We start from the raw sequence: 72089 nt of genomic DNA, 5'->3' as shown, positions 1-72089 counted from the left end.
ACGTCGTAAAAGAGGCCACGCCTCCTCGCCCCCTAACTCTGTGACGGCAATAGCTCTAAATCCACAGATTCCGTCATCTATAACATCATCCAATCAAACAAGTACGGCGGAAGAATATATGGAATGTAATTTGGCCACGGAAAAAGTGAAAAATCACGAACTACTGAACCATCTGAAAAAATAACAGTATATTAGTATCATTCAATTGATCTAAAACATATATGATTATAGGAAAGGAAATATGTTTTAGATCAATTGAATGATATTAATATACTGTTATTTTTTCAGATGGTTCAGCAGGTCATGATTTTTCACTTTTTCCGTGGCCAAATCACATTTCGTATATTCTTCCGCCGTACCTGTTTGATTGGATTGATGTTATAGGTGACGGAAACTGTGGATTTAGAACTATTACCGTCACAGATTTAGGGGGCGAGGAGGCATGGCCTCTTTTACGATGTGCAATGAGTTTGGAAATGGAAATGCATGGAGATCAATATGCTTGTGTGTATCTATCAGCAGAGTTGGTGGAGAATGCATGGCGTTAATAAACTTATACATATTCTTTGGGTGAACGCGAATCATTATGTTCAGCTTTTAATGAACGATGATTCATCTCCACTGTCGCCAGTCCAACAAAATTGGAGAGCAGCAGCTAACAATTTATGTAGAAATTTAGAGAGACAGTATCGCAACAGGATATCAATTTGGAGTAGACTGTGCGACGTACAACGACCACAACATAATAACACCGCCGAAGATGCAGTTAATTTATATACTCCATAGTACAATGTTGTGTAGCTTGCGCGTTGATTGTATTTATTGTACTGATTGTATTTAGTGTTTTCATTTTTTTAATTGTATTCATTGTAGTAATTGTATATTCGCCAGCCATCGCCATCCGTCTTCTCCACTTCAGTCGAGACTCCAGGTACTCCATTTCTTTGGTTTTCTTTAATTTTTCTTTAATTTGGTAGTGATTTCAATTGATGCCTCAGCCTCAGCCTAATCCAGTAAGGCAGTACAATAACCCTAATTTTTGTGGTTTCATTGATGATTCTCAATGCTTATGCTTGCTCCACAGTAATTGATGATTCGGATGTTGATGAAGAACAACAAATAGATGCAATTCAACTAGTACTCTTTAACTTTAATGGATTTATTTTGATTTACTTTTTCTTTATTGAAAAACTAACTTATAATTGTTTGATATTTCCTTTAGGATCTTGATGAAGTTGAAGAAGATTGATCAAAATTGATTGTAATTTGTAATGTTATGGAATATAAACTATGTTTCTCATTTTGTCTTTTATATTTGATTTTTAATTATGTATTTAGACATGTGTTTTTACGTTTTAGTAATTATTTTGTATTTGAATTTTATGGACTCGAACAACTGTTTGTAATGCAATAATAAGTTGCTTACTAAAATACAAAACAGACTCGCAAAAGGTTCAATTTTGACAAATCAAAGAGGCTTTGTATTAGACCCATTAAGGACCCTAGACCCGTCAGATCCGTAGGGTCTGGGATTGGGACTGAAAAATTTGGACCCTTAGGGTCCGGATCCGGGGCTGGATCCATAAAAAAAAGGGTCCAGGTCCGGGTCTGGCCAGACCCGCCCCATGACCATCCCTACCTTCGCTACATGCCCACCATAGCTGGGTATTAAACTGGTGTCAACAGGGCCCCCGGGCTGGGGTGATGTGATCAACCAGTCTATATTTGCGGACTGTGAGCGCCTCTTCCCCTGTGGAGCCGCATCCTCAACCTGGTTGACTCCTGTGTGATCAGAAGTGACCTCCGTGCCATACCCTCTAATTTTAAATTGACCGACATGCCCTTTGACGAGCGTCCAATCAACAGGATGCCCGACAGACTCATCTTGACCGACAGATTCTTCCCGACTGACAGACTCGTCGTAATCAGTATTATAATATGATAATATATTAAAATAAAATAATTTATTACAATATTTATTAAATAATAATAACTTAAAAAATAAATTAAATAAACAAAAGGAATTTCAAAATTAAAAAAAAAAAAATTACGAGTCGCACAAAAAGTGCGACTCGTAATTTTTTTTTTGTTTTTACATTAAAATAGCATTTACCTCAAGTTTTTGTTAATGACTACTCCTAGGTTCAATCGCACTTTAGCTCCGATTAATTTTATGTGTAGATTTTGTGTTTTTTGAAGTGATAAAAGTGTTATTGAGTGAGTTTAAAGTGTTTTATAGAAATTTTAAAATTTTTAAGTCCAAGGGCATTTTCATCATTTTATTAAATTAATTTAAAATAGGAGTGGCGATAAAATGGAAAGGATGGCGAAAAATAAAAATTGGGTGGAATGAATTCCTTCTCTGTATGAAAAACGCCCATATTTAAATTTGAACTAATTGAAGAAAATAGTTTCTCCATCCCTCTAAGTATAGATTTGTCAGTCATTGTTGGTTGCAAGTCCGGATCAAAGAGAAGGCTAAAAAGATAGATTATTGATAACGAGATCTATAAAATCTAGTCATATCCCATAATAGCGAGGAACACCGAAGATGATCCATAAGGTAATAACGGAAAATGATATATTTTTTGTTTGGATTTTAGCTTTTAGCTTGTTGGTTGATTAAACAGTAAAATAAGTATCTGGTAAATGGCTTTTAAGCCAGCTGATAAAGCTAGGTTTTAAACCAAAATAAAAAAGTTGCTTTACTTAGTTTTTTTGTTCACTTTTGACTTGTTGGCTTACTTTTTCTCTGATAAACAATCAATAAACAATACTTAAATTTACCAAACATCTCTATAAGCACTAGCTTTTTTAAATAGCTTAAAAAACAAACAGAAATAACCAATATTTCCAGCTGATCAAACAAGCTAACTAAAAATACAACTGCCAATTTCCAAACACAATATGAAGTCTAATTTACAAGCTAAGAATTCATGTAAATAAACAATAAAATTGATCTACTAGTTCATGTAGTCATAAGTTTACAAATAGGGAAGGAGTATAAAATTACTACTATCAAGTATCAACTAGTGAAAGATCATTAACTACATGCTGTGTACTAATATCTACAGACAATGCTGCAGCAAACAATAAAATCATAACATTACGTTCTGACACTGAAATTAATAGTCATATTAATAACATAAATTACATTAATAATATGATAATTAAATCCAGAACAGGCTGTATAATTCACTAATTACTCAGAAATTTGGAAGTAATACAAAAGAATTAGTCATCAAAAACAAAGAAGAACAACAGAAGAAGAAATCATAAACCCATAAATGAAGATCAAAAACCCAAAATAAAGAGCCCAATTTCTCTTAAACTTACCAAAATAACTGTCAGGAGGTTCTTGATAATGAATTTCAAAATCATCCCCATTAACAAAACTAGATTCATCCCCATTACCATTATTACTAAATCCTTCTGTTGGATCAATCAAATTGATAGAAATCATCTTAAGTTGTCTAAGTTTTTCGGTTGCAAGACCGAGTGTTAACTTATGACATCTTCTTTGGTACTTGAATCCATTGATGCATCTCAGAGTTTGAGCAACAGAGACATAGAAAATGAGATGAGAGAAAGAAAGGAAAGTGATTGGGATCCAACAATGGCGGCATTGAAGACGATTAGAAAGAGAAAGTGAAGTGAAAATAAGCGAAAGGAAGAGGAAAAAATGTTGAAAAAGCTTCCATAAATACTTTTTTTGAAGGTCTACAGCTCTTTTTTTCTCAAGGGTTTTTTCAAAATGGAGTTGGATAATGGTGTTTAAGGTTTGAATGGCTGTTTCTTTTGTGATTATTGTTGGTTGTGTTTGGGTATTTGAATGGGTTTCATAGTCCGCCATTGATGGATAAAAAGAAGAGCTTTAGAGTGAGATGAAATGAAAGAGATTAGGAGTTGAGAAGTGTGCTCATTTCATCTCTTCCTAGACTGTGAAATCTGAATAGGAGAGACATAGAGATGCTGCTGTCACCTTGTTTTTTTCGAAAGGTGAGTAGATTTATTATTATATCTAACGGTTAGAAAGTTGGAATCACCCCATTTGTGGGCTCACTTAGTCAACTTAAATCACCTGGCTTGGTTTGTAAATGCTTACCTGCTTAGTGTTTAAAACGTAATTTGATTATTGGTACTAATCGATGATAATAAAAATAATTTGTAGAGTAAATTTTATAAAATACTAAGAATGATAATAGATAGTTAGTATTTGGTAGAAATATATCTTGACAAGCTAAATGGTCATGATTATTTCTCCTTTAATAATCTTGGTTTCTTTATGAAATTCATTTCAATTTATTACCACTTGAAAATATAGTATTAGATGGTTATGAAAATTGTGAACATAGTAATTTTTTATGATCAAAGCTTTATGTTAATGGAAATGATATGACATATACATTATGAAAATTTACAGTAAAAATTATTCTCATTACCATCATTTGATACGGATTATCAAAGGGGTCATAACAATGGGTATGGCTATGTATAGAATGTCCAAGGGAGGCCAACAATAATAATGGGCATGTCATGTCATCCTCAAATTTACTAAACAATACAACATCTATTTCTATTTGATGTTTCTATTTTTCATTTTACGTCGTTCAATATTTTGTTATTTTAAAGAATATTTTCATTTATATTACATTTTTTGAACATAATTAGTCGTGAATGTGTGGGCACACATTGATGGATCGAATTAGAAATCAAGAGTTTAGAGACAAACTAGGGGTAGCTCCTATTTTTGAAAAAATGCACGAAAATATATTGAGGTGGTTTGGACTTGTGCAGAGAAAGACTTTCGCCGCCCCTATGAGGAGGGTAAAAAGCATTATAGTAGAGGCTAAGAGGAGTCGAGGAAAACCCAAAAGAACTTGGGATGAGCAAATAAAAGTTGACTTACACGAGTGAAATCTCTCTGAGAGCCTGACAAGGGATAGGGGTAGTTGGAAGTGCCATATCCATGTTTTAGACTACTATTGTCCTCTTAGATTACCTTTTGATGTTCTTGCCATCTTGGTTCTCTCGTTTCTTTATTAGTTTTTTGTTTTCTTTTTTTTGTAGTTGATTCTACTTATTTATTTTATCTATATGCGTTCATTTTATCTTTTCCATGTAGCTGCGTCACCTTGTCCTCTCGAGTCAGAAAACTCTTTTGGCCGCGTTCTCCTTTATGGGTATGAGTTGTCGCCATCCTTCCCTCCCCAGACCCTGTCCATAGTTTTTCTACGAGTGGGATACACTGGGTAGGATGATGATGATGATGATGAATTAGTCGTGAATAATGCTAAAGAAAAATTGTTTCTAAAAACCAACATTTTGGTCAACTGCAAATAAAGGGTCTACGTTTTAGTTATTTAATAAAAATGCAATCTTTTGTTCATTTTTGCAAAAAAAGATATTTCAGGTAATGCCAAGCTACAGTAACCGATTAACCCTAGTAATTAAGGGAAAGAGAAATTAATTTCTTAACCTAATAAACTCTTCACTTTCCCTATAAATCTTCATTCAATCTCTTACTCCACTTTCTCTATCTATATCTTCACTCTTCCTGTTCACTAAAGGCTCAAATAAGTGGTGTGGTTCTTCTTCTCGTGGGCAGTGTGCGAACTTAGGTAATGTTAAATGTAATCACAAATTGGAAGCGAAATTGAAATCAGTTTGTAAGCGAACAAACGCTGGAGAGAAATTCTATGCTTACCTAAATTGGCCAGTAAGACCACTAATTTTCTTCATATTTTAGTTGTTTTTCTTGTATAAAGTGTTAATTTTGTTTTTACTTTGTTATGTAGAATGGTGATCGTTTCAAAACAAAACAATTCAAGACAACCAATACAATAAAGCAAAAGTAGTACAAGTAGTACATTGTAATACAAGTAAGTTATCTCAACATAGCCAGTACATTAGCTAACTGATGCTTGAGTTGGTTGAGTTGATACTCGAGTGATTGAGCTTGTACCTGCAACCTAAACAATTCAATACAATTAAGACATCTTTATATACAAATAAGATGGTACATTATGTAAAATAATACGCTTACTTGGGATGTGGATGTTCTACCACCTCTGCACCCTGCATTTCCGGTTCTTCCCCCTGTGGACCATACGCATCTATGGATTGACCTTCAATTTCTACCTATTATTGTTGGCTAAGCTCATCTTTCTTGTACATGCTCAGAGTTTGTTGTTATAGAGGTTAATGCCTTTCTTGGTCTGCCCCGCTTTCGTGGAGGTTGTGGTGGTTCGTCGTTAACTAGCATCCTACCCTTGTTTGGACATTTTCATTTCTTGTGACCCTTAACCTTGCAAATACCATAAGTCATTTCCATACCGTGCCTACTCAGTCTTCCAACCTTTTTTTGATTTTCTTGAGGATCTTTCCTCCTATTCAAACAAGGTTCACCAAGCCCTATAATAGGTGGAGGTGTATCGAGGCTCTTCCATTGTGGAATAGAATTAGAGTTTGCCCGCATGTAGTTTTCCTTTTTCTATAAAGGATCAATGTAATCATCGAAAGTGTTACAAACTAAAGACATACAAGCAATATCATGTCGACATGAAATCCTTGTCAAATCCCACTTCCGACATGTGTAGGTCTTACTTTCTTAATTGACAGTCATAAAATCCTTATTAACAAGAACACTAAAGGCTTGTTTAATGATAGCCATTATTTCTTTAGCTGGCCAATGTGGTCTGGCCTTGAACACCTCTAAGAATTGATCTGCTATCCATCTAGATTTCATTTGTCTGTTCTTTTTCATGTTTCTTGAACAATTATGCTCACCATCAACTGATTTAACAACATACACAATTCTCCTTGAATCCCATCCACCATACTAATAGAATTTGCATCCTTACACATATTTCACAGTTTCGTTCTGTTTTCTATGATTATTACTAGAGGTTATTGCGAAATTACTTCCCTGTAATATCCTATTCTTTGCCACAACATTCTTAAAGCTTTGCCTAGAGGTGAACCTTTGCCCAAAAACCCATTAAAAGCACTTAAAATATGTATTATCTCCAATTAAAGGCCCTATTTTCCTTAATCTGCTCTCTACACGTAAAAAACTCTTCATCTAAACCTGCAGGTGTCTCAACATCATCTGAATTGTCCCTAGAATCAAACTTTAAAGTTCCTTCCCTAACATCATTTTCCAGATCTGTTTTTTTGTTGAGTTCCATGCATACCCAGAGCAACCTCTCTTTGTAGTCTTTCTAAAGAATTGACAAGTTTAGAAATTGTCCCTTTAAACTTGTGTCTTGCAGCTACAAACTCTTCATCACTAGATCCATCAACATCTTCTAACTCATCTACTAAATCAACATCCTTTAACTCGTCCTCTAATTTAGCATCTTCTAACTCATTTTCTAATTCAATATCCTCACTACTCACACTATCATAAAAGCCTACCTCATGATCCTCATCTTCTAAACTCCTATTATCAGATGCACTCCATTCTATAGATTTATCTACAAAATCTGAATGAATTTCAAGCTCAAGAGGGTGGTGAACAATAGTATTAAGCAATAATGCCCTTTTGGCAGTAGTGAGTGCTGGTAAATTGCTCCTAGGACTTCTCCTCTATGGTATATTACTAATTCTTCTAGGGGATAACATTTTGGGTTGAACGTTTAATTGATTACTGGGCTGGACCTTTATTGAATTATGGCTGACTATTATGTAGGGTTGCATTTTCAAGTGATCCTCTATTAAGATCAGTTACAGGGAGTGGTGGAATTAGATATTTATGAAGCATATATACCTTCACTGCCCTCACATGAATTACTGCATTATGTAACTAAACAACAACATTTTCCCCATCTATCTTCCTTATGCCATCCTTTAAAGCGTAATCCGGAAGCAAGTAAAAATGTCCTTGTATCCCTCTATATCCATTGCATTTATTAGCTAAATTCATCAAGTATCCAAGGACAAATCATTTGGATCTACTTCCATTATCCTACCAAAACCTCCAAACATAACTAATACAACCTTTGCCTTCCTTAAATTTACCCCCATGCCAAATTCAAATAGACACATTTTCGTTTATTGTGTTCACAATTACAATTAAATCCTGATTTCTAATGTGTTGAACCAAATTCCACCATAGAAAATGAAACCTAATTTCTAAGCAAAATTCAAACAATTATCAATAATGAGATATCAACTGCGAAAATTTAGAGTTAAAAACTTACTTTTATTTTGATGTTTTTTGGAAATGAAAGTTGCCTTAAAATTATTCTTGAACCGCCATTTAAGAATGTGGAAAGTTAGAAAATTTTGGGTTACAAAAGGTATTGCAGGTGAGTTTGTTAAAGAATGTAGAAGTAGAAGAAGAAGATGGTAACATTAATTTTTTTTTTTATCTAAAGTAATGACAACTATGACTTGGTTGGTATAGGAAATAAATGCTGATACCAGTTACAAGTAAAATATCTCTTTTTTTTGCAAAAATGAACATAAGGTTGTATTTTATTGATTAATTGAAACGTTGACCCTTTATTTGCAGATGGCCAAAAGTATAGCGTATTAGAATCAAGTTTTCCTAATACCCATGGTCTCCACATATTTTTCAACTCTATTTTAACATTTCTATAATACTAATAGTCGCCACTTGTTTCCTACTAAATTTAATTTAATAGTTTTAAATGTTTGTAATCTACATATTTTCCCACTAACTTTATTATATTTTTTAATGCTTATGGTCTCCACTTTTCCCCATTATATTTATTATTTAATAAAATAATATATGCACTTTCTAAAAGATTTAACTTTTCTTAATTTATATGTACATTAATTGTGAGTTCATCGAGCAGCTTAGATCAAGATCTTTACGGTAAGAGTCATCATCATCATCATCAACCCAATATCCCGTCTGTAAACAGGGTCTTGGTGAGGGATGATGACAGACACTCCATATCCGTCCTCCCTTTTAAAGAGAGGACTAGAGAAATGCAGTCAATTTTACCCCAAAAAGAAAAGGGCCATGCAAAAAGAGGAGTTGGAGTGACATGATTGCTTCAAGAGTAAAGCTACTTGCACAAAACACCATATATAGTAAACCAATTTGGAAACAAAATAATAAATACGATGGGTAAGAAGTCAAAAATGAACAGGTTAGCAGCAACTAGACATTAGGTAAGAAAGATAACTAATGAAACTATTAATCATCAGGAATATGAATCTTGATGGTAAGAGTGTTCATCAAAAATTATATCGTGGTATGATTGACTGTTTAATATATTCTGCTAGTCGTCCAAATATTATGTTTAATGTATGCCTTTGTGCTAGATTTTAAGCTAGCCTTAAAGAATCTCATCTCACAACTGTTAAAAGAATCTTTTGATATTTGCATGAAACCAAAGATTTTGGTTAATGCTATCCTAGTAGTAGTAATTTTGCCTACAAAGGATATTCGAATGCAAATTATGCAGGTTACAAGGTTGATAGAATAACTACTTTTGGATCATATAAAGTGTTGGGATCATCATTAATCTCATGGCATTGCAAGAAGCAAAATTTTGTAGCTCTATTAACTGCAGAGTTAGAAAATACATTGCAACTAGAGCATGTTGTTCTCAAATACTTTGGATTTTACAATAACTTCGTGATCTTGGTATTAATATCAAAGGTATACCATTAAAGTGTAATAATACAAGTATGATATGCATATCTGAAAATCCAATTTAACATTCACGTACAAAACATATTGAAGTAAACCATTATTTTACACATGATCATGTACAAAAAGGTAATGTTTCACTCTCTTTTGTTCATACTGAACATCAACTAGTTGATATATACTCCCTCCATCCCATTGAATTTGCATCGTTTTTCATTTTGCTCTGTGCCACTTAATTTGCATCATTTCTATTTTTGGACAAATGCCCACCACTTTCTTTTAATCTCATCCATACATTTTAACTCTATTTTAATTTCATCCACATAATTCATTATCTCTCTTCATTTATTACCATTTTTTAACTTACCCTTAAACCTAAATTGTTTTGATTTATTCGTATTTCACTTGGTATGTTGAATGATAACGCATGAATTTACGGAAATTTATTATCTTACGTATCTTTTGTTTTCTTATTTAATTTGAGAATAAGAAATTAATGTCAATCTCTTAAATCAATATAATTTTATATATAAAAGATTAAAATATTAATGAAACTTCATATTTGAAGAATACTTAATATTCTCAAAGTAGGAGTCAGTCAACGAATTTTTCTTAAAAATAATATGGAACCTCAAAAATCTTTTAGATACATTCTTAGCACCCTACCAAATTCAATGTACTTTTTATCATCACTATACGTTGCATGAGAAATAATCTAGAAAATAAAAAAAAGAAAAAAATGATAAATTCAATACTGAATTTGGAGGGAAAGGTAAATATATCAATCTCATTGGAACAGCAAGAGTACAAACTACAATGTATATACCCACTAGACTTAGAATGTATGACACTAAACAGAAAGAAAGGGCCTCTTTTTCAGAGTTTTATTGCCTCAAACAAAGACATTACATCGCCTCAAAACTACAACAATACAAAATTTAGTTTCTACACAACACATGACATACTTCTTTTGCTATTTTCTATTAAATATACATAGTCCCCAAATTATGATCACCAACAAATGCTCACTTTTTAGACATCACAGTTTCTTGTACATCTACGAGATCACGAAGCGAATATTTATACATCACCAGATGTTTCACTGGCTTTCTCAAATAATATCAAAGCTTTAATCCCAAAAGATTACGGTGCTCACCTGCTTTTTGAAATTCAAAAATGCAGATGGAGCCTTGCTTGCAACACGCCCTCATTCAGCGGCGTTCATCGGAATAGGATCATGTACAACTTGAAAATCACCTGATGCCTCATCATTTCCAGCTTCTTCGTTTTGATCTCTTTTACCGTTTTGCATGGTCCATTCACCTTCTACTTGCTGCAAAACTACCGATTCCTGACACGGTTGCTTTGAAGGATTATTCATCATGTGAAGCAAAAGCTCTTCTGGTCTGAAGTTACTTCCAGAAGTTTCTGAATTATATTCCGACCTTTGAGTCTTCATGTTGTACATTGTATCAAGGAGGTGGAAGTACGGACATGTTTTTGAGTCAACATGTCTCGGCTTGTTGCTGTCTTTTACTCTCCTGTAGTACTTGTTTATGTTTTCCCATTTCTCCTTGCACCTTTTAGCATTCCGATCATATCCGAAGTTTTTCATTGCCATTGAAATTTCTTCCCACATAGCCCCCTTTGGTCCGAGTTTCTGATACTCCAACTCCATATTAGTTTTAATCTTGATCAAAACTTCAACTTCTTCCTTTGGCCACCGCGAAGAGGAATTTTCACCATTATCTTTCTCTTTCCTACACAAATTGCTAATATCTTGACTCGGGGTTTGTAGCAGTGGCTCAGAGATTTCAGGACACTTCCCCTGCTCGGAAACCTTCTGCAAGAATGCTAGTATGGCTGCGTCCTTAGCTGCTGATATCGACCTTTCTTGCATCAAAAGCTCCTGCTCTCTCTTGATTCTATCCATTTCCAGCCTCTTCCATGCCTCGTCTCTTGCTCGAGAATTAAGCTCATGTTTATCTATTGCTTCCAAGAACTTATTATGCAAAGCTTCTTGTTTTGCAAGCACAGATTTCATCAATACATTAAAGCAATCAACCCATTTTCTTTTTTTCATTCGAGTGCCTTCAGATTCACTTCCTGATGTGGACGCACTGGATGTTGAAACAGTAAAAGAATCCAAGTTTACCGATACAGGCAAGGACGTCTGAGGTATTCTTTGTGGGTGGCTAGAGATGGGAGTAGCAGCATATGGTGTAACATTCAAAGAAGTATTTTCTGGCTCAGATACCGAAGTTTCCAATGAAATCTGATGGTGATCTAGAGCTTCAAGCTGATCAAAAAATCGATACATCTTTTGTTTTGTCCGGGCATAGGAGGAACTTTTCACCCTCCTGTGGTACTTATATATGTTTTCAAATTTCTCTTTACATTTTTTAGCACTTCTGTGATAACCAAGCTCAGCCATTTTCCTGAAGAAAGGCAACAATCAAACTTTTATTTTCTGCAGAAAACTCTAATTTGAACTTTGGAACAACAAACAAAAGACAAAATTAACACCATTATAAGGAGGTCCATATTATATAAGGTAAAACAAACACCTTCATGATAATCAATATTTCAAAATCGAAAATTATATAGAAATAAGACAGATTTATTTTACAAACTAAAAACTAAGTAAAAGTGATTATACACAAAAGTCCTTTCATCCATCATTAATACCCAAATTGATTAAAACTCAAAAAAGCTACAAACTTAGTGTTATACATGGAGCAACAAGCGACAAACCGACTCTAAAATACACCTACAGCAGAAAGGGAAGAAAGGATATGAGTCATCGCAATAAGGTCTAGGTGTTGAATCAGATATCAATGGCAACGGTTATTTTGATAATTGTAAGTAGTTATTTCAATTCTGTTTTGCTAATAGCTATTTTGTAGGGAAGTTGTTAGGCCTTTAGGAGTCTTTAAATAGGGAGTTTGAAGTGGGGGATAGACAACAGATTAAATGTGTAAACAATAGCGAGGTTTCGCAAGGGAGCTGGGAGACTCAAAATTTCTATTTCTGTAATCATTCAACAAGAAATATACTGAGGAAATTCAGACATCGCCTCTCTCACCTTTCTTGATTGTTCTTGCCTTCAAACAGGGGATTGCCTTAACCGGATCAGCCATGTAACACTTAGACTTGGGGAATAATAAGTCAAAATTTTCATGAAATTGTTCCAGACAAAGGAATCAAATAAAACCCTTAAATCAACCATGAATAGAAGCTGTAAACATAATTCCGTCAACAATTAAATTTTAAAAAATAGCATTGAAGGCAAGAACATTACCTTAAGTATGCACTTCTTCGAGTGTAGATTCACAAGTACTCTACAAGATTCTAACAAAAAACCCTTTTTTTGTTAAAAAAGGGGAGTGATGATGAAATGAATTAAAAGAGATTTTTGGATATTCCTTTGAAAAAGAGTGTCTGATTTGGGTCTTTTAGTTCACGACACGGAGTTTAGCTTTCATTCTTCAGTCAATAGCACACATTTTACTATATTAAGGTGAACGGTTAGCATTTCATTTGCAAGCTTTTCCTCTGCAGGGACCTCATATATCAAGCGACACTCGAGTTGGGGGCTCTCTTCGATCGCTTCTTTCTCAGCATGAAGATATTGGTCTGCCTTCTTTCTCACCCTCCTAGACGTTGCCTTGGGCAGGAATCATTGGGATGATGATGATGATGGTGAGTATTGACCAAGTGTCAGGTAGCGTAGGGCTCAATTTTATCAATTGGTATAAGAGCATGCATTTCTTGGTGATTAATTATGGTTTCTTGATTGGTATTGTTCAAAATGACTTTAATGAAGTTGAACATTGAGAAGTTTTACATAATCAAAATTTAAATTTGTGGCAAGTCAAGATAAAGGGTATTCTTGTTCAACATGGTGGGTAAAAGGCTTCTGATGGAGTTGATAAAATACCTAATGAAATGACAATGGCAAAATGAGAGGAAAGCGAGGCAAAGACACTAAGTGCAATTCAATTGTGTCTCACTAATGAAGTGCTAAGGAAGTTCTGAAGAAGAACACAACCAAGGGTATATGGGATAAGCTTGAATCCCTATACATGGCAAAAAGCGTGACTAATAGGTTGCTCTTTAAGAATAGGCTTTATGATCTTCGCTTAGCGGAAGGTAACTCTTTTAAGTCTAATTTGGATGAATTTTGCACTATTGTCATGGATTTGCATAATATTGATGTTGTTGTTGATGAGGATTTAGCTATTTTCTTGTTATGTTATTTACCATCCTCTTATAAAATTTTTGTAAGAAATTGATGTATGGTAGAGAGAATCTTAGTTTTGATGATGTAAAAAATGCTTTGATTCAAAGAGATCTCATAAAAAAACAATTGACTAAAAGGCTTAACCAATCAAATGAAAGTTTGTTTCTAAGAAGAAGAATGAATGATAGATGTTCTTGTATTGGTGCTAAGAATAGGAGTAGGTATAAGTCTAAGACTTCCAACAAGGGTAAAACATGTCATATTGCAAGTTAAAGGGGCACATAAAGAAAGATTGTTGGAAATGGAAGCAAATGCAAAAGGAGAATGGCTCAAAAGATTCTAATCCGGAGATACAAGCTACGTGAATTATAGCGATGATGGGGTGCCTTGGTGGTAACACGTGGGTACAAGGGAGTGGATGAATGAATTCTTGATTCCGGTTGTTCTTTTCACATGACTCTTAATAGAAATTTCTATTCTATCTATGAAAGTGCATGGTGAAAATGTAAACTTGGGTAATAATGATACTTGCAAGGTGGTCGGAATTGGTAATGTTCTTATCAAGATGCATGATGGAACGATTAGGACTTTGTGTGATGAAAGACATGTTTTGAGGTTGAAAAAGAACCTTTTCTCTCTAGTTACATGTCAAGAATTGATAGGAAGGGGTGATATTGGAATTTAGTAATAAATAATATCTTAGTAATTAGTCAGTTGGGGGGAACAAAATGTAGGGATAAGTAGTATAAATAGAGGGGAAGAGGAGGGAATTAGTCATTGATTGGGATAATGGTTTTAAGAGGAGTTTAATACTCTTTAGGAGAAAACAAGCCTCTCGAATGCTTGTATACTATATTTTATAATCGTTTTTAATTACAATCGTTCTTCATTATACAATTACATTTACACACAGTCTTTTACATTTTTTTCATCCAATTTGTTCATTCATACTGTTTTGTTCCTCTACCATTACTAATGTCTTCCTATGGCCGATCTAGTTCATAACAATGGTATTAGAGCCGACTAGGAGGGGTGGCCTACGGAGTGGTGACCTGGGTTAAGCCAGTCGTGACCAACGTAGCCATGACCATTGAGGATCCAATTTGGAGTGATGGCCTGGGTTAAGCTAGCCGTTACCAACGAGGACGTTGGAGCTTACGGAGGTTTGAATGTCATGGAATAGATTTGAGAACGTTATAAGGTTATGGGATTTTGTCCCACATCGATTGTATGGGCAACTAATGTGGGGTGTATAGAGTAATTGGGCTCTTTCACCTACTAGGCTAGTCTTTTGGGTGAACTCTCTTATTTATTTATAACAATGCGGGGTCCCCTGTACACTAGCTGGCTGGAAATGGATAGCACTAAGCCATTAATTAATCATACCCTTTTTTTACTTTTGCACAACTCCCAAATAGTTTAATTCTTCTTATGCTACCAGCCTACCACAGCCTTTAATGGCCCTTACATGTTCACCTTCCACTATGTCTGTCTATTGAACAAAACCAGTAACATGCAGCTAGTCCGGCATAAACACCCACATAGAAGCAGCAGATCCAACCACCTCTCCCAGTCAGTGAAGAAACTTTGTCATGTCTTCCAACAATGGTCTCCCTGCAACCCCACTCGTCGATGTTTCTACTCTTCTTCAGATTTTCTCTCTTCATCTTCTACTTTCGTTCTCCGCCACATTTCAGAACTTTGTTCCTGAACTGAAGCTCCACCTATGTTTCCATGGAACCAAGACTGCATTCCTGGCAGACCAGGGCCACCTCCAGACCCGCAGCTCACTGTACAGTCGACTCCCTCTTTCTAAGCTTCTCTGTAGCCTTTTCGAACATCTCCTTCACGCTTTCTCCAAAGAGCCAATACAATCACCTCCACCATAGAGCGCCTGCGCCACTTGACAACCAGTAGATTTGTTCCTCTTCTTCAAAATTTTCCTTTGTCGCGCTCTTCTTCTCTTCTGTCTTATTTTCATTTTCCAAAACCCTAAGTACTCATCTGCATCTGATTTTCCCATCAAAAACCGACTGAGATTGAACGCCGACTCGCTTTTATCATTGGCAATTATTTCCAGAAAATTTCGTTGGAACTGAGGTTTCTCAACTGAAATTTCTTTTACTCTTTTGAAATTTTTTGTTAATATCCTCAAAAGCTTTTCCGCTTAAATGAGTTCATACTCATCTTCCTTAATCTCATTTGATTTATCAATCTCTGCTATATGGATTTGCTTTGGCCAAGGAAAAGCCAACTCGACTTAAAGGTTCTGGAAAGTTGTTGCTCGCCTTTTTTCTTTGCTCTTGTGTTTTAGGTTATTATGCTTGTAACTAAGGCATATGTATTATAAATAAATAACATAGATTAGACATAATTAGTTTTCATACCCTCATCCTCTCTAGATTAATTAGAGTAATCTCTCTCTCTAAAAACACATTTTTCCCAATTGTGATCATTCCTCCATTGTAGCACCTTCAAGCTCTTTTGGAATTTCTTAATTGATAATAAAGACATCTCGGTTAGCCATGGACGTAGCACAATTAAGGGTGAACCGTTAAATCGTTGTGTGTGCTTTTGATTGATCGTTATTGCTTTGAATTGTTGAAACTTAATCAGCATTTTATCTGTTTTTGGATCACAAGTATTCAAGCCAATCTTGAAGCACTAATGATTGATCCTAGGTAGTGTAGGGCTCAATTTCAACGTGAAGGGAGGGAGGCACTGGGAGAGGAGCAATAGTATTTGAACACTCTCATTTGCATAATTTATAAACATTCATTAATATTCATTACAGAAATAACAGCTAAATTATGAATAAACCATTGACATAAATTCAAGCTTGAAATCATTATTTATCCATAAACACACACCTAGAATATTAAATCAACAAACAACCACACATAAACTTTCTGAAACCTTGTGAACAGTCCAATACCATCCACAAATAAACCAAACAAATTTCACCAATAGATAAACACATGAAAAAGCACCAAATGCATAAACCAAATAATAAAACCATTAAAAATAATCTCATCCATAATTCTAAACATAAAAACGTTATAATCTAAAACCAATCAACAGAACAACTCGAAGAAAAGGGGGACAAGGGGTTTTCAAATGTCATTCAGCTGAAAATCATACCTAGAAACTTCATCCCAAAGATGAGCTTTAGACCCAGAATCTTTAAATGCAGTATCCATTTCTGACCTTATTTCAAGTAAAGAAATGGTTTCATGTTTTGGCCATCTGTTAGCCGGTGAATTTCTTTCAGCAACAGAAACACCATAGTCTTCTTTATTTTCTTCATTTTTTCCCTCTTCAACTGCTTTTTCCAATATTATTGACTTACCCACTTCATTTTCCCGCCTCTGTAATGAAATTTCATGCATTTCTGAATTTTCCAGCATCTGAATTTACAGCCCAGAAAGGTGGAAACCTTTTTTTTATGGTGGGTATTTGTGAAAATGGATAAAAGTTTATTTTTTTGAAGGGTTTTTGGGTAGGTATTACTAGGTATTGATTTTTTTTATTTTTTATTTTTAGTTTTTAATGGCTGAGTTGAATTTTTTTAGAAAAAAAAAATGGAGGTAGATCGTGAATTAGGGTTTTTCAAGTCTAGAAGTCTATAAAAAATGAAAATAGGTGGAGAAAATAAAGGGGATGATTTACCAAACTGTAGTAAGTGAAGGTCTAAGATGGATGTAAAACTTGTGTTAGTACTATGTGAGGCTAATATTGACTTGTAAAAATTTTGGTTTTGTGGGACCAACAAAGGAAAAATACAGGTAAGATTAGTCAAACATGTGGGCTTGAAAATAAAAAATAAAGTAGGATTATTGTGCTGTAATTGAAATGAAATGTGAAAAGATAATTCTCACATAGTGGATGGATAAGCATTTGTAATAAACAAGTTGGGATACAAGTTACAAGTAATACAAATTGCATTCTATTTTCAATACAATCAAACAATATACTCCTTCTATTTGCTTTATACACTTTATCTAATTCACTTATTCAATTTTTAATATTTTTAATTATGCATAATTATAAATTATAGAAAGTTGATATGAATAATCCTTGCATTGAGACGAATCAAACAATATCTCACTTAATTATGTTTTAACTTATAGATTAACCTTAAAATTACAAATTAAGAATAAGAAATGAATAGTACTCAAAAAGTAAATAAGACACTTGTGGTGAACAGAAGGGAGTATATAATTAAATTATTGCAAAATTTCAAATGAACACATTTGAAGAGGCATGTCAATGGAAGACAATCATCAAATGAGAAGTTGTTATATGTCATGTTGATTGATTTTTATTTAGTTGGTGAAAATGATAAATGAGTAAATTGAAACATATAACAATAAATAAATACGAAAATAAGTAAAATATTTTAATTCTATTAACATGAGAAATAAGGTTAAAAGATTATATAAACAATTAAGCCAATATAGAAATTGAGTTTACTAGCACGACTCTTAGCACTAATAATTTGAATTTATTATTTACACGGGTACTCAAATGATAAACTAATTACATGATAATTGATTAATAACCAAGGATTTATATTCATAATTACAAGTATATAGTTTAATTTAATCATTCGTGAGTAATTTTTTTGTTAAGTGAATATTTATCTAAGTGTCATTTGATCATTAAACCATTAGTTGAGATGTAGTAAATTAGTTAGCCTATTAATTGGCTCTAATTTTTTAGATATATAATAAAAAGATTATCAATAGTTTATATTATGTGATTATTTTGAGTTGACCAAAAATATATTAAATACATTAAAAAGGTAATATTGTAATTTTAAAATTACAGATTTTAATTATAATCTATCTATATATACAATATATTTGAATATACTTGTTTATCAAATAATAAATTTTGTAATAAATTGATAGATTATTTTGTATCAGTAAAAAGTAAGAAACGCATAAAATGCTCATTGTTGAAAAAAATAAATAAAAAAATTAAATGTAGAAAAGTATTGAAACTTATGAAGTAAAATTTGTTTGTGTTCATATTATTTATATAAAAGTACAAACGAGAGTGTAGACTTTTGACTACAAATTATGGACGGTGCACGTAAATGGGGAAATTTGACTCAAGTGGAAATGTTGGGTAATATGAAAGTAAATAAAATTGGTATTACATTTAAATTGAATCGAAAAAAATACTTGTATGATTTGATGGTCAAATCTCTAGAAACCAAATTGGAATTGTAGTATATATATTGAACTACAAATATAATTGAAACTTGTTTTAACTTGTTTCATATTAATAATATGATTTTTCACTCGAAATAAAACTATGCTTTATTCACTTTAAATTTTACCTATTACTTCTTCCGTTCTTTTTTATCTTTTACTTTGGGTTTTTCACACGTATTAAGGAAGATAGAATCTTTGGGTTATAATGGGTATTATTTTAATTAAATAGTAGTGTGAAGTAATGATTGTATTGGAAGTATGAAGTTGTAGTGGGTATTATGTTAATTAAATAATAGTGTGAAGTAATGATTGTATTGAAAATATGAGAGAGAAAATAATTATAAATAAAAGAAAAGGGGTACATTAAAAGAAAAGGTGGTTTTAAGGGGTAAAAGTGGGATAAAAACTTTCTAAAAATAAAAAGTATCCTAAAGTGGAAGAACTTTTAAAACTACCCGTTATAGTAATGTGGAAGATCAAAAAAGAACGGAGAGAGTACTATAATACTTAGTAAAATTAAGTACAAACGAATAAAAATAAATTCCATCAAGTAATATAAGTTTAATTCAACACAACAAATCTCAATTTAATAAAATAAATTTAGTTTAACAAAAAAAGAGAGACGAAAGTTAATCAACTTAAAATTTTATATTATCTTAAAATTTATACTAAAATATTAAATCTGAATAACGTTATGATTCTTACAATTTTACTAAAAATTTGAAGCAAATAATATCCAAACCAATGATATATGATTTGTTGTGCGAAAAGCAGAAGTTTGATGATGATCATATATCAATAAAGAGATAAATAATAAAGTTGTAATCAACATTTTAAAGAGTGAAAAACACAAAGATATACACTTCATACATCCATCATGCTCAGAGATTAATTTTTACTATAATATGAAGAACATAATTCAAGAAGAAAGTGAGTATTAAAACTCTAGCTTTCAAAATAATGTATTCTCTCCGGTGTATCAAAAGCCTAGGCTAGACTCTCTTTAAAATAACTAGTTATGGGCCCACGTGGGCTACACACGTGGTCCCTCAAGTTACACTTTTGAATTTGATGATAATAGTTTGCGAGATTCGAGTTCTATGAAAAAATAAATTATAAATTAAACGATTGCAAAAAATAATCTTCAAACGTATTAGTTTAAAATTGCGTGGGCTACACAAAAAACAGCAGTAGATATACAACAGCTGATAACTCCAAACACCCAAACCAGCAGCAACAGATTCCAACTGCACACTACCCAATTTGCTCCATATTTCAGTCAGCACATCTACCCTCCATTAGTAGCAACCACACCCTTAAACACATCAACAAACCAAACCAAAACAACCACCAAAAAGAACCAACAAGCAACACTACCAGCAGACAACCCCCAACAAATGCACGAGGACAGCGACACACAACAACATTAACTCAATATGAGCAAATTAAGTTGTAATTACCAATTTTAAAAAAATTGAGCAAATCAAACAACAAGCAAGTTCTTGGATCCCCCAAGTTATACTATTGCGCTTGACGATAATAGTTTGCGTAAATCGAGATTCATGAAAAAAAACCAAAAAGAATAACAAGCAACACTACCAGCAGACAACCCCAACAGATGCATGAGGACAGCGACACACAACAACATCAACTCAATATGAGGAAATTAATTTGTAATTACTAATTTAAAAGAATTGAGCAAATTAAACAATAAGCAAGTTCTTGGATCCCTCAAGTTACACTATTGAGCTTGATGATAATAGTTTGTGTAAATCGAGTTCCATGAAAAACGCCAAAAAGATTGGATAAGGTTATAATCTAAACAAAAAAACATAAGAGGTCAAAATTCGAACTCTAAATCTCCCGAGTAAAAATTATGAATTAGATTACACTTTTTCCTAGGTAAGGTCATATGTTCGATTCTCATATAGTCCGCCTTTTTCTCTGAATGAACCTTATAATACAATGATAAAACAACGTGTCTTGTTTTTAACTCATAGAGTTTCTAAAACTAAAGATTCAAGGGAGGGAAAGAATTCTTCTGGTCATGCATTATTGCTTCCGCTAATACAAGAGTTCTCCACGTGTTCTTCATATACTATTAAGTTTCAGTGATATTAAGCAAGACAATATACATAATGATGGTATCTGCTCCATCTTTTTACAAGATCAAAATCCAATCTTGACAAGATTAGTAGAGGATATAACCTAATTACCCAGTGCCCTTTCTAGCTTGGAATTGTTACACAATAAACCTTTATTTCCCAAACTAATTGTAATATATAATATGTCCCATAAACTTTTCACCTTCCTATCTAATGAACTTGTCATCCTTATTTCTTAAGCAACATCATCCACTAAATGGCGCAATATATTCTTGTTTTATCCGAAGAATAATCAACCTTACTACTTCTTGAGCAACATCATGAATCAAATAATGCATTTTAATGAGCTCAAATTCATTATATAAATCCTATACACTACATCTTAAAAGAAAAATCTCCGACACAAAATAATTAGAAAAAAAAATATTAACCACATCTTCTATACTTAATCCTCCATTTTGGTACAACATATCCCCGCGATATCAGGAAACATGAGTTAACAAACATAATGATTTTCAATGAATAAAATCGTCAAATTATCCCAAAATTCTTGCCTGATGAAATCTAAAATTTGCAAGGCGGGGCTTAAGTGCAACATATGACATCGGCACTCTGAGCTATCTCCCTCTCTGTTGCTTATTTCAGTGTTTTGTACTTCTACTTACATCAAAAGTGTTTGTGGCTCAATGGATAGAGTATCTGCATGTACTTCTACTGAGCGCAAGTATCAATTGGGGGTTTCTTGACTGCGCGCATATCTCTTTACTCCCTCCTTGGAATCTTTAAGGAAAAATAAAACCCCCACCCGGACCCTGCCTTGTGCGGACATTTTTTTTTTTTGTACTTCTACTCATCACTGCTCAATAATTCACCTAAAAGTCAAAAACAAAAAACATTAATTATACCCACAAATTTCAAAAGTAGAGTAAAAAATCATGAGCAAATACCTCATCGCCAGGAACATTGGCCATATAACCCCAGAACATCACTGATCATGATAGGAATCTAAGGCACCTGACAACCCTTTACCATAGAGGAGGGCGTCATTGGGGTTATTAACACTTGACTCTAGTCAAGTTTGGATGGAGTGTTGGGTGTCGTTTCAGGTCGAGTAATAATTAGTTCCCTCTAACTCTGGATAATTATTGAGTTAGATATATCCTTACAAATGGGATTGAAGTGCAAATTTTAATTCACCGCAAGCGCACGGTGCACGTGTAGCAATACGGGTCAAACTCTGGAAAGCGAGTTAATCGATTCGTTCAGTTTATGATTACAAGATACAAACAAACAATATATCTAGGTTAAAGATTTAATACTATTATGAGCGATAATATAAAATGATGCAACTAAAACTAATAAATAAGGCAAAGACAACAGTTGATATGAAGATAATGATAACAAAACAAATCTTGGTTGTCGGGATTCGCCTAATTCTGACATGAAAATCAATTACTCTCATAGTTGTATGAAATTGAATCTTTGGCATGGCTAAATGTGATATAATTAATCTCCAACTTCCGATCTATTGATCAATATCGGTTTAAGACCTTACTAATATTAATCCTCAAACTTCTATTTATTGGTTAAACTAATAGGAATTTAACTTAAATATACCTCAATCCTAAATTAATCCCAGTCTCAAACTACCGTTTTATTGAAAACGTTAATAAAGATATTTAAACTAAGTTCATTAAGCATAGGTTTAATCATAAACCCAAATTCCACACAATTAATCAAACAAAAATCATTCCATGCTTTAAATCAAGGTTTGCCAAGGAGACTATAACAGAAGAGTTTGTCAATAACATAATTATCAGTAATAAAATCAGTATTAACAAACTCTATAGTACTCTTATGAATTAAAGGTGGTGATGCAACCATAAGAGACTTTTCTTTCTCAGCCAAAAATAATTCCTGACATGAAGAGGTTTCGAGATGAAGAAAGTTAATCACTTTTAATGTTTCTTCATCATAGACTCTGTTACCCTACATTATCTCAAGTGCATTTACTTCACGTTCCCAAATAGACTTGGAATGACACTCCTCATTAACAAAGTTGGTACGGTCAATGGTGGACTCAAGCTCAATGGCTGGTGAATGAATGAAGGGAGATGGGGAGAAACAATCATAGCAAGTAATATCATAAGACTCAATAGCATCAGACACTAAAGACTCTACTTCCTCATCATCAATAAACATGTTAATAATTGCGAGATCTTCACCAAGTGACTCCTCTAACTCCTGATTATCAATATGACTCTTATAAGACGAATTAAGATCTTTATTTCACTGACACATGAATGCATAATTTCGACCTCTTACTCCAAGGGTTTAGCACAAAGACTCAAAAATTCATTTAGAAAGGTTTCAACATAAGAATCAATGGCACAAGTTACATTCGAAGATTCATACACCATTACAGAAGGAATAATAAATAAGCTATCACAAGATAAATCAATGGGCAAGTCAGAGTTATTAAGATTATCACCTTGTTCCATTGGAAAGTGTAACTCACCCACATTTCCCTTTGAAGAAAAAGAATCATCAAGCTCAATTGTTGCACCACTTGTTTTCTCATTGTCCATTACCATCTGATTGATAATTGCTTGATTACGAGCAAGACTAGCTGATTGCTCAACCAAATGTTCATTCATTATTGCTAATAGCTAAGTGTCTGACCGTTGCCCATATAGTTGGCTAGACTCCTACACTCGGAGCTCATCCCCTCTAAAAATCACATGGCTTAGATCCTCATGATAAAAAGTGTAGCCATAAGAGGCCAAGTATTCCACATAATCTTGAAATTTAGAGAAATATGCATGGAATTGCTCACCTTCATGTTGCGGAAAAGAGAATATTGACATGGACAACACATAAGTATCATGTAAATTTATAAATTGTACATTATCGCTTTCCCGACAACGATGCCATAAACTTGATGTGAAAATTTTAATTAACCGCAAGCGCACAGTGTACGTTTAGCAATACAGGTCGAACTCAGGGAAGCGAGTTATTAGAATCGTTCAGTTTATGACTACAAGATACGGACTAACAATATCTTTAAGTTAAAGATCTAATACAATTATGAGCGATAATATAAAATGATGCAACTAAAGCTAATAACTAAGGCAAAGAAAACAGCTGATATGAAGATATTGATAATAAAACAAATATAGGATGTCAGGAATCGCCTAATCCTGACATGGAAGTCAATTACTCTCATAGTTTTATGAAATTGAATCTTTTGCATGATTAAACGTGATCTTATTAATCTCAAGATCGATTCCGCTCTATTGATCAATATCAGTTTAAGACCTTACTAGTATTAATCCTCAAACTTTCATTTTATTGGTTAAACTAATAGGAATTTAACTTAAATATACCTTAATCCTAAATTAATCCTAGTCTCAAACTACCGTTTTATCGAAAAGGTTAATAAAGATATTTAAACTAAGATTCATTAAGCATATGTTTAATCATAAACCCAAATTTCACACAATTAATCAATCAAAAATCATTTCATGCTTTAAATTAGGGTCAATCCCTTAATCCTAGAAGAGAAATCTGCTCGCTAAACATATTCATGAACATGAAATTAACAATGAATGAAAACCTAATTAAGATGCTAAACATGTTAATAATGAGTAATTAAAGACAGAAAGATAAGTACTAAAAGAGTAAATCAAGAATGCTTACTAATGGAAACATGCATAAAGTATAAATTACAATAAAGAAAACATAACAATGGAGTTTTACGTGTAAAGAAACTCTAAACTAAAGGAAGAATTCTGAAATTAAAAGCTAAGAAGAGGATTAGAGGAGAGAAAAAACTAAAAAAGTAACTACCACCCTTTCATACCAAGGGCTAATTTTTGAGTTAAAAACCCTAAAAGTAACTGAAATTTAATAAATTAAATAAAACATTAAAATGATGTGGAAATTGCCCGAGCGAACTTCGAGAGACTCGGCGGCGAGTCGTAGCTTTCAAGCAACGACTCGTCACTTTGCTACTGACTAGCGAACTTTAAACAGCCGCCATTACTTGCTCAGTTGTCGGAATTGGACATATTATATACCCTTTGGAAGCTCTTGAAGTCTACTTTCCAATGACATAGACCTTGCATAAATAAATATTTATATCATAAGGTATGACCAAAAGAGTGAGCATGTATCAAATTTCACCTTAAAACTTTTGCATTTTAAACACTTTTCTACTCTTGCCAATCTTCATTGTAAAACATCATAAGGTATGACCAAAAGAGTGAGCATGTATCAAATTTCACCTTAAAACTTTTGCATTTTAAACACTTTTCTACTCTTGCCAATCTTCATTGTAAAACATCTTCAAACGAGCAAATTCTCCTTTGTAAACTCCGTCATCATTAAAACTATAAGAATTATGCTTAAGACGACCAAAACAACTCAAAATCAATATGAATAACGAAAACGGGTAAAATAACATAAATCTTCAAAATAAGCACGAAATTACTAACAATAACCATCATTAAGGAGTATAAAATGATATAAATAAGTGCAAATAATTGCACTTATTAGTGATCAGTTAAAGCTTCGAAACATGGAGTTAATTATTACACTCCACTTTAGCTCAAGTATTCGTGTCGAACACGTAACATCGGACATGAATGGGATACTTGAACACTTCAATTTGTTTAAAGAAATATTAGGCTTTTATCATTAAGTAGTCACTAAACATGGGTATACAAGTTGGAGTAATCTAGTTATAACATCACATATAAATTTTGAAATGCTAAAAAATATAACCAATAAACTAAATCTATAATCAATGAGTAATTGAGCTTAGAAATCACCTTAAAATGGATGATAGTTATAACAATTTAAATTAATTAAATAGATATCATTCTACAATAATAGGAGCTTGTAAATCCTTCATAGAATTATCAAAACAAGTTTGTTGAATTTACCATTTTCTCCACAAATGAGTAAACGTTAGATTCAATTACCACAATCTAGCATAGAACAAACTCAAACTGTTAATAATTTTAAGCAATTTACAATTGAAGATAACTGAAATTTGTTAAATTCAACTCAAAATCAGATTCTGAAATAACCAAAAACAGCCAGAATTTAGAAATATATTCAAATCTTGAAACATCATTCAATCAAATGGTAATTAGAACAAACCCATTTTAGCAATTTCAATTCTTCTTAATAGTAATTGGTGCAAAAAGAGTTTATTTGTACACAAATATGGAAAGATCCAACAAATCCTAAAATAGAATAGACTTATATAAGAATCAGAATCACAAAAAGTTTGTTGAATATTCACTAAATTTGGACAAAAGGTGAAGAACAACAATATAAAAATACAAACATACACTTAAATAACATTAATCCTATATCACAGACAAAAGAAAAGCAATTTACATGATCACCTTTACTTAGATGAGTGGATCAAAATCCCCAGTAAATATTAACAAATTTGAAAGATTTAAGATCCTGATTTGGGATAATGAATACTGTGTTTGTATTAATTTTCATTATGATTACAGCCCTTACATTTATACAAAAAACTAAGAATTAAATCAGGAAATGCTTTGCTTGGGAAATCAGTAATTACCTAAAATGTTGAACTAAATAAGGTAAAAAGAGATCCTAAGAAATCAATAATATTGGATCCTAATATTACAGTAATATTCTCACAATATTCTCACACTCCCCCTCAAGTTAGGTCATGGGATTCCCAATACCTAACTTGGTTAAAGTGGTTTCAAAAACTTCTGCTGGAACGGCTTTTGTGAGAATATCTGCAAGTTGATCTTCTGATTTCACATGTGGGATATGGATTATTTTTTTCTCCAGTTTCTCCTTTATGAAATGTCTATCGATTTCTACATGTTTCGTTCGATCATGTTGAACTGGATTTTCTGATATGCCAATTGCTGCCTTGTTATCACAAAATAATTTGCATGCTTCTGTAGGAGGAAAATTTAGTTCACATAAGAGTTTCTTGAGCCATAGTATTTCTGTTATTCCTTTGGCGACTCCCCTGAATTCTGCCTCTGCACTTGATAGTGCGACCACTTTCTGTTTTTTGCTTTTCCACGTAACTAAGTTACCTCCTATAAGGGTGAAATATCCTGATGTAGATTTCCTGCTGTCCCGATCTCCTGCTCAGTCAGCATCAGTATATGCAATGAGGTCTAGATGACCATTTTTCTTGTAGAAGACACCTTTGTCACTTGTACCCTTTAAGTATCTCAAGATTCTCATAACTGCTTCCATATGAGATGTCTGGGGTAGGTGCATAAAACGACTCACAACTCCAACTGCATAAGATATGTCGGGCCTGGTGTGAGATAGATAGATAAGCTTTCCTACCAATTTCTGATACTTTTCTTTGTCAGTTGGGTTTTCTCCTGGTGTTGTTTGTAATCTGTGATTTATGACAATAGGTGTTTCAGCTGGTTTGCAGTCTATCATACCTACTTCTGCTAGTAGGTCCAAGATGTATTTTTTCTGATTGATGAATATTCCTTTCCTTGATCGGAAAACTTCTATACCAAGAAAGTATTTCAAATTCCCCAAGTCTTTCATCTCGAATTCTTTAGATAATTTCCTTTTAAGATCCCTAATCTCTTCCTCATTATTCCCTGTTATGATCATATCATCAACGTAAATGATCAAGCAAGTGATACGATCTTCTTCTTTCTTCAAGAATAGGGTGTGGTCAGAATTGCTTTGTTCATATCCAAATCTTCTCATAGCTATGGTAAATCTTCCAAACCAAGCCCTTGGAGATTGTTTCAAACCATACAGAGCTTTCCTCAGGCGACACCCTTCTCCTGGAGCAAATCCTTCTGAAAAACCCGGTGGAGCATGCATGTATACTTCTTCTTCGATCTCACCATGAAGAAATGCATTTTTTACATCAAACTGATATAAGGGCCAATCCTTATTGGCGGCTATGGAAAATAGAACTCTGATGGTGTCTATCTTTGCAACTGGTGAAAAAGTCTCTGAGTAGTCAATCCCATATGTCTGTGTATACCCTTTTGCTACAAGACGAGCTTTGTATCTTTCAATTGTCCCATCAGCATGATATTTTATTGTGAACACCCATTTACAACCAACAGTTTTCTTCCATTTAGGTAATACACACTTGTCCCATGTTCTATTTTTCTTCAAAGCTATGATCTCTTCTTTCATTGCTTCTCGCCACTTAGGATCCTGGAGGGCTTCTTCAGTATTACGAGGAAGGGAACTCGAGTATAGACTGGTTTGGAATGCTACTGCCATTTGTGCTAATTTATCCATACCATGGTTAACTGGATATCGAGATCTTTGTGATTCAAACTCAGGATCATACCGTTTTGGAGGGATGCCTCTTTTGCTTCTTGGAGGTAGTTCATACCTGCATGAGGGATTAATAGTACAGGGTATATCATTCTGAGTGTTATGTTCAGTGATTACCTCTTGAATGTCATGACCTTCACAAACAACCTCTTGTTCACTAGATGCTTCAGACAAGGTAGGGGAGGTGAAGGTTTGAGGAGAAGGAAGAACTATGTTTTCAATGGCAATATCTGCGGGACTATCTACTTGCTCTTTTTGGTTCGGATCATTAGTTACAGACCGTGTAAGCCAGCTTAAGTCATCACATACAATCTCCCCCTGAGGACGTGGCTGGGAGAAAAAAAAGGTGTTCTCAAAAAAATCACAATCCATTGTGGTGTAAAGTTTATTTTGGATAGGATCAAAACAACGATACCCCTTTTTGTGAACACCATAACCCACAAAGATACACTTAGCCCTGGGTTCTAGTTTATTTCTAGCATATTTAGGTAAATGGACATACACCACACACCCAAAGATCCGAGGAGGTAAGGAGTGGAGAGAGGGAGTGATTTTGTGATGATGGAGAATTTCAAGAGGAGTTTGAAATTTCAAGGTTTTTGAAGGTAGTCGATTTGTGAGATATGTGGCAGTGGCTATAGCTTCGGGCCAGTAGTGAGATGGGACATGGGCTTCAAACATGAGGGCTCGGCTTATTTCGAGAAGAGTACGGTTTTTCCTTTCAGCAACCCCGTTTTGTTGTGGTGTGTAGGGACATGAAGTTTGGTGAATAAGTCCATGAGTGGTGAAGAAGTTTTCCATATTTTGATTTATGTACTCTCCCCCATTATCGGATCGAAGAATTTGAGGTGTAGTCTTAAATTGGGTTCTAGTCATATTATAAAATTTAACAAATGCATCAAAAATTTCAGATTTATATTTCAAAAAATACACCCAACACATCCGAGTACAGTCATCAATAAAGGAGACAAAATATGAGTATTTCTGATTGCTAGACTCAGGAGCAGGACCCCAAACATCAGAGTGTATTAAAGCAAAGGGTTCACTACTATGACTATGACTCGGAGGATATGATTGTTTATGACTTTTGGCAAGAACACATGTTTCACAGTCTAAATTGATATTACAATCTCTTAATGATGGAAAAAAACGTTTTAGGTACCCTAATGACGGATGTCCCAGACGTCGATGCCATGTCCATAACTGCTGATCAGAGAACCGGTGAGCAAGCGAAGTATGACCCTTTTGAATCGCCTCATCTACATAGTACAAGCCATCTCGTTCAGTACCATGCCCAATAATCCTCCCGGTCTGAGCATCATGTACAACACAATCAGAAGAGGTCATAAGCACAGTACAATTTAATTCCCGAGTTAATTGACTAATAGAAAGTAATTTATGAGATAATTCAGGAATTAGGAGACAATTATTCAATTTGAGAGTCGAAGAGATAGAAACGGGCCCAGACTGGTCAACATTCACACATTCTCCATTTGCCGTTTGGATATAAGTCCGGGTTTTTGGATGAGTAGATAAGAGATCGTGAGGATCAAATGTCATTGTATCAGTAGCCCCACAATCAAATATCCACTGAGATGAAACCGGTTTACATATAAGACCAACTCTTTTAGGTGTTGTTTTGTGGATTATTGGGTAGTGGGCCACTTGAAGTTTCTGAAAATTGTTTTGGGTCGGTTGGGTTTTGGGCCGTAGGGTTTTATTTAAGGTGGGAGTTAGGGTTTGTGGGGCTAGGGTTGTATAAAAGGTCTTTATTTGGAAATCTTTCATTTGCTCCCTTTCTCCTTCTCTCTCTTCTGGGCCGTTTCCTTCTTCGTCTTTGGTTTGTTCACCTGTATCGCCATTGTTATTCCTTTTCTCCTCCATTATGTGGGTTGGCTCTTCTGTCATACCGGAAATAGGATGAGTACCGGTGACTATGTTGGCCTTGCCACCGGTTCTGTTAATCGGAACCTTGGTGGCGGCTTTCCGTTGCCGGTGCTCCTCCCACCACTCCGGGTAGCCAATAATTTTGAAACATCCTTCCTTGGTGTGTCGACTTCCTCCACAGTGGCTACACTTCAGGTAAGTTTTGTCCTCCATGTCACGCCGGGATGAAGGAGTTGACCGGTGATGTTTAACGGCCAACCCACTTTCGATTTCTGAGGGATTATTTCCCGATGATGAAGCGTGAGTCATTATACCACGCCTTGTAATTTCTCTTCTGATTGTTGCGTATGCCATTTCTACTGTTGGTAATGGTTCTTGATTTAGTAGATCTCTTTTTTCTTTGTCAAAAGTTTCGTTAATTCCGGCCAAGAACTGGAATAATCGTTGCTTTTGAATGTATGTGTTAAAAATTGTGATGTCCTCAGCATGTACCATAGGATTCGGTTGCCTTCGATCAATTTCTTTCCAGATTGTTGTAAGTTTTCCGTAGAAAACTTCCAGAGGATCTTGGTTTTGTTTGATATTATTGGCTTGAGAACTTAGATCAAAAATCTGAAGTTCGTCCCTACCACTGTTCAAAAGGACTTCAATTCCTTTCCATAAGTCTCTTGCAATAGTGTAATCTAAGAATTGGTTTATCAAATCTGTGTCAATATTAGAAATAATCCATGAAAGCACTATTGAGTCTTTTTGCTTCCATGTCTTATAATTTGGATCTGTGATACAAGGTGGATCGTCTATAATGTGGCTAAGACGTCCCCTGCATTCTAGGGCTATTTGCATCATTTTACACCAAGTTGTGTAATTCTGATAATTTAGTTTTTCGGCTAATTTTAAGTCCGGGGAAATGGTTTCAAGATTTGGGTTTGGTTTTTGCATTTGTTGGAACAGTTTGAACATATGTTCCATCTGTTCCATGGTTATAATTTGTTTGGGATCAGTTTCTGCCATTGTTATAGGTAAGGGTTTTGGGTAGATGATGATAACCAATGGTCTTTCCGGTCCCGGAAAACACCTTTGGCTCTGATACCATGAAAGATTTAAGATCCTGATTTGGGATAATGAATACTGTGTTTGTATTAATATTCATTATGATTACAGCCCTTACATTTATACAAAAAACTAAGAATTAAATCAGGAAATGCTTTGCTTGGGAAATCAGTAATTACCTAAAATGTTGAACTAAATAAGGTAAAAAGAGATCCTAAGAAATCAATAATATTGGAACCTAATATTACAGTAATATTCTCACAATATTCTCACAAAATTAAATTAAAGAAAAATTTCTACAATAGGTGAATGAGAAAATACCTAAAAGGGAAAATATGGGATTAATGAATGATTTTTTCTTAATTATTTATATTGAAGATTGAGAAAGAGGAGTGGACTAATGGCATGGGAATTTGATAGAGATTGAAGGTTGAGAAAGAGATGAGAAAAAGGTGAGAGGATTGAAGATTGAGAAAGAGATGTTCAGATTAAAAAAATGAAAATTGCGTGGGAAAGAGGAGGAAAGTGGGAAAAGGCTGAAAAAGTAGGTGAACAGTAAGTGGAACAGTGCATGCATTAAATGAATTGGATTTAGGATCAGATTATGTCTATTGCTTTTGGATGCTTTATTAAATGCTCTTGAATTGTCATGAACACAAGCTATCTAATTGGCACCAATAGCTACATGGAATATGAGTTGGAAAAAAAGGCAGTGATATGGCAACTGACATGATAATATGTTGGCAAAAGCACAATTCACATGAATAATGTCAAAGAAACTTACAATCATCTTTAATTCAAGCACGATACACATTGGTTTCTCTCCTTTTTCTAACCATTCCTACTAGGGTTGTTCGAAAAAACTCGACACGCTTTATTCGACCTTTTCGACCTACTGACCCGCAACATAAATGGCGGGTGAATTTCTAAAAAATATTGTAAACTACGGATCGGGTCATGGACCGAAATTTGATTTAAGCGGGTACCCGGTGACCCGCTTAAAAAGAAATAAATATCTTTTAAGGCTCAGGTTTAGTTTTATTTTCAGGTCCATGTAGCTACTGTTTGCGATTTTGCTATCAAGTATAGTTTTTTTTGGTTAGATTCGATTTTCTGAATACTATTTACCTTCATTCTTTGCCAATTTGCTGGTACACAAATTCTTGTGAGAGAAGGTCTTTTTGAGAGACCATCTTTAATTAGGCCGGTCCATTATATATTTTTTAAAATATCGTAAGTAGACATTAAGAATGATGTAAGTAGACATTTAAGATATTGAAAGTAGACATTAAGGATAATGTAAGCAGGCATTAAGAATACGGTAAGTATGTATTGATCTTAAATGGGTTGAGTTTGAGTATGTCTCTCAATGAGACGGTGTCTCAAGAGACTAGTTGTTGCTGGTAACATTACAATCAAAGAACCTTGTAGTTGAAAGGAATATCAGAATCATCACGGTTAATAGTTTACATTTTTGGTGAGAAAAGGATTGATAAAAGAGATCAAGATCCTTTTTCCGGGGATATCTCATGTTAAATTCCTCATTAATAATTGAATTAGTGACTTGTAATTAAATTCTATGCTTACCCAAATTTTGTAATTAAATTCTAGAAACTTTGTTGATTAAATGTAGCCCAATAAAATCGATGGTGTCCCGACCTGGTTTTCCGGATACTCAAAATCCTGAATACCTGCTAATGAACACCTACTTCCTACATCATTTTCAAATCAACCATAACAACTAAATTATGAATTTTAAATAAACATAAAAATTTAAGTATGAATTTTAAATAAAATAATAAATAAGTCTATTTATAGAAAACAAACAATCGTGGCTTCAAAGAGTCAAGTATAGTCTACAACTATCACTCTATCAGTTTGGGATAAAGTTTGTTTTTCCAAGAAAAATTGTGGGTTAGGCATTTGAAACATGCTTTTTTGGAACATTAATGCGGTCAGAAAATTGGCTTGGCACATTTCTATATATATACAATCCTTGTAGATTAAATGGATTTGTACTCATTATATATAACAAAGTTGGTTATTGGTGGTCTTTCATTAGCAAGCATACAAACAGTTGGGTAATGAAACATTGGTTAAGGTTAGGGATTCCTTAATCTTTTATGGCCTCTATTCTTGGATGATTGGTAAGGATTACAACATTGCTATAGTTTATCATAAACTTTGCCGATTGAGGATTTCCTTCAATGGTGTAAAAGTGTTTAGACTAGATATGCAATTCATAAGCATAAATTGTTTAGCTTGCCTTGATTGGCATTCATACTCGGGACTGATTCGTAAGATTTAAAGTTGATTGTAACACCCCAAGATTTTTATGACCATATTCTTTAATATTTTAATTACTTTTGGGAGATTTTATAATTATATTAAATTGTTTTTAAATTAGTTTTAATAAATTTCTTTCATATACGAATTTAAATGTTAACATATATTTATATTAAAAATATAGTTACGATTTCTAAAATAAAAAGGTTCAAATCAAAATTATTATTTTATTAAAATGCGTGTGCACACGAAGGTGGGTTTCTTAGTTGGGTCTCGCAAGAAGACAAAACTTAGGTAAATAAATAAATAAACAAGTAAATAAATAAAATAAAAAGGATGGGTTCGGGTTTAAGTGGGTACTACTCCTTCCCTCACTCAAAAAAATCACGCCTCCTTCATTCTTCCTCCTTCCCTCTTCTCTCTCTTCTCCCTTTCCCCTAGTGTGCTGCCGGTTGTTGGCCCCAACTAGCCGCCCACGGAGCCCCAAATCGCCACCACCAGCTTCTCCTTCTCCTCCCAGTGACGCCAGCTAACTCCCACCAGCAGCCAGCCACTGTGCTGCTAGTAGGAGCAAGCACAGGTGGCTCTCCCTCCACCATCACACACGTGGACCACCATCTCTTGGTCCATTTCTTAATTTCACCCTTTGTTCCCAGTTCATAAGAGGAAAGTAGAACTTTAATTGGGTGATTTTTGTGATTTTTGGTCGTGTAGTGACGCTTACAGGTACGTACATGCATTAATTAACTATTATATTCATTGTTTCAAAGTATTATCAATATTTCGGGATTTATGCATTTTATTAGAATTATAGAGTGCCAAAAAGTAAACTATGCCATTGAAAAGTTCTGATAGTAGTATAGGCAAGTAGAATGAAAGTATTAGTAGAATATGAAAACAAACTCCCAATAGTAGAGAATGAATTAGGTTTAAGGTGTGGCATTGAAATGTTTCCCCTATTGTTAAGCCTTGATTTTGATTAGACGGCGTGACTCAACTGGATTTATGTCCAGTTGATTTATTAGACCCCTAGTTGAGATACAACAGGAGCACTGTATCGGGGTTATGAGCATACTTTTTTCATTGGGTGCCGGATGGCCGATATCGCCCCTTGACCGAGGTGTTACCATGCGGGCCTTGCAAACCCCAATATAGTGGCCTCTTCACTGGATTGGTACCCCAGTGTGTATAATTTTTCCCGAAGGTAAGACCCGAGAGGCTCAGCTGAAGGTGATATGAGCTCATACTTTGCCATGGGCGCCAGATGACCGATAACGCTCTTGGCCTTGTCACAATGCCATAAATAGAGAAAGGATCCATAACTCTTTAATATTTTTCGAGGGGTTAGAAGTGCTGAAAAAGAAATCATGAGTAAATAGAAGTGTTTAGACAAATGAGTAGAATATTTATTGCTGTTCTATGTCGTCATCTATCCCCTTTGTTCTACGATTCTAATTATTATAAGTTCCTTGTTTACTAACGTGTATGTGTTTGTTCCTTGTTGTTTGTTCATGACTTGCTATGATGTTCCTGCTATGATACATTTGGCTATAGTCATTATGCTGAGCATTAGGAGGATCACAGCTTGACATAACAATGTAGGAGCTTCTTTTGCATTGTGTAGGGGAAAGAGTAGAGTAATGACTGTAACCATCATTAGAAAAGTAGCCTGATGTTTCATAGCTCTTACATGGCTTGTAAAGTTTTTGGGTTGTATAATTCGTTTGTATGGAACCGCGATACTCCTTATAGGGTTCGTAGATCCGCTGCGTAGTTTTTGAATATATGGTTGTAAGAATACTTTTTTTGTAACCGTCAAAATCGATGCGTTAACACTGGAACCACGATCCATGTTGGAGTCGGGGAATTGAGGAACTGACGATGATTCATTCCGTCATGATATATTTTTGAAGGCATTGAGGCCTTAGAGTAGTTAGTTGTGTCACATCCCTAATTTTAGTAGAGAGGCTGCTGATTTTTCTACTCACCTTTTTGAAACCAATCATTAATCTTTATTTATATTTTCTTTTTTTTATTTTTATGTAACATGCGAATTTCTTTTCGTCCTTTACGATTTCGATTTTGTTTAAAGGGTTGGAAATTCAATGATGTTACATTGATATTACAGAGGTTTGTCCCATGGAATCGAAATGCAAAACTCCCCACTAGATTTCGTATCAAAACGCTCATAGTGGAAGCATACGGAAACATAAATCAAACCATTAACGGGACCGTTTCCATTTTTCTACCTTTTGCGCTTTTTTAACCATGCAAATGTTGTAAGTAGAAATGATGAGCATAAAAAGAAAAGGAGAAATTATAAGTGGAAGATAAACCGAGTAATATCCAAAAAGTAATTTATTAGAATTTTAATTCTTTTCTTCTTCATTCTACTTTGCTTCATTTTTTTTTTATTTTTTTAACTTTTATTCGTATTTTATTGTTGTTCCTTATTTGTAGGTGTTTTGTTGGAACATTTAAGGGAGTAAAATAAATTTTAAGTTTTCTAAAAGCATCAATAATGGTAACTTTTTTAGAGGTCATATGACCACATCATGGCAAAAATGATTATAATGGTGACCTAATATTGGATGGGTTGGGAAAAGATTGGACAAATTGGTCAATAGGTGACCCGTTCATGTGAATGGTCACCCCTTTTTTTAAAAAAAAAATGCCACGTGTCGCTGCCTGACACGCTTCCCTTTGCTGACGCCACTTGTCGGCTTTTGATTGGGCAGCGAAAAAATATCCGTTTTTTGCCTTTAACGACTATTTTCGTATTTAAATAATTTTTTCTTTAAAAAAAAAATTATACCAACGGTCATATTTTTTCGAGATCTATAAAATGAGACTCATATTTATATTTTTTGACATAATTTTATTTTTACATATTTTGTTCTTATTTTTCTACTTTTTTGGTTAAAAAAAAAACCAAATTAATCATTTCAATTATAAAATAGTAGATCTATTTTAATCAAATAAAAAATTATATTAACTTTGTACATGAAAATATTATTCTAAAAAAATAAAGATAAATGTTAGATAAATTAAGGGAGAGAAATTATGGTGGGATAGAAAAAAAGTAAGAAAGAGAGGATGATGACCTTTTAAAAAAGGTCATTATTAATAAAATTAAGTTGAAAGATAAATTTTAGGAAAGAAAAAAATTATGAAATTGTAATATGATCTTTTATCTATGTCATGATTAAGAATGCTCTAAAGAAGAGAAAAGTATTGGAGATAGGACTTTGGAGTTTGTCATTTACTTTTTCTGATTATTCTTCCTTACTATTTGATTTTTCTTCTACTGTAAGTATTTTTCTACTACTGGTATACTTTTCTTTCTCGTTTTTATTCTTTAGTCAGTACTGTAGTAAAGCTTAATACCTAGTCTCTCACGAGAAATCACATCTTTGAGAGACGTATCTCAAGTTCAGTCCATTAAAACTAATATCTATTATATATATCTTAAATGTCTACTAACAATCCAAACTAATTAGAAATGATTTCTTAAAGAGATCGGCTCACACAAAAATTCGTAAAAGTTTAATCCCTCTTCTATTTATTTTATGAGGGATTCCATTCTCTTTTTCTTATAAGTAGATTTACAGTCAAGGCCCATTTTTCAAAAATATTTTGACCATGCTTTGTAGTTTTTTTTTTTTTTTTATTTTTATTTTTTATTCAAATCTCAAAATTATCCTTTCTCGTTGTTGTTTCCGTTTTTCTTTCGTGCAACATGGTTTGTCCTTTGTGTGGGCAGTTCATCTTTTCTTTCAACATCATTTTACTAACAAGTTTCTTGAGTTCTCAAGATTGAAAGCTCCTCCTCTTATCCTATCTTTAACTTAGCTTCTTGTCTTAATGCTTTGGTTTACTTAATTTGGATACCGGGCTCAATGTTGTCTACCATGATAGACTTCCACCTCTTGAGTTAGTTCTTGATATTGTTAAAAAAAAATTATCAAGATTGTAATCAAATACATATTAATACTAATCTTAGAATATTAAACTACACTTAGGATTTGAAAATACTTGTATCTTGTTATTCTTAATCATCAAAGTACAATGTGAGCCCTTATATATTATAAAATAACTAAACTAACAACATCTAATATTAAGAATCTAAATAAAGATTATTCAAAAATAATAACAAACTTTCCTAATGTAATTATACTTTCTAACACTCTCCCGAGTGGTGGGATCTTAAACACCCAACTTGCATAGACCTTCTTCCAATGCTTCCGATAAAACAATTTTTGTGAGAATATTATCTATGTGGTGTTTCAATCTCACAAAAGGTAGATTAATAATTTTTCCTTCAAGATTTTCTTTATAAAATGCCATTGTACTTTAACATGCTTTGTATGGTCATGAAGGACTGAATTTTTCTAAATGATGATTGTTGCCTCGTTATCACAGTTAAGTTGATATGTTTCTTTTTAAGGAAACCAATTTCATTCATTCACTTCCTGAGCTATAGAATTTCAGTAACTTCTTTAACAATTCCTCCAAATTCTGCTTCTCCACTGGATAAGGCAACAATCTTTTATTTGTTGCTTTTCCATGTCATTAAATTCCCTTCAACAAAGGTGAAGTATTCTGAAGATGATTTTCTTTCATCTCTATCACTTGCCCAATTGCATCAATATAAGCTAATAAATCTAAATGATTGTTTTTCTTAAATAGAATACCCCTTCCACTAGTTCTTTCAAGCTATCTTATGATTCTCACAACTGCTTCCATATGTTGTATTTATTGAAAATGCATAAATCTACCTATTGCCCGCACATCATGTGCAATATATGGCCTAGTATGAGAAAAATAAATGAGTTATTCAACTATTCTCTAATATTGTCCTTTATTAGCTGGAGTTGCTGCTTCAATAATCTAAACCCCATGATTAGCTACAATTAGAGTTTCAATTGAATTACAATCAATCATACCTATATGAGCTAGAACATCCGGAATCTATTTTCTTTGGTGATTGAATATTCCTTGCATTGATCTTTGCACCTAAAAGTCAAGGAAGTATTTGAGGTTTCCAAGATCTTTTAATTTTAAACTCCTAAATAACTTTCTCTTCAATGCATTTATCGCTTTTGCATCATTTCCTATAACAATACATAGATTATCAAATAAGTGATTTTTTTTTTAATTGGAAAATTATAGAACTTATAAACAGGAAATTCAAACCCGTTGGGCATAAAAATCCCCAAGAGGGAAAAAAGCTATTGGAATGAGGACCCTCGAAAACAGGCCACTCAGAAGGAAACATAGGATTGGGCTATGTAACAAACACCAATTCTTACAAGCTACAAAGAGCCTTAATGCCATGCAAGGCAAACCAACTTCAACAATAAAAAGCAAATGTTACAGCATCAAAAATACCATCAATAAAAAGCCAAGCATCCTCCTAATCTGTATTTTGTTATGAGCACTTGGACATAGGAAATGGAGCATGCTTTTCCAGCTATTGAGAAGCTCAAACTTGAAAAAAAAATGTAAATGGGAAGGAGAATCTGGCAAAATGTGGATGCACCAACTCCTGCTGCATTATTTTGTCTCCAATGAAGGCAGTGTCATGTAAAAGGGGTAGACCTTCAGCAGAAACTCTTCACAAGATTTTTTTTAACGGAATGTTTTTGAATTTAACAAGATTTTTTTTACCAGATGCTCTCCACCACGCTAAAAAGTACAACATTCTGAATCTTCTTGAGCTTATGCTTCTTTATCAACCTAACTCATGATGTGATGATTAAAGTTACTCTGTCTACCCAAATCTCTTCATAGCTGTAGTAAAATTTTCAATCTATGTCCCGGAAGATTATTTTAGACCAGACAAAGCTTTCTTAAGCTTACAACCTTCCCCCCAACACTTCTATGTAAATAAGTTTTATTTCCTTTTATATCTCTTTACTTTCTTAAATCTAGAACAAATCTTTTCAATGCAAAATAGAATTTGAAACATAATTTTTAATAAATTTTTTATTCTTAATTAAAAACTTCATTTTAAGATTTTAATTTTCTTTTCTAGTTTTTAATCATCTCTTACTAAATTCCATGACAAGATTAATAACTTATTTACAAAAGAAAAATGCAACATCAAAATTATTTAAGACTAAAATATATAAGGAAAAATTACCCCAAATAATTTAATCTTTCCTCAATTTTTCTATAATAATACCATGTATTATATCATTTAACTAGTATTGTTGTTGGCAAAATTTTAACCGGTTATTCACTAGTGAAAAAAACTCATTTGCTGCGGTTTTGACCCCAAGCAATAGTGATAGCAGCAAATGGTTTATTTTAAATGTTGCGGTTTAAAACCGCAGCAAAAAAGGGCATTATTTGCTGCGGTCAACCCATAGCCACAGCAAATAGGCAAGAGTATTGCTGCGGTCAAGCTGCAGTTTTCCTGTTGACCGCAGCAAATACTCTTGCCTATTTGCTGCGGTTATGGGTTGACCGCAGCAAATAGTTGGTTTTTTTTTTTCTTTTCTTGTTTAATACTTATAATAATCCAATAATAATATACAATGTAATAACAATGATTAATCCAATGATAATCACAAATAATCACCAATAATCTCTTTGTAATAATAAACTCTCGATCATATATATAATATAATATTATGTACGTACATATATATACAATGATATACATTTTAAAGTCCTAAAAAATCTATACTAATTACAATTTATCAAGGACAAAAATTAGCAAGATACGCGGCAATCTTGTCTTTTAATTAGCGCATCTCTCTGTTTCTCAGAGAGCGCGTTTCCCTCGGAATGTCGTATAAATCCTATAATATAATATAAAATTAAAAGATTAATAAACATTAGATTTTACCAATAATAATAATTAATATAGTAAATATATATATATATATATATATATATATATATATATATATATATATATATATATATATATATATATATATATATATATATATATATATATATATATATATATATATATATATATATATATATATATATATATATATATATATATATATATATATATATATATATATATATATATATATATATATATATATATATAATATAACATAATTTAAGAACGTAACAAATACTTACGGCATCTATATTTTCGACTCCAACCTCCTTCATGGATTTTATAATATCGTCCTTGTATTTCAGCGTGTAGTAGCCGCAATCAACGGAATTAGAAGGTTGTTGAAAGCACTAAGAGAAAATAGATATTAGTGCCAAAAAAGCTTAAAAACGCATAAAATCGCAAATAAATTAACACGTAATTTCTAGCATATGACTATGATTTTCAATTCTAACCACTTCAACACAATAATATATACCAAATAGTGTTGTGTGTGCCATGTTTCGTGCAAAACAAACCAAGGTGGCAAATTATAGATCACTAACAGTACCGGCCAAGTACTATGTTGAGAACTAAGATTACCGAATAGGGTACATTCCATCCGTACACAGTCCAAGCCTTAAATTACGAACCTCATCCTCAAAAGTCTTATGCAACCTATCAATACTCTTCCACTCCGGAAAATCAGATGGATGTGTGAGCAAGTGACCTTTCTTCACCCTATCTGCATGCCACCTCAAATTTAACGCATCTTTCTTTATAGAAAACAAGCGCTTAAATCTAGGTATTATTGGAAGATACCACAATACCTTAGCCGGGGGCCCTTTAGCATCCCGAGCCCCTTTACGCTTGCAGCGCGATAATCCACACCTTGGACACTCTTCTAAGTTCTCGTTTTCATTCCGATACAACACACAATCATTCGGACATGCATGAATCTTCTGGTACTCTAAGCCGAAAGGACACATAAGCTTTTTGGCATAATATGTCGAATTTGGAAGTTCATTTCCCTCAGGAAGCATCTCACCTAACGCTTCTAATAACATTGTGAAACTAGCGTCACTCCAATTGAACTTTGACTTAATGTTAAAAATTGTCAATACTGCTGTTAGTTTGGTGAACTTTGTACATCCAGGGTACAAAGGCTTTTGAGAAGCCTCTGTCAACAAGTCAAAAACACGAGGACGTTTTCCTAACTCATCCTCGACTCCCTCCATCATCTCATCAACACGATCCACATCCTCATCGACATTCTCTTCATCTGTCTCATACCCATCAGCATGATCTACTACATCCTCATTGACATCTGCCACATTATTGACGTCCTCAACAACACTTTTCTCTTTGTAAACTCCCTTCTCACCATGCCAAACCCAAACATGATATTGAGGCCTAAACCCACGTCGAAGTATGTGCTCCCTAAGGATATCAACACTATCTACCTTTGATACATTGCCACAAGTGACACATGGGCAATAAAAACCAACTCTCCTCGTCCTAACTTGATGTTCAACAGCAATACTACAAAATTCTAATACGCCATCAATAAATTTCGACGATTCAATGCTTCCATACATCCAAGAACGATCGTTTGTCATCCTAATTAGTGTGATTAATTAATTCAAAACAAAATTAATACACAACTTTTAACATATATACTTATTAATAATAAATATATTTAACCCTAAAAATATCTACTTATTTATACCAAATCTATTTAACCCTAAATATACATACTTTATATTCTAATTCTATACTTCATACTTCAATATTAAGCACTACATTGTAAATAAAATCATATTCTAATTCTAAGAGTTAAAGACATAACTATAACAACAAACCACATTTTTAACAAATTACACAAATATTTAGCAAACTAATAACATAAACTTGAATAATGTAAAATTCACAAATAAATTGATATATTTGGCACTAAATTACTAAATTACATGTTAAACAATAAAGATATAAACTTGCAAATTAGTAAATTAAATATAATTACCTTGATTTCGTGGGTTATTGTTATCTGCAACGAAAAACAGAGAAACAAAATTAGTATACAAACAATTGCCCTAAATTTCAAGTGTTTTCATGAATATCTTACAAAACTTAAATGATTAACAAATTAAAAAGAGAAAAAATACCTTAATGTCGTGGGTTTTGAAGATGAATAAGACCAAATTTCGTGGGTTTATGAACCAAGAAGATGAAGAACAGGTTTGAAGAAACAATTACGTACAGTGTTTTTCAATGGGTTTATGAATTAGTTTGCGAAGAAAGCAGCAGATGATGAAGAATTTATGGTTTTTAAAAGAAGATGTAGATGCAGAATGAAACGTTGAATGACGAAAATGGTGGGTTTGCTTGAGAGAATACAATAGTAGTAAAGAATATTTGTGAACTGAAAGAGTATATTTGCTGCGAGCATACAATAAAACCGCAACAATTGAGTATTGTGAAATGCGTATTTGCTGCGGGCATATACCTAACCGCAACAATTGAGTATTGTGAAATGAGCTATTTGCTGCGGGCACTAGTATAACCGCAGCAATTGATACTCCAACTGAATATTTGTTGCGGGCTCATGTAAAACCGCAGCAATTAATTAATTTTTTTTTCTAAATTATTTTTGCTATTTAATGTTGCGTCTAAGGAAAACCGCAGCAAATGAGGTTTTTTCCACTAGTGATTGTATGTAGGTCAAAATCCAACCGTTGCATATTAAAATGAAAAGTAACATCGAAAACAACCTCAGAAATTGAAATTTAACATTAACAACATTATTAAATGAAATTTAACAAAACAATTTCAACAAAATTTCCTCAAATATATGAAATACAGGAATTAAAATGAACAATGAAGATTAGAGTGAAGAATTGTAATCTATTCACAAGTCAAATACCACACATTATTAAAAAAAAGCCCTAATATAGCATAATAAAACGAAAAAAAATGAAAATAAAATATATTTATCCACGAAATTGAGTAATACAAACAAAAATGGGGAAAATTAAACTAATAGAGATTAATGGGGAAAGAATATGAGGAGATTAGAGGGAAGTAAAGAGTAAAATTTCGAAAATGAAGGGGGTGGAAATTGAAATGGGGAAATGGGGGAGATGAGGCAAACATATGGAAGAGAAAAATGCTATTCCCTGCAGCATTTTCATTTCAAACAAAAGTTCTGGGCCCATCAGCGTTTTCTTTGAGCCTTAAACCCAGTCTATCAGTCCACATTCAAACAAAAACATTCGTATGAGCGTTTTTCTTTAAACGCTTACTTTTGGAAATAAGTTTATATGGAGCTTGGTTATTGTTTTTTTTTAGAAATTTGCTTATGTATTTGATATTTTCTAATTATGCTAGCCCGTGGGCCTGGCCCTTAAGCCTATCTCGTGCCACGGCTATGGAGTGAATTTTTCCTTTTTAATGGCCCGCCCATAACCCAAATCTTGACCCAGTCTAGAATGTTATCCAACTCATGCTTATGCAGCCCGGGTCTCAACCCAACCCACTTTCATCCCTACAGACTTTTGAAAGAGAAAATAAAATTGGATGAGCAAGTTTTGGAAATCTCCGAAGACAAATAAATAAACAAGAAAAAACACTATTATCAAGGAGAATTGTTAATCAACCAACCAATCAAAAAGCTTAAAAACAACCAATGAAGTCTATTAGTCCAAGTCAACAAACCAATTTTCATCCTGCTTCCTTCACTAGTCTTGCACGTTTACAACTGCAGAAACACAGAAAAACAGAGAAAAAATGAGATCCGAAACAATAACATTAGTGTTAGTAAACTTAGCAGGAATAATGGAAAGAGCAGATGAATCATTATTACCTGGAGTTTATAAAGAAGTTGGAGCTGCTCTTCATACTGACCCAACTGGGTTGGGTTCATTAACCTTATTTAGATCCATTGTTCAATCTTCATGTTACCCACTTGCTGCTTATCTTGCTGTCCGCCATAACCGGGCTCATGTTATTGCTCTTGGAGCTTTTCTTTGGGCTGCTGCTACTTTCCTTGTTGCCTTCTCATCCACCTTTTTTCAGGTCTTCTTCATTTCTCTGCATTTTATGTTTAATTACATTGTTTTTTGTATAAAAAATGATGGATTTTGTTTTTGCTTTATCTGATTTAGTTTGCTTAGATCTAGTTCATGTTGACTTTGTTTTAGTAGCATTCACGTCTTCTAAGAGCTGAAATGCTAAATTCACGGGACGGAGCAAATATTGATAAATATTTGAAGGTGTTTTGCAATTTAAAAAATTTATGATATTTTTCCGACAATTTCGTATCTTTAAATACTTCACATGTATTGCATATACTGCGTAAATTAATATTAAGAACCCAATGTTTTGAGCCCTATACAGTCAAACATGTTGAACATGCTCATAACCTCTCCTGAGAATTCCATAACACATAACAAAGAAAAATGACAACCGAGTAGTTTGCTAATGGAAAAAAAGGATGAAGGTTTGGCAATCCTATAATAGCATCCAAGATTTGCCATTGGCGGAATCAATGACTTTCACATGTCAAGAAACAATCTCGACCAAAAGATTAGATCATGGAAAGAATCTTTTTCTACCATAGTGTTAATTCGATTGGAGGTTTTTTTTGGGATAGGAAGTTGTCCTTTAACTTGAATTAACATAAAGACTTAATTGAATATTATTCATCAATCAACAATATATACCTTCATATATTCTCTTTTTCTGCTCCATCTATTTGATCAGTTTGGATTGATTAATTAAAAGTTTAAGCTCATAGTTGTAACTCAAACAAATATTATTTGATATAAGTGATAAAAATGCTTGGAATGGGAATAGGACAAGAGGAGTACCAGATTGATATTATTTTTCTGATTAGAGGTTATTTGTTGTTCAGTAACAAGACTTAAAATCAATTTGCTAAACGTAATTTCATAAATTGATGCTTATGGGTATAAATTTATTAAATTGCTCGTTTGCTAATCCAGTATCTATGTTGGATGCTTAACTCTGACATATATCATATGACCGGAGCAAAAAATATATATCAAATTTTTTTGGGAAATTTTCATGTTGGTTTTTCCGCCTTTTTTTATCTAGTAGACAAACTTTTTAAAAATTCGTATTGTGACGCTAAACTTTTAACTTTTCCATTTGAAAGGCAAAAAATTACGATTTTTGTTAAATATACTTTATTATTATCCATCATAAAGATTTTTTTCCATAAAAATAAACTATTGCAATAAGCCTTATAGGGCACGCTTTTCTAAAATTTGTTCGAAATAAGTATTTAATATACAGAGAAATTAACCTTTTTTCTACGACATGGAAGAGTAGAAAGTTCAGGGTCACTATGTGAATTAAAAATAAATGTTTGTCTAGCACGTGAAAAAATCGAAAGCTCAGAGTTAGCACGTTGAATTTCCCTAATTTTTTCTTGTAAACTAATACTTTCTACACCATCTGTCCTATAAAGAATTTTCATGCCGCCAAAATCTTCTATTGAAAAGAGGAAGCTAGGATAATCATTGTATTAGATGTAAAAAGAAGCTAATTCATTGAAATTTTGCTATTTATGGACAGCTCCTATAACTCAATTGCTGGATCTTTGTTATGAATCTTCTGATTAATTAGGTAGCAGTTTCAAGAGCATTGAATGGTATCGGACTTGCCATCGTAATACCAGCAGTACAGTCTCTGGTTGCAGACTCCACAGATGACAACAACCGTGGTGCAGCCTTTGGTTGGTTAGCGCTTACAGGAGGGATGGGTTCGGTCATAGGAAACATAAGCTCCGTCTTAATAGCTTCAACATCGTTCATGGGTATTCCTGGTTGGAGGATAGCCTTCCATTTGGTTGGAATAATCAGTGTCATAGTCGGAATTTTAGTCCGTCTATTTGCCCATGATCCTCGCTTTGCAGATGAAATCGAAAAACCAAAAGACGAAAATTCACAAATATCCTTTTGCTTAGAATTTAAGGAAGTGTTACAAGAAGCAAAATCAGTTGTACGAATCCCATCGTTTCAAATACTTGTTGCACAGGGCGTATCAGGTTCGTTTCCATGGTCAGCTTTGTCATTTGTACCGATGTGGTTGGAGCTCAGTGGCTTTTCCCACAAGACAACTGCAACTTTCATGACAATTTTCGCCATTTCTTGCGCTCTGGGAGGTTTATTCGGAGGCAAAATGGGTGACGTTCTTTCAAGGCCTTTGCCTAATTCGGGACGAATCATTCTGTCTCAGATTAGTTCTGGTTCTGCAATTCCTCTAGCTGCTATACTGTTGTTGGGATTACCTGATGATCCTTCAAGCGCCTTTTCGTACGGTTTAGTGTTCTTTATTATGGGCCTCATTATAAGTTGGAACGCACCAGCAACGAACAAGTATGTTCTTAGTCCCAATCTCGTACACTTTTCTTCCTGCTTTCACATTTGTACATACAAAGATATGTCATTATCCCAATATCTGATATTTGTTATGATTTGTCAGCCCGATTTTTGCAGAAATAGTACCTGAAAAACATCGAACAAGTATATACGCGTTGGACAGATCTTTCGAGTCTATACTAGCCTCATTCGCTCCTCCGGTTGTTGGAATCCTAGCTCAGCATGTTTACGGATACAAGCCAGTGACAATAGGATCATCAGACGCTGAATCAATCGAAACAGACAGAGAAAATGCTGCATCACTTGCTAAGGCACTTTACACTGCGATGGGAATCCCATTCACTGTTTGCTGCTTCATCTACTCATTCCTTTACTGCACATACCCGAGAGATAGAGAGCGTGCAAGAATGCACGCACTGATCGAAACAGAAATACAGCTGATGGAAGACGGTGTAATTCCTCCAAGTGCAGAAGAATCAGCACTTCGATTTTCAGATTCGTCTGATATGGGGTTAAAAGATAGAAGTGTTATTAGTATCGAGTATGGGGGTGATCAAGATCTTGAATTTGAAGAAAATGAGCAAAATAATCTCCTATCATCCCAAGTACCTCTGTCGAATTTTAGAACACCAATGTAATTCATTCATATTGAGGTAAGGTTTTTGTTTGGGAAATTTACATACACGAATTGTATATACATGGATTTGAGATTCATGAATGATGAATTGACGATAGTACATTGATAAGCATTATTTTTTGATACATAATAGTAGGGTTTTGCTTTATTTCTCCACGCATGTTATTGAAACGAAATAATCAAGCAAGAATTAGGGTTTTGAATACTGTTTTTGTATTGAATATGATTGAGACCAATGCTGAAATATATACACAGCCATGGATGCTAAGAAAGGTAAGAAGATAATTACATAATAAGAAGATTTCTGAGTATCCTAAAATATGTTAAAGAATATTTTCTAAATCTCCTAAATATGTTAACTAAATCTCCTAAATATGTTAATTTTCCTACACTCCCCCTCAAGTTAGGTCTTCGGGTCACCGATACCTAACTTGCATAGTGTCTGTTCGAACACCTCAGAACTAACAGCCTTTGTAAGGATATCGGCGAGCTGATCCTTTGATCTGACAAACGGAAGGCTGATAATATTATTTTCCAATTTCTCTTTAATAAAATGTCTGTCAATCTCCACATGCTTGGTTCTATCATGCTGAACTGGATTTTCGGAGATGCTAATAGCAGCCTTGTTATCACAAAAAAGTCTGCAAGTTTGTCTTCTTGGAAAGTCTAATTCACTTAGGAGCTTCTTTAACCACATAACCTCAGCTATTCCCTTTGCAATACCCCAGAATTCTGCTTCTGCACTTGAAAGAGCAACTACTTTCTGTTTCTTACTCTTCCATGTAACAAGATTTCCTCCAACCAGAGTGAAGTATCCAGACGTAGACCTCCTATCATCTCTGTCTCCTGCCCAATCAGCATCTGTATAAGCAATAAGATCTAAGTGTCCATTCTTCTTATAAAAAATTCCTCTGCCACTGGTACCTTTAAGATACCTTAGAATCCTCATAACAGCTGCCATATGGTGAGTTTGGGGTAGGTGCATAAATCTACTTACAACACTAACTGCATATGCAATATCTGGTCTTGTGTGAGAAAGATAAATAAGTTTTCCGACCAACCTCTGGTATTGTCCTCTATCTGCAAGTTTCTCCCCTTCAATCATCTGTAACCCGTGATGAGTCACAATAGGAGTTTCTGCTGGTTTACAATCAACCATACCAGTCCCTGTAAGTAAGTCCAAAATATATTTCCGTTGGCTTATAAAGATACCTCCTTTTGACCTCAGAACCTCAATGCCAAGGAAATATTTTAGCTGCCCCAAATCTTTCATTTCGAATTCTCTAAAGAGTTGCTTCTTCAAAGTATCAATCTCCTGTCTGTCATTTCCAGTAATAATCATATCATCTACATAGATGATTAGGCATGTGATCTTTCCTTGTCGACGTTTGAGGAACAGAGTATGATCTGAGTTACTTTGTTTATACCCGAACTTCCTCATTGCTGCTGTGAATCTTCCAAACCATGCCCTAGGAGACTGCTTCAACCCATAGAGAGCCCTTTTTAGTTTACACCCTTCTCCTGGCTTATAATCACCTGAGAACCCTGGAGGAGCTTTCATGTATACTTCTTCCTCTATTTTCCCATGGAGGAATGCATTCTTCACATCGAATTGATGCAAGGGCCAATCTTTATTTGCAGCAACAGAAAAAAGAACACGAATAGTATCAAGTTTTGCAACCGGAGAGAAGGTTTCTGAGTAATCAACCCCATAGGTTTGTGTATACCCCTGAGCTACAAGTCTGGCTTTAAACCTTTCAATCGTACCATCTGCTTGATATTTTATAGTGTACACCCATTTGCAACCTACCGTTCTTTTTCCTTCTGGTAACTTACATTTTTCCCAAGTTTCATTTTTGTTTAGGGCAGCTATTTCTTCTTCCATTGCTTTCTTCCATCTAGGATCCTGTAGGGCTTCTTCAATATTTCTAGGTATGTTGTTGGAGTAAAGAGCAGCATTAAAGGCAACAGCTGAGAGAGAGAGGTTGTCATATCGATCTTTAAGAGGATATTTCGATCTTTGTGCTTCGAACTCTGGATCATATCTCTTAGGAGGTATACCCCTCGTACTCCTAGGTGGCAACTCATACCTGTTTGGCAACTCCATATCTGCAAGATTATCATCAGCAATGTTTTCAACATTTTCAGGATCATTAGAATTTACCTCCTGTAACTCCTCCGGATGCTCAGTGGGTTGGACAGAATCATTCTGAAGATTAGTCTGAAGAGGAGATACTATGTTTTCAGTGACAACATCAGTGGTTTCACCTACTTGTTCTTTTGGTTCCTGATCAAAAGTAACTGGGCATAATAACCAGCTCAAGTCATCACTAGTGTTCTCCCCCTGAGGACGAGGCTGGGTATAATAATAAGAATGTTCAAAGAAATCACAATCCATGGTAATATACATCCGATTATGCACTGGGTCATAACACCTGTATCCCTTCTGATGTATCCCATATCCCACAAATACACACTTAAGAGCTCGGGGTTCAAGTTTGGTTCGGGTGTGTGGAGGTAGATGAACATAAACCACACATCCAAAGACACGAGGTTGAAGAGAAAGGGAGGAAGGTATGGAAACAAAGGAGGCTAGGGTTGCAAGAGGGGTTTTATAATGGAGAGTTTTGGAGGGTAGACGGTTAGTAAGATAGGTGGCAGTGGCAACAGCTTCAGGCCAGAAAGAGGCAGGAGTATTGGACTCAAGGAGTATAGCCCGAGTAATATCGAGAAGAGTACGATTTTTACGCTCGGCCACACCATTTTGTTGAGGAGTATATGGGCAAGAGGTTTGATGTATCAAGCCATGATCAGAAAAAAAGCGTTTCATAGAAGAGTTAACAAATTCTCCTCCATTATCAGTTCGTATAATTTTCGGAGTGGCTTGAAATTGGGTATGAAGCATATTATAAAAGGTAACAAACACAGAAAACACTTCAGATTTGTGTTTAAGAAAATAAACCCAGTACATACGAGTACAATCATCAATAAACAGAATATAATAAGAATAAGTACTAGTAGCAAAATTAGGGGCTGGCCCCCAAACATCTGAATGTATCAAAGAAAAAGGAGTACTGGTACGAGAAACACTTGGTAAGTAAGAATGTCTACGGCTCTTAGCCAAAACACAAGTTTCACAATCAAGAGTCAATATTTTATTCTTAATCGAAGGAAACAAAAAATTCAAGTAAGCTAAGGAAGGATGACCAAGACGTCTATGCCATAACCGGAACAATTGATCAGATGAACCGCGAGCAAGCAAAGCTTGGCCTTTTTGAGTCGTCTCATCAACATAGTATAAACCTCCTCGTTCAGTACCATGTCCAATGACGGTCCCGGTCTGAACATCCTGCACAACACAATCAGTGGAAGTCATAAGAACAGTACAATTGAGTTCACGAGTAAGTTGACTAACAGAAAGTAATTTATGTGATAAACTCGGAACCAATAAACAATTTTTCAAATGCATAGAGGGAGACACATAAACAGAACCAGCACTTTGGACTTGAACATACTCTCCATTAGCAGTTTTAATATGAGATCGATGAATGGGTTTATGATGGGTAAGATCTTGTGGGTCGAAGGTCATGGTGTCGGTGGCTCCACAATCAAAAATCCAAGGTGAATTTTTAATCATGGAGTCACGTGGGTTTTGCACTTGGTTTTGTGGAGTGGGCCGTTTGTTTTTATAAATGGGCTGTGGGTGGGCCGGTTTAGGGTTAGTATTAGGGGAAGTGTTACTATAAAAAGCTTGAGATGGAGAGTGTTTACTCCCTCCCTCATGTACTGCCGTTTTTTTCTTTCTCTCTCTTGTGTCTCTCTCTTCTTCCTCATTTCTGGTTTGTGTTTTTTCATGAGCATCCTCCATTATTTTCGCCTTATACAAACCTTCATGGTTGGGATCTTCCTCGCCGGTGACCTCTGCTGTACTGAGAAGGGCCTTGCCGCCGGTCCGGTGTACCGGTGCCTTGGTGGCGGCCTTTTTCTTTTGTAGATCTTCCCACCAATCTGGATAGCCAACAAGCTTGAAGCAAGTGTCCTTGGTGTGTCTCGAACCACCACAGTGAGTACACTTTAAGTTTGTTCTATCTTCTCGCCGGAATGACGACTTTCCTGACCGGTGATGTGCGATGAGGCCACAACCTATTTCTGAGGGGTTATGCCCCGATGATGATGTGTGGATCATTATTTCACGCCTTGAAATCTCCCTTCGAACCGCCGCATACGCCATGTCTAAGGTTGGAAGAGGCACCTGATTTATCAAATCTCGTCTCTCTTTATCAAGAGATTCATCTAGACCGGCCAAAAATTGATACAATCTCTGAGTTTGAATGAATTTGTTGAAAATGGTAATGTCCTCATCACTTTTCATAGGATTCGGTTGCCTCCGATCTATTTCTTTCCAAATGGTATTTAGTTTACTAAAGTAAACTTCAATGGTATCATTATTTTGTTTTATTGCATTTGCCCTTGTACTGAGATCAAAAATTTGGAGCTCATCTCTCCCACTGCCAAGAAGGGTATCAATACCCTTCCATAAATCCCATGCTGTATTATAATCTAAAAATTGATTCACTAAATCAGAATCAATGTTTGTGATAATCCATGAAAGGACTATTGGATCTCTCTGTCTCCATTGCTTGTAACTTGGATCAGCAGATGTAGGAGGGGCGGCCATAATGTGTTTGAGCCGTCCCCTGCTATCTAAGGCTATGTGCATTAGCTTGCACCATTTTGTATAGTTATGGTGAGTTAATTTTTCGGATATTTTTAGATCTGGGATTGAATGTTCTGGTTCTGGTTCTGGTTCAAGTTTGTTGGTTTTGTTCATCTGTTGAAATAGGCGGAGTACATGTTCCATTTGTGCCATGGTTAGGGTTTGGCTTTCTGAAAAATCAGAATCAGCCATAGGTAAGGTAAGGTTTTAGGATTATCAAAGGTAAATGATGAAGCCAAAGAAAAGGTGTTCGATAGCCCTGGAATCACCTTTCGGCTCTGATACCATGAAACGAAATAAACAAGCAAGAATTAGGGTTTTGAATACTGTTTTTGTATTGAATATGATTGAGACCAATGCTGAAATATATACACAGCCATGGATGCTAAGAAAGGTAAGAAGATAATTACATAATAAGAAGATTTCTGAGTATCCTAAAATATGTTAAAGAATATTTTCTAAATCTCCTAAATATGTTAACTAAATCTCCTAAATATGTTAATTTTCCTACAGTTATTAGATTTTTAGCCCTTTTATTAGATATTTTTTATTATGGAATTTTTTTTGAGTAAATTGTACGCTTATAAGCCAAAGAAAATAAAGAGAATCAAATACGAAAAACATCAAAATCATGTAAAGAAAATATTAAGTCTCACTAAAATAGGCATATTTCTCATATCGTAAGAGCTCTTTCCAAAATTTTAATATATGAATCTTACAATTGAAATGATATATTACACGCCAAACACCAATAACCGAGCAGGGAGATATGATTGTTTGAATTTCACTGAGCGGTCTAGGATAAAAGTCACGCGCAGATGCACCTACTCACTTGTTTGGGTGGGCATCAGCAAGGCCCAAGTTCTCCCATGCCCAACATCAGCATTTGAGAACAACTTTCGTGGCAATGCATGTGCTCACCTTTATTTGTGTTTAGGCGCACAATCAAAGGCACTAAATATGTGGGGGGCACGCACGACTTATTCAACATATCATCAGATATTGGCCATTTCATTGATCTGTGCATCATATGGACTAATCTCATACTTTTCTTAGGCATATGTATCCCAATTAGTTTAGGATAGTTTTTACCATAAATAAGGCCATTGGCCATCAGTAGTTAATTATCCTCGAACATAGTGTACTTTATAATTTTATATCTTGATCTCTTTCTGATTGTGTTCTAAGTTTTCTTTTTCATAGTTAAGAAAATCACTTATTTCATTAAATAAAGGAAAAAATTACTAGTATAATATTTCCTACAATGATTTAATCATAAATATACTAATTTTCAAGGATAACATGTTAAAAATAATTGGTAAATTAGCTAATACACTAAAGTTTGAAAATTCTAGGAAAAAACCCCTAAGTTGGTGTTATTCATGATTAATCAAAAGTTAGTATGGTGTTATTTATGATTAATCAAAAGTTGATGTTATTCATGATTAATCAAAAGTTAGTATTATAGTAAGAAAATTAACCAAATATTATATCATTAGTAATTTTTCATAAATAATATGGTTGGGGAAATTAATACTACGATTCAAGAACTAAAACTAAAACAATAACTAATATGAAGATAATAATGATGCAACAAACTCTAAGGTGTCGGGCATCACCTAGTTCTAACATGGGAGTCGATTAGCATAACTAAATGTGATCTAATTAACCTCAAGCTTCCGCTCTATTGATTAATATCGATTTAAAACCTTACTAGTGTTAATCCTCAAACTTCCGTTTTATTGGCTAAACTAGTAGAAATTTAACTTAAATATATCTCAATTCTAAATTAATCCTAATCTCAAACTTCCGTTAATATAAAGGTTAATGAAGATATTTAAATTGAGATTCATTAAGCATAGATTTTATTATAGACTCAAATTCACACAATCAATCAATAAAATATCATCCCATGCTTCGAATTAGAATTATGCCCTAACCCTAGAGACGAAAATACTCTCTAGACATAATGATGAAGAACATGTAGTAAATGATAAATAAAACCTTAATTGAAACACTAGACATAAACATGATGAATAATTTCAATGCACAAAGATAAATAATAAAGCAAAAAATAAAGAAAACTTACTAACAGGAAGAACGTAAATATAAATTGCAATGAAATCGAAAATGTAACAATGAAGTTCCACCATGGAAGCTCTCAAAAGGGAGAAGTACAATAAAGAAAACTGAAAATTAAACTAAAGAAAACTACTTTAATGATCCTCCCTATAATAATAAGAACTGCCACTATTTATAATGGTCCAAAAATTAACCGTCAGAAGCTTGTCAGTGGCAAAAGCCGACTCGGCGGTCAAGGACCTCAGCAGAAAGCCGAGTCGGCTTTTGATGAAGCAAAACAATGATTTTTCCAGAACCTACCGCCGGGTCGGCGGTCACTTTTCTTCCACAAAAGCCGAATCGGCGTTTTGTGCTGAAAATCGCAGTAAATTCAAACGGTCGTTATTTCTTGCTCAGTTGCGAAATCAGACACATAATATGCCGTTGGAAAGCTTTTCAAGTCTAGTTTCCAATGCCGCAAACCTTGCATTAATGCGATCTTTCTATCAAAAGTTATGACCAAAAGAGTGAGCATGTATCAAATTTCACTTTAAAACTTTTGCATTTTAAACACTTTTCAGCTCTTTTGCCCATCTTCATAGTAAAACATCTTCAAACGAGAAATAATCTCCTTAGTAAACTCCGTCATCACTAAAACTATAAGAATTATGCTTAAAAATGATCTAAACCGCTCAAAATCAACATGAATAACCAAAATGGGTAAAGTAGCATACATCTTCAAAATAAGCACGAAATTACTAATAATAATCATCATTAAGGAGTATAAAATGATATGATTAAGTGCAAATAATTGCATGACTTTTGTTAGTATCATTTAGAATTAATTCAATAATGAGTAAGTTTATTTGATTAAAGATATGTGAACAATTTCTCTGACGGACTTGTGAAGAAGAAAAGCGTAATTTACCACTTGTTAGTAAAAAATCTAGCTGTGATAATACTATTAAATGAGTTAGAAAAGAACAAAACTTGAGTACTACACATGTAATTTGAATTGGATATATAGAATATTACGTAATAAATAAGCTCCAACATGGATAAGAATTATGGAACTAATAAGCACTAAAGATGACAAACCTTAGCCCTTTTGACTATTGAAAGTGTAACTAATACTTAATTTATTTTCCTTGATCCCGTTTAAGAGACGCATTGAGTTGTAAAGCTACGTATTCATAGTCATTAACCCTCTTAAATTGTATACGTTATAATCAGATTTTATACGATTTACTCCTTATTTTAAGTTGATAACTAAAGGCGCTTGTGACTCAATAGATAGAGCATCTGTATGTTGAGTAGAAGGTTCTGGAATTCGACCCTTATGGAGCGCAGGTATCAGTTGGGGGTTTCTTAACTGCGCGCATCCTCTTTACTCCTTCCTTGAGGGGGAATAGGTATGGCTTGTCCGCATCTTTTAGGAAAAAAAATACTCCCACCCGAACTCTACCTTGTGCGGATGTCCTTTATCTTTAAGTTTAACTAACTAATAACAAATTTTAGACTATATAATAATAAAAGTATATGGTTTAATATGAAGAATTGTTTCGTAATCCATAACAGTTAAAAATAGGCTAAAATACTGATTTTTATAGGTTTAAATATTAATTTCATCATGTTAAAATACCACTCTTATAGGTTAAAATACCAACTTTAAACAGGTTAAAATACGAACTTAGGTTAAAAAATTAATTTCATCAAACTATGACACTAACTATAAAATCCCAATTTAAGCATCATATAACACCAATTTCAATATGTTAAGAATCAAATATAAAATTAAATTTATTTAAAACATCAATTTCATGATGACAAAACAACAACTTTATTATTGTAAAATACCAACTAAATAACAATAAATCACCAACTTTAACATGTGTTAAACATCAACTTAAGTATACTAAAAACACCAACTACATTATATTCAATCAACATCTTTATCATATTAGGACACCATCTATATGTAGCTAAAATACTAACTACGATATGTTATAATACCAACTTAAGCATCGTGTAACACCAACTTTAATATGTTAAGATACAAAATATAAGATCCATAGTATTTCATCATAATAAAAGGCCAACTTCAATATTCTAAATTAACAAGTTAAATATATGTTAGAATATCAATATAAACAGGTCAAAACACCAATTTTAACAGGTTAAAATAACAAATATAAATTTTTTTGATCCAACTGATATTCCTTCCTCGGTGTAAATTTTCGACCTCTTAGCCCTTATCTTGGGATGAAGTATCGCATCCTCACATTCCTTCCTCTTCAAAATTTCAGAGGTTGAAGAAACGACTTTCTTATTCTTTTTGTTGATGGATGTTCTCCTCATGCAGGGTGCGCACCCTCACACCTGCTGCTGCTGTATTGCACTCCTAATTATGCTTGTGCCCTTTTTGGTTTCTTGGGCTGTATACACTCATCCTTACTGTCAATGCACTAGCTTGTTATTTTCGTTTTTTCCTATATAAAGGTCATGTGTGATCATTTGGTGGACACAGGATTAAAAGGTTTATGAAATACAAAAGAAACTTTTCCTTTACCTTGAGTCCTCTTCCATTTCTGTCTTTATCTTCATGGTATTAGAGCAGGATATTCTTCTCTGATTTAAGTGCTAACATTCTTCTGTGATCCTGACCTTATACCTACACGTTCTCTGGTTCTGTGCTCCCTTCTTATTTGTATCTCTTCTTCCCATGGAGAAGATGAATCCCCAAAACCCACTATACCTTTATGGTTCTGATGGACCAAATACTATTAGTAGTGTGGACAAACTAACTGAAACACAAAACTACAAGAAGTGGAGGAGGCCGATGGAGATAGCATTGTCATCAAAGAGAAAGCTTGGTTTTGTAAATGGAAATGTGATAAAAGATGAAAATGATAGATTGAAAGCTGACTTTTGGGACACTTGTAATGACACAGTCATTGGTTGGATATTGGGATTTGTCTCAGATTCTATTAGACAAACCATCATGTACACGATGACAGCAAAGGAAATTTTGCTGTATTTGGAGAAAAGATATGTAGTATCAAATAGATCCTTGAAGTATAAGCTAAACAAAGAGGTATATAGCCTGAAACAAGAAGGGAGCAGCATCAATGAATACTATACCACAATGAAAGAAATGTGGGAAGAACTTGATTCTCTTGATCAGCTCCCTACTGTGACCTCTGAAGCAAATGATGTGTTGAAACTCCTTGAAGTGCTTCAAACACAGCAGGAAGAAAGGAGACTATTTCAATTTCTAAATGGACTAAATGAAATTTATGGAGTACAGAGGAGTCACCTACTCATGATCATTCCTTGCCATCTGTAGAGTTTGTTTTGCAACACTTTACAGCAAGAAGAGTACCAAAAGAGCATTCTGGACCATATGAAGAACATCATGGAATCCTTAGCCATATATAGTAGGGGCAGAAGTGATATTCCCACTTGCGGTGCATGTGGAGTAAAAGGTCACTTGAGAGAAAAATGCTGAACATTGGTGGGATACCCAAAGTGGCATCCAAAGTTCAAGAACAACCTCAATGGAAGAGGTTTTGGAGATAATTACAGTGGCCAAAATAGAGGTCAAAGCGGCTACTTTAACAAAATAAAGAGAAGCAATATGGTTGCTAATGCACATGGGAGCAGTCATCAAAGTGCAGCCAATGAATTCACAGTGCAACAACTTGAGCAGCTGCTGAGGAGCTTGCCCAACTCTCGAAGAAAGACCTTCTCCTCTGATGATGAAATGGAGCAAAACTTTGCAGGCTTTGCAGGTATGGGAACCTTATCTAATACTAGTGTTGATGCAAGGTGGATAATAGATTCAGGAGCTAGTGATCATATGACTTGTGATAATAAGTGTGTGGAAAATATTAAAATGGAAAAAGAAGGAATAAAGATAAATCTCCTAAATGGTGAATGCTCAAAAATCACCAAATATAGTACTGTGAGACTTAAAATGGCTTAACTCTTGAGAATGTTCTTGTTGTTCCTTAGTTTAAACACAACCTACTGTCTGTAAACAAATTAATCGATTCTGGAAAATGCAAAATGAATTTCTATGCTGGCTATTGCATGATTGTTGATCATAACACCTCAAAACTGAGAGGAATAGGGGAATGCAGAAACGGGCTATATTATCTGATGAATGATGAAATGAAAACCATTGTTGAAGCTCTCACACACCCTACCTACCATACTGGACTAAATGCTGAACAAACATCTGAAAACATCACTCATGGATGGGTGCACACAAAGAAACAAAGTGATATGATTTTTTGGCATCTCAGATTAGGGCATACACCATTTCCAAAATTGTCCAGTATGGGACTCAACATCAAACCTAACCCAAATCCAACTGTTCAACCAACCTGTGTCTCCTGTCCTATGGCCAACTCACTAAACTCCCTTTTCCTCATAGCCAAACTCACACAACCTATCCTTTTGAGCTCATTCACAAAGACACATGAGGGCCCTATAGAGTCCAAACTAGAGGGAAGCGCAGATTCTTTCTTACTGTGGTGGATGATTACACGAGAACAACCTGGGTGAAATTACTTCAATACAAATCAAAAGCTTTTGCAGCACTCCTTAAATTTGTGAAAACTGCAGCAACTCAGTTTAATCACAAGGTGAAAGTCATCAAATCTGACAATGCCTTGGACTTCAAAGATGAACAATGTAAGAATCTGTATGAGAGCAATGGCATCATTCATCAAACTAGTTGTGTTCATACAGAACAACAAAATAGCAGAGTTGAGAGGAAACATCGAAATATATTGGAGAAGCAAGGTGCTTGAGGTTTCAAGCTGGTTTACCTAAGACATATTGGAGTGATTGTGTTCTTACAGCAGCCTATCTCATCAACAAAATTCCAACCCCTATCCTACAAAATAAAACCCCATATGAAATGTTACACCACAACCCTCCCACATACTCCACCCTCAGAATCTTTGGTTGCTTAGCTCTTGCTCATAACCCTAATTTTCACACAGATAAATTCAATCCCAGGGGCGTTCCATGTGTGTTCATAGGCTACCTAACCACTCAAAAGGGGTACAGGTTACTTAACCTTTTCACTAGTGAAGTTTTTGTGTCTAGAGATATGAAATGGTTTGAACATATACTTTCGTATACTCTTTCCCTTGAGCAGCTGCAACACCTAATCCCTTCCTCTCTTGAGCATCAAATACATGGACCTCCCTCATGGGAAGACTCATCTGATGATGAGCCTGATGAACACACCTCTCCACCTAGCCCTACCATTTCACATTACTCTCGTTCCTCCTCTGATGTAACCACTACTTCATCCAGTTCCTCTGATTCACCTAACACTATACCTACTCCTCAACCACTTAAAAGATCCACAAGAACAACACAACCTCCTCCTTGGCTTAAAGACTATGCCACTTCCATTTCTAACCTCACCCTCACAACTGATAACCCTGAATTTACATGCTTCTTATCCACCTTGACACATAAACCAGAACCAAATTCCTACATGGAAGCCCTACATCACTCTCATTGGATCCAAGCAATGAATGAAGAGCTTCAAGCTTTAGATGAAAACATGACTTGGATGGTCACTGATCTCCCTTCCTACAAAGGACCTATTGGGTGCAAATGGTTATTTAAAACCAAATATCTACCTAATGGTAACATTGAGAGGTACAAGGCTCGTTTGGTGTATTTTGGAAAGAAACAGAAATATGGCATTGACTACTTAGAAACTTTTGCTCCTGTGGCAAAACTCACCACTATCAGGTCCCTACTTGTTGTTGTTGCTTTGCAAGATTGGGAGGTATACTAATTGGATGTAAAAAATGCCTTCTTGCATCGGCATTTGGATGAAACCATTTATATGAAATTTTCACCTGGATACTCTGGTCTTGGCAACCCTATTACCTCTAATTCATCTATTTCTGTGGACTACTACCATAACAACCCACACAAAGCATGTAAGCTTCAAAAAGCACTTTATGGACTCAGACAGGCTCCTAGGCAATGGTTTGCTCGACTGTCATCAGCCCTCCAATCCTTTGGTTTCATACAATCCAAGAGTGACTACTCACTCTTCACCAAGCATCAAAATCAACATCACACTTCTATCCTTGTGTATGTTGATGACCTAATCCTTGTTGGCAATCACTCTCTAACCATTACTCAATCCAAACATTTCCTTGCAACCCAATTCCATATAAAGGACCTTGGAACCCTAAGATACTTTCTAAGAATAGAGGTTGATCGCAGCCTCCAGGGTATATTCCTTTCCCAACAAAAATACACTACTGACCTTCTATATGAATACCATATGCAATCCTGCAAACCCCACCTTTCCATCAATGTCAAACTACACACTACAGCTACTGATCCTCTTCTACATCCTGTCCTATATCAACAACTCATTGGAAAGCTCATATACCTAACTCTTACCAGACCTGACATCACTTTTGTTGTCCACCTCCTGAGTCAATTTATGCACCACCCTTCCACCAATCATATGCAGGGTGTAAAAAGGGTACTCATGTATCTTATGTCCAATCCGTCTCAAGGCATTCTGCTTGCTACCTCTTCCTCTGCTGCTCTCACAGCCTATTCTGAAAGTGATTGGGCTAGTTACCCTTATACCAGACGCTCCACAACTGGCATCTGCATTCTCTTGGGCCAATCTCCCATTTCCTGAAAATCTAAGAAATAGTCTGTAGTGGTTAGAAGCTCTGCTGAAGCTGAATATAGGGCCTTAGCTCTAACTACGTGTGAAGTCCTTTGGCTTACACAGCTTCTCAAGAAGTTAGGTCTCCAACAAATTGGTCCTACTTCATTGCAATGTGACAACAAAGTTGCTCTCTCAATTGCTACTAATCCGGTTCACCATGAATGTACCAAGCACGTTGAAATTGATTGTCATTTCATTCTTGACAAACAAGCTTCAGGTGTTATCAAACCTCAATACATCTCCAACACTAATCAAGTTGCTGACATCTTTACTAAGTTCCTGTCAATATCTCAGCACCAAGATCTGTTGTCCAAGCTCGGAGTTCTCAGTAAGCCTCCACTCCCAGCTTGAGGGGGGGGGTGTTCAAGGATGATGTCCTCATGCAGGGTGTGCACCCTCACACCTGCTGCTGCTGTACTACACTCCTAATTATGCTTGTGTACTTTTTGGTTTCTTGGGCTGTATACACTCATCCTTACTGCTTCACGATATATGCAGGAGAATATTCTCAAGTCCTTTTTGTCCTTATTTCACTGCTGTCAATGCACTAGCTTATTATTTTCGTTTTTGCCTATATAAAGATCATGTGTGATCATTTGGTGGACACAGGATCAAAAGGTTTATGAAATACAAAAGAAACTTTTCCTTCACCTTGAGTCCTCTTCCATTTCTGTCTTTATCTTCACTTTTGTTGAAACACAATTGAGAGAGGTTCATCGTCACTAAATATAGTCAATACTGAAAAATAGTGACACAAATAAACCAAAGAAAACAAAAACAAATAAAAACACTAAATAATCGAAATCAAAGGCATAAAAATATTGATTAAAACCCTTAAAAGAGAAAAATCAAATCACTTAAAACCTACAATGATTTGAAGGAGAATGAAATTCGAAAGATGATTAGAATCGGTAGAATCGGATAATAAGATTGTAAAATCCTATAAATATGTTTTGATGTGCCATATAATAATTAATTTATTAGTCATATTTGTTCATTTTAGTTTATTTAAAGTTCTGAGTTGTAAGTAAAAATTTATTTGACTTTATCTGTTAATTGATTAAAAAGAATATTTTTAATAAATTTTATGAATTGTGAATCAGTAAGTACATGAATTTTTGTAATTGTAATAAGTATATATTTTTAACTATTTTTTATATATAATTAAAAGCTAGAATATAAGAATTTTTTATTGTTGACTGTCCTTAAGGGATCAGATCGTTTTTTATAGGATCATAGAATCGTATTATGATCCAATCGCCCATATTATATTCTTGATCTTAGTAGGATCGTACGATCTTACATGTATCAAGATCCTACTTAAGATCTGTATCACTCGCTTGTTTTTTAATCGTATAGTATAAAAGTAATAGATCGTAAATGAGAATCGAAATTCTAATAACCATGGTCGTGAATTGTGATATTATGAAATGACTTCAATAAAAAAAACACAACTTGAGTACTACACATGTAATTTGGATTGGATATATGGAATATTACATAAAGCTCCTACATGGATAAGAACCATGAAACTAATAAACACAAAAGATCACAAACATTAGCCCTTTTTGACTCTTGAAAGTGTAATTAATACTTAAACTATGTCTCTTAATCACATTTAAGAGAAGCATTGAGTTGTAAAGCTATCTATTCATTGTCATTGTAACTATCTGATCAATTTGTATAGTCATTAATCCTCTTAATTATAAATTATATACGATATATTCTGATTTTATAGGATTTAGTCCCAATGTTTTAAGTTGCACAATCAACCAATAACAAATTTTAGACTATATAATAAAAGTATATGGTTTACTTTGACGAATTGTCACAAGATTGTTGAAGGTGCAGCCGCCCTTAATAGTTTTTAACTATCCACATTGGTCTCCATTATCACTTCATTTTAGTATTGTGATCAATTACACTTAGTATATAGTGGAGTATAATTCTTGATAACATTAATTATATTTTGTGTTTAAGGCCAAAATTGAAGTTCCTATAGCATATTGACACTTCTTATACAAGACATAAAGTGTCATTTTTTTTTATCATATAATTATTGTATGTTTGAGATCTTGCAACTTGTAATGAATCATATTGAATATTTGACTTGCTAGGTTTTAGGGATGAACTTAGTTGATGAGCTCATGGGTTTCTTTTTATAATTTTATTCGGTGTCATTTTTGATATTATATGGGCTCTAGGCAAACTGAAAGAAATAAGCTCTCTCTATAGAGTGTCGAATCTGAACTTAAATCGGTGTTTGAAAAAATAACAAATACGAACCCTATATATTATAATTAGCATTAAAAATGTAGACGTGTCATGTAATTTTTAAATGATAAAAAAAATACTCATAAAGTACAAATTTTTAAGTGTCTATTTCATTAACTAGCATTTTCTAATTTTAGGGCCCTTTGTAACTATGGACCCTAGGTAAATGTCTATCTTGCATATAATTTGCAAGAATGACTTTCATTTTATTATAAGTTAGTTAGTGTTATGAATGGTGGTTCTTCTCAAGATAATAACAAGGATTCTGGAAAGATTGAGGATTATTGATGAAGATATAAAAGAATTGCTTAATAAATAAGTACATGCTGGTATGGAGAACAATTTTATTAAGTAAGAGAATAGTTTCTAACGTTTTTAGAATTTTATTAGATTTTTTAGCTTTCTATAATTTATTGATGTATTTATTTAATTGCCTTAACAATAAATAGCCTATACTTTTAGGAGCCCTTAATAGTCGTGAGGTGCGACCTCACGAGAAGATAATTTGTTTTGGTACAAAATATTAATGGCCGGGTTGCTTAGCATGGACATGTATTTTTAATAATCAAGTTTTTGCATGACTTGTTTGGGTTATAAAAATTATTCATGGTGATATTGAGAAGGGTATCCACGATTTATGGTGGTATCTTTGTCAATCATGGCCCGAGAAGAAAGATACCTTTGTCCTTTGGTGCATGTGGTTTAAGAGAGCATTGCGAGCTAAGGCTACCAAGCTAGTGCTTGAACGAGCATGCATGTCTAAGGATCGAATGACAGATCAGGCGACCAACTTTTAAAAATTTGCGAAGACAACATCTTGAATGAGCACACTTCTGCTTTGGGGAGCCTTCTATCAGCTTGGGCGAGCAAAACGCATTGAAGCAACTTTCTAGATTCTATCAAGCAGCTGCTCGAACGAGCATTAAATAAGTCTTGTATTTGTGTTTGTTATTTCTGCAAATTAAATCTTAATATGTATTGTTATTTGATTCATTGTTAAACACAATTATCACTTTCACATATTGGCTCAAAATCCAAATAGAGTAAAATAAAGTAGACAAAAACAAGAGAATAATATGCTAAAAAAGTCCTAAATATCGACCAGTAACCAAGTAAAATTGATTAACCAGCTTGAATTCTAACATCTCCAACATGTAGTCAAATTCAATAGATCATTATCAAGTCCAATAATTAAAAAATAAAACTATAATTCATTATTTTTAATATTACAGGAACCGGCTCGAATGAATCCCACTTAAAGTCAATTAAAAATGCAATTGTATGGGATACCTATGAACATATATATATATTTTTTAATGTGATTATATTATTAAAAATTGATGGCTGCTCCACCATGCACGAACATTGACTACAAATGGACTCACACCGCCTTGTACACTCAGCAAGTCACTAGTTACTACTTTACTAATGATATTCTACTCCTAAAATTCCAAAAACTTCTCCCCATATGTTCAATCCAAATAAGTAGGGACACTTGAGCCTTGCACATATGATTTGAGTTGTTTAGATGAACCAAAAGTTATATGATCTAAATATGTGATGTTTTAGGTTTTATTAAATCGATATTAATCGAATTGAAGTTGCATCCAAATCGATTGATAATTGAAAGTAGGAAAATCAAACATGAACTCCAACCAATTTTTATAACCGATAAAATATCATTGACCAAGATCAACAAACCTAGTAGTGACTAAACCGTGTCATAGTTGACCCGAATTATGCACAAAACTTTTTTATCAAATTATTTAATTTTTAATCAAAATACCATTGAACTCGATCCGTCTAAAATCGACTTAACTCGAATTAATTTTTAATCAAATTATTGTAAACCTTAACTGATATTTAATCGAGCTATTGTAAAATTCATTGAAAACAAGTCTAAACTTTAGAAAAGTTATGATTAGTTTTAGTTTACAAAGTATTAATTAATGAAATAATTTCACCAAATTGTTATCAGATGATGAATGTTTGAATTAAACTAATTTTTCATATTGTAACATTATAAATAACTTTATCAACAAATTAGGTTAATATATTTATTTTTTGGGGAGATGTTATATTTCCACTTAGAAACTCAACAAAGTAAATAAAGTAATTTTCATTTTTTTTTCAAGCAATGTGGGATAAATTTTTTTTATAATGGTGCACTTAACTTTCATTTTGATCCCCAAACTATGTGTAAGTTTATTTTGCAATTTTGCTCTTTATAAGTAGCACCTAATTTACATTTTGTTTCCCAAAGCAATGTGAGAAAAAATTATTTTGTTATTTGTGTTCTTTTTTTGAATCAATTATTATTTGCGTTAAAAACTATTAGCAACTTAATCTATGTTGCTGAATATTTTACAAATTAATTTTTAAACACAAAACTTTGGTGGCATTCTCAAAGAGTAGAGGGAGTAGTAAAAAATATCCACTACCACTCAAATATTGCATTACTAAGTTTTTTACTCTTTAATGGGAGATTTCATATCATGAGGATCCTAAGTTTTTAGGGATAAATGTCTTTTTCTTAATCTATGTGGTGACCTTAGGCTGTTAACTTTTATACTAATTTCGTTATTTGATAATAGATACACACCACCCTTTTATGTAAGAGCTTTTTGATTTAAATGTAGGTATTAATAAATAACAAAGGTAGTACTTGGTAGAGAAAAGGTTAAGGTTTTTGTGAAGTTTTTGCTATTAATCTTCATAGTAAAGAGTTTTTTCATAAAAACAAAAGTTCGAGATAGGGCCTGTTTTTCAATAATATATTTGAAATAAGTACTTAATTTAACAAAAAATTTAACATTTTATATATCGCATGAAAAAGTTCAAAACTCGAGAGTCACTATACGGATTTTTTAAAAAAATATTTGCCTACTACGTAAAAAAATCAAAAACTCAAAGGTAATTACCACGTAAATTCAACCTCTTTATTTTATGAATAAATTTAAAGAAATGGAGGAGCATTTAAATGGTATTGACTTAACTATAGTTATAAGGTTTCCATTTCTATCAAGTTAAATTTCGAATGAAACAATTTAAGGCTTATAATATATCACATTATGTTTGGAGGAGCAAATTGTAAATTAAGTAGATAACAATCACAAACAACATAAAGAAATCAAAGTTGTACAATAAAGAGTAACTCGATTACAAGATTTTGGAGATATTACAATTTCAAAATCAATTTATCTTAGACTACAAAACCCCATGTATAACAATTGAAAGTCTATTTTATCGAATCAGAAATCTTTCAATTGGATTTCTTAGAAGAAATAGAAAAAAGCCTCAAATCCTCTTACTAAACCCTAATCTTTATTGGGGCTCTCACTCTCTCTAAATCACCTTGAAGAATAGATGAATATCACAACATATGATAATACTAACTATGCGAAATAAGAAACATTACAACAAAAACAATAGCTTCTGATCTCTCGCTCGACCTAGTCAAGCGATACACGTAAGGGTCAAGAAACCATCGAGTGGGTCGACAGAACACGCATCATAGCATTCTGTTTTCAATGCATCCAAAACTCTTATACTTCAACTTCATAGCTCATATATACTCACTTATACATTAACACACGGGCCATATATCACAATATATCATCGAGAGATTATGAGTCAACTTGTTGGCATGGTTTATTCAACATCGATGAAAAAAAGATGATTTGTGTACTTTATAAGTCATTGAAGCCTTTCTTTCCATTGCCATATAGTTTTAAAATAGTATCTCTTTGTATTATGACATGTATGCACCTCGTATTTCCCCAATTATATACTAGTATTGACAATAAGTCGAGGTTAATTTAACATAACTCCAACATGTTGAGTGTCAACTGAATGGTGGATTCACTTCAACGGACACGAACAACCACCACTAATACCAAAGTACACTTTCAACAACTCAACAATGGGATTATGAGAAAAAACTACAAGAAAATGCAAAGGGTCAATTACATACCATTTGATATATCCCTTCATAATTCACAAGGGGCCAATTACTATTATAAACAATATGATTACTCTCTCTTAATTACTCCATAACTCCATAAATCATAATCCACTCAAATCCAATCATATTTCACTAACCATAATAATGGGGCAAGATTCAAATATGTCTTCTATATATTGTCATTAACTTTATCAATTCTATGTGTATCTCCCCCACTTCAAAGTTGAATGCCTTCTCATCACTTTATAAAACACCTTTTCTCCTATATATATATACACATATTTTCCTCCATTATAACATAAATCTAACTCTAAATCTACAAATTATACAAAGAAAAAAAACCCCTCAAATAATTCATGGCAAATGGTGATAATTTTGATAACTACTTATCATCTTCTTCACTTACATGTGAGCTTAAAATCATAGGAGCCAAGAACATAAAAACCAAACACAAAGGGAATCTCTTTATTAGATGTTACCTTTCAGAAGGAAGCAACAACAATAATAGAATTCAAGTAAACACAAAAGAGATAGTTTCATCCCAAAAAGATGATTATATCTTTTGGGATGATTCATTTTCACTTGAATGTAAGGGAACACAAGATTCAATCCAAAATCTCAAAGAACAGAGTGTGTTTTTTGAGCTAAGATGGAGAAATACAAAGGCTTTTTTAGGGAAGATTGGAGGGTCTCAAGTTGTTGCAACAGCTGAAACTCCATGGAAACATGTTCTTGATGCACCAAAAATGGAGTTTCAGAAGTGGGTCCCAATGAATGTTAATGAAGATGGGAAATTGCTTAAGTTTGAAGAAGGGGTTAAACCTCCTTGTTTGCAGATTGTAATGAAAGTGGAAGCTTCTAGAGTGGAAACAATGGAGGAAATGAGGAGGAGGAGAAGGAGAGAAAGAAGAAGAGAATGGGATGATGAGTGTGGATGTGGGTGTAGATCAAATGGGTGTTGTTCTTCTTGTGCTGATAATGAGTTACTTTTTATTGGTGCTACTTTTGATGATTTTTAGCTCTTAGATTCAAGTTTTTTTTTTTTTTTTTTTTGAGTTCTAATTTTGTTCACTTAATTGGTGTAAAGAATTAATGAATATACTAGTATTGATGAAATTAGGTTTGATTTGTATGGAACTTTATAATTCTTTTCTTTTTTTTCCCTAGCTGTTTTTTTCACATGTTTTCAAAATATATGTTTGTAGTTGACCGACTAATTCGTTTTTTAAATTCGTGATACCCTAAAATTAGTTCTAAAATAGCCCAAAATCAATCATAATTCAATTTTTTTTTTCATTCGTGATTCCCAAAGAAATTAGTGAAGCATTTTTAGAATAGTGTAGAATCTGTAGAATCGTACTATTCTAGTTGCGATTATACATTTCTATACGATTCTAATTGCGATTTTAGAATTTGAAGGACATATTTTCTTTAAAAGACTACTCTATTAATCTTTTTAGCTTTTGAATCATTAATATATAATATTGATAAGAATAAAGTTTGATAATAATCCGAACTCTGTCGCTCGTCTGAGGTCCGAAAGTCCGAGTTGAAGCAAAGTTGGAGTATACATAATCCGACTCCGAATGGAGGTGGACTGAAAAACATAATCCAAGTTTTATCCAAAACAAAGTTGGAGGGTGGAAAATCTGAGTCGAGTCTGATCCACTGTCATTTCTAATCCTACCACCTTCTTATAATCTAATCCATATATTTAACCTCTATATTAATGTATGTCATCTGCACAATTTAAGCCTTTTTTGGAAAAAGAATAGATTTTCCATTTATCAAACAGAAACATATATTGTCTCATCTAATATCATTTATTATTATAGCTCTTCGTTTATACTTCCTTTTATTTTATGGGATTATTCTACATGGTAGGCACGAACTATTGCAAAAGGGTAATAGTAGCAATTGTAAAAAAAATTTCCACAAAATAGCACTATACTTTTAAACATTAAACTACAGTTTCATTATGAGGGAAAAACGTTTGTTTTTCCGTTATGTTGTGAAATCATCATTTTGTGTTATTTCATTCATCTCTTGACGCTTCCATTCATCTCTTGTATATCATCCATTTTTGAACTCCAATTTTTTTCTTCTTCTTTCAATAGTTTTCTTAAGAATCAACTTGATCTATTTCTTAGAAATTCAATTTGTTTACAGTTTCAGGATTGTATTAATTCTTCAATTGATCTTGGAAAAATACTATCAATCAAACTAAAAATAAAGGCATGTTCTCCTGGTCATGGGAGTGTTACTGCCACATTTATTTCTAAGAAAATAAATGTAAGGCTTAACGACTAGAAATAACTTAATAACATTAAATCAACTAAAAAGTCTTACAACTTAAGCAACTGAAAGCAAAATTTAAATTGAGACATGACTCTAATAAAAACTATGTTTCAAGATGATCCTAACTCCATGATCCCCACATGATCAATAACTTGCAAAATAAGAATGCAAAAAAAACAAGGGAAAAACTCCTAAAATCAAGAAATTAAGTACTTCCAACTCCATCTCGTATAACAGTTAAGTTCGAAAATAGTTTAAGAAAATAAATTATAATCGAGTTGAAAATAATTTTAGAAAATAATATATAACTGGGTTAAAAATCAATTTGCGAAAACAGTATAATATCACATAAACCAATTAATTAATTTGATAGTTAATAATGACAAATGCATATATCCAATTATTAATTTGAGGGAACGAGAACTCCAGTAGGTCGAGGCTTTACCCCTATACCTACTTGATCAAGAGGTCATCACCCTAAATAACTCAAGGCCAATACAGTAGTCTCGGGTAACCCTAATGTGCACACCCTTTCTACTTGGATCTCAACGAATAGAAGGAATACCAAACATTGTATCAAGTATCAGAAATAAAAATAGTTGTCGGCAGCTATAATAACCAAACAGGGCAACCTGTTCATCACCCTTATACTTGGATCACAACAAATATAAGATCTTTATTTCCGTCGTGTTTAACTTTACGTGATTTAATATATTTTAATAATAAGCCGTGAGCACACAAACATAAAATCAAACATACATTATATATTTTATTTATGATCATAAATTTTCCCAATAAAAATATATCTCAAGAATATCTACCTGAAATCTCATTTGCTAAATGACCATTTTAACATCAATTGGTGGCAACAGGAATCAAAATCATAAATAATTCTCTTTCAAATTTAACCGCATTTAAAAATATTGATTTGATAGACTCGCATCGCCCCCTCTTTTAAGAAGTTTCATCCTCGAAACTCAAAAGGACCTGTTGGAAAAGTTCAGGGTATCTCTTTCTCATGCCAACTTCGATTTTCCATGTTGCTTCTTCAGTTTGTTGGTTTGTCCATAATATCTTAACCAACTTAATTTCCTTGTTGCGGGTACATCTTGTTTTGGTAACAAGGATTTTTTTAGTTTTTCTTCAAAGGTAATGGTTTTCGGTTGTATGATATGGGACGGGTCATGGACATATTTTCGTAGTTGGGATACATGGAAGACATTGTAGATTTTGGCTAGATTCATAGGTAAGGCTAATCTATAGGCTACTTCCCCAATTCGTTCCAATACCTCATAAGGACCAATAAAACGAGGACTCAAGTTACCATTCCTACCAAATCTCAGGACAACCTTGGTTGGTGATACTTTGAGCAAACCTTTTTCACCTACTTCAAACTCTAATGATCTCCTTCTTTTGTCTGCATACGACTTTTGACGATCTTACGCGCCCCTCATATGCTCCAAAATCATCCTTACCTTCTTTGTTGTCTCCTCAATCATTTCTGGTTCTAATCCCATCGACTAATTTACATCATCCCAACATATAGGACTCCTATACTTCCTCCCATATAGAGCTTCATAAGGTGCCATTCTTATACTAGAATGAAAACTATTATTGTAAGAAAACTTTACATACATCAAATTATCCTCCTAAGATCCACCAAAATCTGTAACACATACCCTTCACAAATCCTTAAGAGTTTGAATTGTTCTCTCCATTTGACCATCCGTTGCTGGATGAATTGTTCTCTCCATTTGGTTAATCGATCCATTATCACCCATATGGTATTCCATCCAGGTAAAATTAAAAGTAAACTATGAGGAAAACACATCAAGAGTTTAATTGAGACAAAGAACAAAGTATTAAGCTCTAGAACTTGAACAGTTTTTTCACGACCTTCTTTCTTTCAAGTAATCTTCAAAGTCATGCATTTCTCTCTATGCATCTCTGTCTCTGCTCTCCTTGTTTCGTACTCCCTCCGAACCAATTTAGTTGTCTCATTTCCTTATTTGGCAAAGTCTTTTTAATTGTCTCATTTCTATTTTTGTCAATCTTTTTTTACTTAAATACCCTTAGTTCACACACGTAATTACGAATATACCCCCATATACCTTACTTATCTAACTACCCTTCACTATTTACTCTTTACTACTTATCCATCACTATTTACCCTTTTTAATGGACCCTACACCATTTTTAATAACCGTGCTCAAGCAAATGGGACATCCATTATCACCCATATGGTATTCCATCCAGGTAAAATTAGTTGTCTATCTTCTTTTGTATTGCCCTCTTCCCTACTCTCCTTGCACCCCTTGGACAAAAGAATAATAAAGGCACATAAAATAAAATATAGAGGCAAAAAATACAGCAACTGGTATCCTGTGTTAGT

The 72089-nt window shown here is 33.9% G+C and overlaps 5 protein-coding genes across 5 annotated transcripts; 3 read left to right on the top strand and 2 right to left on the bottom strand.

The window, feature by feature from the left end:
• Positions 1-1636: 1636 nt before the first annotated feature.
• On the bottom strand, positions 1637-3976 carry LOC130820157 (uncharacterized). Its single transcript, XM_057685421.1, has 2 exons — positions 3337-3976; positions 1637-1907 (listed from the first exon to the last, which is right to left on the bottom strand). The coding sequence occupies exons 1-2, from the start codon at positions 3851-3853 to the stop codon at positions 1720-1722; spliced, it is 705 nt and encodes a 234-aa protein (XP_057541404.1). The 5' UTR covers positions 3854-3976; the 3' UTR covers positions 1637-1719.
• A 6414-nt stretch (positions 3977-10390) lies between these two features.
• On the bottom strand, positions 10391-17727 carry LOC130820154 (trihelix transcription factor DF1-like). Its single transcript, XM_057685417.1, has 2 exons — positions 17016-17727; positions 10391-12069 (listed from the first exon to the last, which is right to left on the bottom strand). Exons 1-2 carry the CDS (start codon positions 17279-17281, stop codon positions 10839-10841), a joined length of 1497 nt encoding a protein of 498 aa, XP_057541400.1. The 5' UTR covers positions 17282-17727; the 3' UTR covers positions 10391-10838.
• A 26466-nt stretch (positions 17728-44193) lies between these two features.
• Positions 44194-47804, top strand: LOC130820153 (uncharacterized). The gene is made up of 3 exons (XM_057685416.1): positions 44194-44683; positions 46259-47010; positions 47117-47804. Exons 1-3 carry the CDS (start codon positions 44396-44398, stop codon positions 47649-47651), a joined length of 1575 nt encoding a protein of 524 aa, XP_057541399.1. The 5' UTR covers positions 44194-44395; the 3' UTR covers positions 47652-47804.
• Positions 47805-57150: 9346 nt separating this feature from the next.
• On the top strand, positions 57151-60255 carry LOC130821649 (uncharacterized). Its single transcript, XM_057687438.1, has 5 exons — positions 57151-57729; positions 57958-58392; positions 58443-58818; positions 59058-59237; positions 59297-60255. Exons 1-5 carry the CDS (start codon positions 57151-57153, stop codon positions 60253-60255), a joined length of 2529 nt encoding a protein of 842 aa, XP_057543421.1.
• Positions 60256-66544: 6289 nt separating this feature from the next.
• Positions 66545-68429, top strand: LOC130820158 (uncharacterized). Its single transcript, XM_057685422.1, has one exon. The coding sequence runs from the start codon at positions 67756-67758 to the stop codon at positions 68416-68418; it is 663 nt and encodes a 220-aa protein (XP_057541405.1). The 5' UTR covers positions 66545-67755; the 3' UTR covers positions 68419-68429.
• Positions 68430-72089: the final 3660 nt, after the last annotated feature.

Source organism: Amaranthus tricolor, chromosome 8 (assembly GCF_026212465.1).
Source record: "Amaranthus tricolor cultivar Red isolate AtriRed21 chromosome 8, ASM2621246v1, whole genome shotgun sequence".
In the NCBI taxonomy this organism is placed as follows: Eukaryota; Viridiplantae; Streptophyta; class Magnoliopsida; order Caryophyllales; family Amaranthaceae; genus Amaranthus; species Amaranthus tricolor.
This window is presented reverse-complemented; position numbering and strand designations above follow the sequence as displayed.

Coding starts and splice junctions, on each gene's coding strand:
- LOC130821649 (XM_057687438.1), top strand. CDS start 57,151: ATGGAGAAGATGAATCCCCAAAACCCACTATACCTTTATGGTTCTGAT. Junction 58,393..58,442: donor AAATCACCAAATATAGTACT/GTGAGACTTAAA, acceptor GTTGTTCCTTAG/TTTAAACACAACCTACTGTC. Junction 59,238..59,296: donor AAATATATTGGAGAAGCAAG/GTGCTTGAGGTT, acceptor GTGTTCTTACAG/CAGCCTATCTCATCAACAAA.
- LOC130820157 (XM_057685421.1), bottom strand. CDS start 3,853: ATGGCGGACTATGAAACCCATTCAAATACCCAAACACAACCAACAATA. Junction 1,908..3,336: donor ACCTCCTGACAGTTATTTTG/GTAAGTTTAAGA, acceptor CGAGTCTGTCAG/TCGGGAAGAATCTGTCGGTC.
- LOC130820153 (XM_057685416.1), top strand. CDS start 44,396: ATGAGATCCGAAACAATAACATTAGTGTTAGTAAACTTAGCAGGAATA. Junction 44,684..46,258: donor TCTCATCCACCTTTTTTCAG/GTCTTCTTCATT, acceptor CTGATTAATTAG/GTAGCAGTTTCAAGAGCATT. Junction 47,011..47,116: donor AACGCACCAGCAACGAACAA/GTATGTTCTTAG, acceptor ATGATTTGTCAG/CCCGATTTTTGCAGAAATAG.
- LOC130820154 (XM_057685417.1), bottom strand. CDS start 17,281: ATGCTGGAAAATTCAGAAATGCATGAAATTTCATTACAGAGGCGGGAA. Junction 12,070..17,015: donor CTTTGGGATGAAGTTTCTAG/GTATGATTTTCA, acceptor GCCTTTCTTCAG/GAAAATGGCTGAGCTTGGTT.
- LOC130820158 (XM_057685422.1), top strand. CDS start 67,756: ATGGCAAATGGTGATAATTTTGATAACTACTTATCATCTTCTTCACTT.